The sequence below is a fragment of the Delphinus delphis genome, chromosome 16 (assembly GCF_949987515.2).
Source record: "Delphinus delphis chromosome 16, mDelDel1.2, whole genome shotgun sequence".
In the NCBI taxonomy this organism is placed as follows: Eukaryota; Metazoa; Chordata; class Mammalia; order Artiodactyla; family Delphinidae; genus Delphinus; species Delphinus delphis.
The window spans coordinates 11,994,651-12,065,812 of NC_082698.1; the positions used below are offsets into that span (position 1 = coordinate 11,994,651).

The 71,162-nt window shown below is 43.4% G+C and overlaps 2 protein-coding genes, 2 non-coding genes and 1 pseudogene across 4 annotated transcripts; 4 read left to right on the forward strand and 1 right to left on the reverse strand.

Moving 5' to 3' along the window:
* The first annotated feature begins 1,220 nt into the window (after positions 1-1,220).
* Positions 1,221-34,778, forward strand: EIF3A (eukaryotic translation initiation factor 3 subunit A). Its single transcript, XM_060033983.1, has 22 exons — positions 1,221-1,423; positions 8,118-8,308; positions 8,463-8,599; positions 8,997-9,160; positions 10,706-10,905; positions 12,104-12,312; positions 13,810-13,981; positions 17,566-17,670; positions 18,048-18,146; positions 19,648-19,764; positions 20,009-20,194; positions 20,814-21,161; positions 21,808-21,912; positions 22,000-22,113; positions 23,629-23,751; positions 24,290-24,443; positions 25,245-25,429; positions 27,833-27,921; positions 28,484-29,199; positions 31,583-31,784; positions 32,499-32,680; positions 33,558-34,778. Exons 1-22 carry the CDS (start codon positions 1,375-1,377, stop codon positions 33,773-33,775), a joined length of 4,065 nt encoding a protein of 1,354 aa, XP_059889966.1. The 5' UTR covers positions 1,221-1,374; the 3' UTR covers positions 33,776-34,778.
* Positions 17,771-17,901, forward strand: LOC132440122 (small nucleolar RNA SNORA19). Its single transcript, XR_009522526.1, has one exon. It is a non-coding gene; the product is annotated as a small nucleolar RNA SNORA19 (small nucleolar RNA).
* On the forward strand, positions 19,191-19,320 carry LOC132440121 (small nucleolar RNA SNORA19). The gene has a single exon (XR_009522525.1). It is a non-coding gene; the product is annotated as a small nucleolar RNA SNORA19 (small nucleolar RNA).
* A 398-nt stretch (positions 34,779-35,176) lies between the features above and the next one.
* LOC132439577 (voltage-dependent anion-selective channel protein 2 pseudogene) lies at positions 35,177-36,295 on the forward strand (annotated as a pseudogene).
* Positions 36,296-38,631: 2,336 nt separating this feature from the next.
* NANOS1 (nanos C2HC-type zinc finger 1) lies at positions 38,632-41,029 on the reverse strand. The gene has a single exon (XM_060033535.1). The coding sequence runs from the start codon at positions 40,823-40,825 to the stop codon at positions 39,953-39,955; it is 873 nt and encodes a 290-aa protein (XP_059889518.1). The 5' UTR covers positions 40,826-41,029; the 3' UTR covers positions 38,632-39,952.
* Between the last annotated feature and the right edge of the window lie 30,133 nt (positions 41,030-71,162).

Sequence of the window (71,162 nt, forward strand, 5' to 3'; positions counted from 1 at the left end):
TATAAATACCTTCATTACAGCATTCTTGTAAACAAAACAATGAATGTGAAAGCATTTCAGTAAACTGTAAAACGTCATACTTGTTTTAAAACTGTAAGACATTATGTTGCAAATATGTATAATGTAGTACTTCAGTTGTGCCCTTAACAACTGTTTTTTTTTTTTTGCGGTACGCGGCCCTCTCACTGTTGTGGCCTCTCCCGTTGCGGAGCACAGGTTCCGGACGCGCAGCTCAGCAGCCATGGCTCACGGGGCCCAGCCGCTCCGCGGCACGTGGGATCTTCCCAGACCAGGGCACGAACTCGTGTCCCCTGCATCGGTAGGCGGACTCTCAACCACTGCGCCACCAGGGAAGCCCAACAACTGTTTTTTTGAGAATCATATTTATTCCACTCAAGTCAGAAAAGCCCTCCAAAACACTGTATTAGAGAAATTATCCAGTCATATATAGTACAAAAGTAGCTTGATTAGGGAAAAAACCTTTATCACCCTGATTACTTCCGTTTGCCACTTCCTGAGTGACTTTTAGTATACTTAGGTTGCTTGTTTTCTACTATGCATTAATCAACAGCAAGTATTTATGCTTTTCTCCAGGCCCAGAAAAGATCCTATCTTGACCCTCATTACCCTCATTGTGTACTCATCTATCTCTGAGGGCCCAGGCAATCTCTGTGTCCCCAATTTTAAAATTTTACCTAGATATGAAATAAGCTTGCTTATTTAAGTTACTTATTACAACCCTCCTCCCCATACTAGTCCGGGCGGTGACAGGTCACCACTATCTCCAGTGATGAGCATCGCTGGCCCTAATGATACCTGCTCAAAGCATCTGTGTTAAATGAATAAATTCGGCATTTTAACTCAGTCAAGCCAGGACATTCTCTAGGCGGATGGGACCTGAGAGTTAACTTTGTATGACTCCGCACAAGTCATGTTAAAAGAAGAATCTGTGCCTTCCCGCCAGACAGAAGCTCTGACCCAAATCTCACCTTTCCCACCCAGATTGTCGCTCGAAGAGTGAGGTGGCGGAGAACCGGCTCTCTAACATTTCTCCGCGGAGTCCCCAGGTGCAGCCAGAGAGCTAGGAAGACTTCGGCTGGCGCCACGTCAGCCGGCAGGCGTGCGGCCAACGCGCCTGCGCGCGAGGAGGGGCGGTGCGCAGGCGAAGGCCCGCCCCTACATCCGGGGCCTAGGCGGCGGCGGTGCCGCCGCGCGGGGGTCACGTGTCTCTTTCCTTTCCGTCTCTGGCCGGCTGGGCGCGGGCTACTGCTAGCGAGGCGCGTGGAGCCTTGCGCTGCTACCCCTTCGTCTCCTCTCCTAGCCCGGGCCCCTAAGGAGTTCGCTGACGCCGGGTGAGCTGAGCCTGCCGCCAAGATGCCGGCCTATTTCCAGAGGCCGGAAAATGCCCTCAAACGCGCCAACGGTGAGTAGGGGATCAGGGCGCGCCGGACTGGGGCGGCCCGAGGCCTCGGAAGTCGAGGCGCCCGGGCCAGCTTCTCGCTGCTTCGCCGCTCAGCTGCGGCTGCACAGGAGGCCGATGCGGCCTGCCCGCCGCCGACTCAGGCCGTGGTTGGGCATGGTGTCCCTTCTCACTCCAACCGACGGGGGGGGTGGGAGGCGCGGAGCAGGGAACCGTCGCTCGAGGGCTCGTCCCTCCCGCCGCCTCCGCCGCCGGGTGAGTCTCGGGGCCGCGGCTCCCGAGACAGCCGTACCCGGGCCTGAGCTTCTTCCTCCCGCCCGCCTCCGCTTGGTCCTCCAGACCACGGGGCTTTCAGCTTCGGCCCCGCGCCCCCGGCCGCCATCTGGGAGTGCCGGGGAGGAGGAAACATGGCTCCCTCCCGGGGACAATGCACGCCAGAACCTCGGCTCCACCTCCCGCCGGGCCCGGAGCCGGGCAGTCCCATCTCCTCCCCTCCCGCAGACAGCTCGGCACCCCCCGAATCCAGCCCCGCGCTTTGCGGGGTCAGGGTCCACTTACCCTCTCCTCTGACCACTATCTCCGCTTCGGGGACTCTGACCCATTTAACCCGTTTCCTATTTTTTCTGGCATTGATTATTGGCAGCTCAGAAGCCAACTCCGAATCACAGGAAGTTGGAACAGAGTTAATACTGTAAGAGGGACTTCAAGTTCTCTCTCAAAGATAACGAAAGTGAGGCCTAGGGAGTCTGGTTTGCCCAAGGTCACTCTGGGAGTTAGTTGTTGAGCTAGGAGCCTAAAACCAAGGTCTCTTCCAGATCAGTCGATTTTTTCACTACGGCGCTGCTACTTGCGATTTTTATTTACATATGTGTACTTATGGGAAAACTTATGGCGCTTCTGGGAAACCTTGTGCTTGTCCCGGTCTATTCAAGAGGCATTTATTACGTTGGCATTATGGGGGTGCAAATGTATTACACGTGCCTCTGGTCTTTAAACACTTTTTTATTTAGGGTTTGTAAGTGTTAAGGGCGTTCATTGCTCTTAGTTTCACCCTTCTTCCATCCAAACAAGTTTTGGATCTTATCCATGTTGTAGGTGGATATGCCGTGTCTGTTAAGCTTTTATGCTTGTGAAGCTTATTTTGTTAGTTTGTTTGAAAATCCTCTTAGGAAAAGGTCAATTTCAGTCAGTACATACAATTGATACTACTGATAATCTGTCAGGACCAGAGGTCTGTCACATGCTTGTTATTTTAACTAGAAGTAAGAATTTCGGGGAGAAGTAACAGTCTGTGAAATAGGATAGTGCCATATTCTGTGGAATAGAGTAATTGTTTTAAAAACAATTGAAACTACAACTTTGACCTGATCACCCATTTTAATTCTCCATCTAATAGTCAGAACAGGCAAGAAGTTTACAGATGTTGATTAATTTATAAAAAAGAAAATAGATTGAGATGGAAATTTAACCCTACAAAATGAGCTAGCAAAGTTAGGGAAAAAAATTTTTTTTGATGTTTTGAAACTTAGAGAATTATATTGTGGCATACCAAATGACTTGGGTGAAATTACTGCTGTAATTGCTTCTGCAGATCTGTTTTACAGTCCTTTGAATGCTTGACCAACAGACATTTTTCCCCCATGTTAATTGGCTAAAGCACTGTAATCTCAATGGCCTAAATATTACACATTTGATGTGTTCAGGCCTTGTTTCCTTTGCTCCTCCCTTCTGAATCTTTTTATGAACTTAATATGTCAGTAATTTTTTTAAATTAGAAGGGATATATGATATGTAACAAATCTTAAATCTCTTCTCACAATTTCTAAGTTGAAATAGATTTGATTCATGGAGGGCAATATGGGGAAAATGTCAGAAATTAAAGTAGGCAAGATGAGAAAGGGACACTGAGATGGAGGTGGAAACTTGAATTTTGTTAATGTAGTTTTTCAAAAAGGCCCCTTTAAACTGTAGGATGAGCGTAGGATGGTAGAGATGCCTTACCTCTCAAGTAGTAATTTCTGTACCTTTCATCTTGTGAACAGAGAGATCCTGTCTTAGTGTCAAAGAGCAGAATGTGGATGGCAAATGACACTGCTTACAAAACTTTAAATAGGATGATCAAAGCACATTTTATTTTAATGGAAATAATCTCATTTATCTATAACATTGGTAATCTCAATCACATCTGGACCTCATCCATTATGTTATCCTAATAAAACATGAATAAATTTAAGTGTAGAATAGTTTATCAGAGCAATATTTTTGGAAACAATTGGAAAACAATCATCCAGGAAAATGAGAACTTGGCCCAGCAGTTACAGGCAAGAAATTCATTCCCCAGAATCATTTGGAAAAAGCCCTTTTCTGGTTTATATTGTTAAGTAGTGCCAAATCAGTTGCTTCTGACCCTGTAACAGCTTTTTAACTTGCACTCTACAACCAATGACTTAAAAATGAAGTTGTTAATAAACCTACAAATTGTGTAACATTATATCTTATCTACTTGGTCCGGTGCACAAATAAACTAGTAAAATTGAAGGGTTGACCTAAAGTTTTTCTTTATAGGTAGACACATAGTTTCAGTCATGGTGTCTTAAAGGTAAATTCAGAATGCCCACCCTCCTAGTAATAGTTGGTAATTCCAGATTTTAATTTTTATTTCAAAAATATCAGTCTGGAAATGAACATTTCTGTAAATTTTGCAGTAGAGGTTTTAGTTTTAGTGTGTGATAGTTTTTTCCAGCCTCAAAAACTTTTTTTCCCCTTAATTAGATGATTCAGAGGATCATCTAAACTATATCCTCATATCAGTTGGGATAAAGACAGGAACTCACCATCATGGATTATCATGAGAAACTTCTTTCCATTTCAGTGTTTTCTTTTAAAAACATCCTTGCCTGGTATCCATGTTTTCCTTTTTTTCTTGGTGGTGGTGATGGTCCTATGAAAAATTATTTTTTAATGCATTTGCTTTGGCTTTTATGAAACTATTGTTTCAGAGTTTGAAAGTATTGAATTTGGAATCCTAAATTTTGATTGGCTGTTGAGGAAATGAAAAGTACTTTTAGTTGTATCACTGAACAAGACTTTGTTTTTTTTAAATGACATTAAGATACCACACGAATTTAAAAATAAGATATTGGGAAAGTGAATTATTTTTTGACAGTTTAATATTTTGTCACCACATCATGCTGGTGACTCTTTGTGCCTATTCTGTATTGCGTTGACGGTGTTTATATATGGTAGTATGGGATTTAAATCCTCAGCATAAGTTTGGGAATTGGATATAATAGGTTATAATAGGTCATTTTGGTGTGCTGCTGTGATATTCTTAATGTAAAGGATAAATTTAAAAACATTTACTCCCCAATTTTTGGCTGATAGAAACTGTGTATGTCAGTTTTGAAAAGCATTTAAAGTACTGTTGGATTTTAAAATAATCTGTGCATGCTCCAGGAAGAAAATGGGTAGGTTCTCCCCTTAAAATAGAAAAGGCTTATTTCAACAAAGTATCTAGTTGTATTACATCTTTGTTTAATTTTGTAGGATTTATTTGGAGGGAGGTAATAAAATTGACTCAACTGAAAATGGCCTTTCTGTCATATTGGCCGGTTTGATATTGAGACTGTTGAAGTATTGAAGAGGGGTTTATATTCATTTGCCTGTAAGGAATATGATTTGATATAATATGGGATGATGTAGGATATTGTGTTAAAGATACTAAGTTCAGTATGTTTTGTGATTTATCCTGTGCAAGCTTTTTAATATACTAGAGTTGGAATATTGTTTGTAGTTTTCCGGGAGGAAGGAATGTTTAGAAACAGCATTCCTGAAAGATGTGATAATTGGAAGAAGAAATAACAGAGTTACTCACTAAATCTGTAGATCTAGTAAATCCTCCAAATAAGAGACATTTTTACCTATGTTTGCCTAGCACAGTTACCGTTAGATAATGTTATACATTGTTAGGTTAACACTTAAAAGAATTTCTTGTCAAGGATTTTTTTTTTTCCTTAGGAGGAAAGTAAACAATGATTTTTAAAAACAGATGTTTTAAGTTTTTTATAGTGTAAACTAGTGTTTAGTTCTGCCAAATTATTTTTCAAATGTTCAGTGGAGAGATTTTTCTGTGTGTGAAATTTGCCAGTTACTGAGTTTTAAGTTGAACATAACCAGAAAAATACCACCCCCTAGTCTATTAAGTGTACAAAAGAAAATAAGATGAGAAAAAATATAAGTTTTAACCTTGGTCAGAAATAATGTGTTAGAGGAGACTTTGCTTTTGATTGAGTTTCAAAACGAGCAACATACCTAAGATTGGAACTGATTTTGAAATATTGCCATGTACATGCCTTCACGTTTAGGTGGTGAATTTTAAAAGAGTATACATTTCTTTGCTCTACGTTCTATTTTTTTTCCCAATTAAAAAATAAACTTAATTTTAGAAATTTGAGATTTACAGAATTATCATATAGTACAGAGGGATCCCATATACACCACACACAGATTCTCCTATTAATGAATATCTTACATCTGTGTGGTATATTTTTCACAATTAATGAATCAATGCTGTTACATTGTTATTAAGGAGAGTCTATACTTTGTTCATATTTCCTCAGCTTTTCCTAATGTCCCTTTTGTATTCCAGGATCCCATCTAGGATACCACATTACATTTAGTTGTCTCCTTAGGCTCCTCTTGGTTGTGACAGTTTCTTAGGTTTGTTGATGGCCTTGACGGTTTTGAGCAGTATTGGTCAGGTATTTTCTCTCTCAGCTGGGATTTGTCTCAATATGTTTCTCATGTTTAGACTGGGATAAATAAGTGGAGTGATATTCTGTGCTCATGGATTGGAAGAGTAAATACTGTTGTCAGTTTTTCCAAACTTGTTATATAGATTCATTGAGATCCCAGTGAGCTTTCTATTTTTTTTAAACTTATTTATTTTATTTATTTGGCTGGGTCTTAGTTGCGGCATGTGGGATCTTTCCTTGCAGCATGTGGACTTCTCTCTCATTGTGGTGCGTGGGCTCCAGAGCGTGCAGCCTCAGTAGTTGCAGCGCTTGGGTTTAGTTGCCCTGTGGCGTGTGGGATCTTAGTTCCTGAACCAGGGATCAAACCCACGTCTCCTGCATTGGAAGGCAGATTCTTAACCACGGGGCCACGAGGGAAGTCCCCATGAGCTGTTCTGTAGGTATCTACAAGCTAATTCTGAAGTTTATGTGGAAAGGCAAAAGGTGTTGTATAGCCAACACAATACTGAAGAACAAAGTTGGAGTACCCACCCTACTTGATTTGAAGACTTTTCTATATGGCTACAGTAATCAAGACAGTGAGGTATTGGCAAAAGACTAGACAGATCAATAGAGAATGATAACTATAGAGCCCAGAAATAGACCCACACAGTCAATAGATTGTAAAGGAAAAAAGTCAATCTAATTTGTTTTTTCTGCCTCAAGTCTTAACATAAACTAACAAAAATTTTATCAGCCAGATCACTGTGACCGAAGTTATGCTTGATTTTTCGGCATGTACAAGGGGGAGATTGTTTTCCCTCATGACTTGAATTTCTGGAACTTTAAAATAACTTAGAAAGATATAATTGGTACAGAGGAATTGAGTGAAATCTAGTTTTACCTGTAGGTCATATTTGAGATAGTATTAAATTTTCATTGTTTTACCTTGGATAATTTTGGCATAGCTTTAGAAGTCAAAAATAAATTTGAGCCATCATCAAAAAATCTAGAAACAATAAATGCTGGAGAGGGTGTGGAGTAAAGGGAACCCTCTGCACTGCTGGTGGGAATGTGAATTGGTTCAGCCACTATGGAGAACAGTATGGAGGTTCCTTAAAAAACTACAAATAGAACTACCATATGACCCAGCAATCCCACTACTGGGCATATACCCTGAGAAAACCATAATTCAAAAAGAGTCATGTACCAAAATGTTCATTGCAGCTCTATTTACAATAGCCCGGAGATGGAAACAACCTAAGTGCCCATCATCGGCTGAATGGATAAAGAAGATGTGGCACATATATACAATGGAATATTACTCAGCCATAAAAAGAAACAAAATTGAGCTATTTGTAATGAGATGGATGGACCTAGAGTCTGTCATACAGAGTGAAGTAAGTCAGAAAGAGAAAGACAAATACCGTATGCTAACACATATATATGGAATTTAAGAAGGAAAAAAAATGTCATGAAGAACCTAGGGTAAGACAGGAATAAAGACACAGACCTACTAGAGAATGGACTTGAGGATATGGGGAGGGGGAAGGGTAAGCTGTGACAAAGCGGGAGAGAGGCATGGACATATATACACTACCAAACGTAAAATAGATAGCTAGTGGGAAGCAGCTGCGTAGCACAGGGAGATCAACTCGGTGCTTTGTGACCACCTAGAGGGGTGGGATAGGGAGGGTGGGAGGGAGGGAGACGCAAGAGGGAAGAGATATGGGAACATATGTGTATGTATAACTGATTCACTTTGTTATAAAGCAGAAACTAACACACCATTATAAAGCAATTATACTCCAATAAAGATGTAAAAAATAAATAAATAAAATAAATTTGACCTCAAAAGAGATGGTAATAGGTTCAGAAATTAAAACAGCCAAATTAAAAAGCAAGATTTAGGCGTTTATATAGTATACATAACTGATTTTAATTCTCCTGAATTACTTTTCCAGAATTTCTTGAAGTTGGCAAAAAGCAGCCTGCTTTGGACGTTCTTTACGATGTTATGAAAAGTAAGAAACATAGAACATGGCAAAAGATACACGAGCCAATTATGTTGAAATACTTGGAACTTTGTGTGGATCTTCGCAAGAGCCACTTGGCTAAAGAAGGCTTATATCAGTATAAGAACATTTGTCAACAGGTATGAACAGCTGGGTTTTTATGTTTTACTAAGTGCTTTTAGTAATTTTCAGAGGAGTTTGCCTCTGAAAGTTATTATGTTTTATATCATAAAGTTTGCTTTTAAAATATTTTATGGTTTGTTGGGGAAAATTTTATTTATTTATTTTGTCTAGGTGAACATCAAATCTCTGGAGGATGTTGTTAGGGCATACTTGAAATTGGCAGAGGAGAAAACTGAAGCTGCTAAAGAAGAATCCCAGCAGATGGTCTTAGACATAGAAGATCTGGATAATATTCAGACTCCTGAGAGGTGTGTGGGTTAAATTGCTAAGTAAATTTTTCTCACTGTTTTTCTTTACATGTGTCTCCATCATACCCATTTGAAGTAGGTGTTTGCTAGAAAGAATGCTTATCTTTGAAGTTTTAAATGTGTGGTAACCTTAAGAAGTCATGTACTATTCAAAGTTCATAAAGGTGGAAAATTACAACCATCAGATAGGAGGGTGTATACTAATTTAAATGGCTGTAATACAGGTTGGGAATCCAAATACTTTGACACTAAGTGATAGCTTTACAGTGTGTCCAGAGTTGTAGTAAAAATATAAACTATTTTATAATGATCAGTTTTGGTTTTGGTTTTATAATCATATGGCAAAGTAGGAAACCATGTCTAAAATTGTTTTCAATGTTTTTAAATATTTTTGTAGTGTTCTCCTAAGTGCTGTAAGTGGTGAAGACACTCAGGATCGTACTGACAGATTACTTTTAACTCCATGGGTTAAATTCCTGTGGGAATCATACAGACAGTGTTTGGACCTTCTTCGAAACAATTCTAGAGTAGAGCGTCTCTACCATGATATTGCCCAACAAGGTAAAACAAGAACTGATTTGAAAGTTGACTTAAGGATAGGTTTTGCAAAAGATTAACTGTTAAAGTTAACCTCCTTTTCTCTGTAGTACTTATTTTACATAGTTTTTATTGTTGTAGATGATTAGCATTCATTTGAATATTATATAAATGATTATAAGAAATTTGTTTCATTAATCAAGGTATTTCTCTATATTCCACTGATGTCTGAAACACCTTTTAAAGTCATTTTGGAATTTTCCAAGTGACTGAAAAGATAAACTTAACTTTTTTGATTGCTTTCTGGCAAACTTGAGTTCTACTTTTGACTCTACAACATATTCTTTGGCAAGCTACTTAACCATGTACTGGGTTTCTGGAGTCTTTTTAAGGTCCAGAAGACTTACATGATTCTATGAAAAACTATATATTTTTCCTTTCTTAAACAGTGTTAATATAGAACTAAACCTTGATGACTCAGGATCATCATAAAAAGTATCTAGTAGTTAATACTGCACGCACTTTTAATCTGAAGAACTGTGTTAAGTCTGTTTTCCTAATCTTGTCTTTTTGCCTTACTGTCAATGCAGCCTTTTAACTGTAAGTGACTTGAGAGTGGCTCTTGGCTTTTTCTTACTTTGGCCTTAGGCACAGGCAGGTGTTGCCATTCTTTTTAATATGGGGCTGATTGGCTGATCTGTTTTGTTATGGCTAGCATATGTGAATTTTCATTTAACACAAGCTAGGGCTTTTTGATAACAGTTGAGATAAATATTAACTTGTAGTTAAACTGCATCCTTTGAAATAGAAATACTCTTTTTTAGGGGAAGGACAAAAGTTATTTTAGTATAGCTTTTTTTTTTTTTTTTTTTTTTTTTTTTTTTTGCGGTATGCGGGCCTCTCACTGTTGTGGCCTCTCCCATTGCGGGGCTCCGGACGCACAGCCTCAGCGGCCATGGCTCACGGACCCAGCCGCTCCATGGCATGTGGGATCTTCCTGGACCGGGGCACGAACCCATGTCCCCTGCATCGGCAGGCAGACTCTCAACCACTGCGCCACCAGGGAAGCCCAGTATTGCATTTTTGACAGTAGAAAATGACTATGTATTTTAATGGTGGAGCAAGTACTTCATTTGCACATCTGTGTACACAGTAGAAATTAGGTTACCACACACCCCCAATTTGTATTATTTAGTTTTAATTAGTGCAAAAGCTTGTTTTCTAGTAACTTAGATAGGAAAGTTCATTGTATTTCAGACCAGAATTTTTTTGCTCTTTTAGGGTTTGAAGTGTTTGAAAGGTGAGTCCCTCCTAGACCTAAATTTGAATCGCTTCCTTTTGTAAACTCTCCCAGAACCGTATTTTAGTCCTAGACCAGGACTGATGACTATGTCCAAAAGGTGGTCAGGGCACATGAAGTGAGTTATGACTCTGATCACTTCTAAAGACTGATGGTGAGTTTGGTAAATCTTGATAAAATAACTGACCTTAGTATATGAAATAAAACCTATTCAAATACTTAAGTTGATGGTGGAAAGTACCTAATATATTTTACACTTATGCTTATAGCTTTCAAATTCTGCCTCCAATATACCCGTAAGGCTGAATTCCGTAAGCTGTGTGACAATTTGAGAATGCACTTGTCTCAGATTCAACGCCACCATAACCAAAGTACAGCAATCAATCTTAATAATCCAGAGAGCCAGTCCATGCATTTGGAAACCAGGCTCGTTCAGTTGGACAGTGCTATCAGCATGGAATTGTGGCAGGTATGTTGTGAACTGTTAGCTTTTCTTTGTAGTAATAACAGCCCATATTACCTTTTTTTTCTTAATGAGTATCTGCATCTTGATAATCTGTTGGTTAATTTCAATAGATAGGTGACAAATTTAAGGTTGTCTAATGGAGTAGGAAGAGTTCTGGACAGGAAGTCTCAGATATTTTGGTTCTTGATGCCTGCTGTCAGTTCTGAGCCAAATCATGTAATCTTTTTCAGACCTCAGTGCTCAAAGTGTGGCTTAATGCTTGGAGGATATGCATTACAAAATTTTTTAAAGAAGTTTCATGGTAGTTTTGTGTCTGTTTACTCTGATTAAAAAAAAGTCTAAGTTCATCTTTCCATCTTATTTTTGTAGTAATTTTATTGTATTTTATAAAAGTATTGGTGGCAACAGGTTAGAAATGACAAAGATGAACTTGTCCTTTACCGCAGAGAGCTACAGAAGCACTGCACTAGATTATCTCCTAGATGTTTCAGTGCTGCCCTGACTTAGTAAGCAATGCACAGTGAATATCATACATTGGAGATCCCAGTGGTGTTGGGAATCTTGTCCTCAGCATGGCCTTTTTACTCTAAGAATTCTGCAACGACATTTTCACATGAATTGTTTTTATATATTTGATTCCCCCACCAAATCTAATTGAAATTGCAGAGGAAGAAACTAAAAATCGGTAGTTTTTCAGCCAAGTGGAAATGTGATTTCCCGCTCTCTCCCCATATTTTCCTTTTCTGTAGGGTATACCCTTGGCATACTGTCTGATGAACTAAAGAGGAAAAAAAGTTCAATAGAAGACAAGTAAACACGCTTAGTATAGGAAAAATAGATAAGTAAAAGGGAGAAAATATCCATTATCTTTATCACTCAAATAACCTCTATATTGTGTTTTATATCCTTTGAGATTAAAATATATATTCCCTCAAGTGGTATGATAATATGCACATTTTTTAAAAAAGTTTGGGTAATCTACTTTAAGCAGTTTAAGGATTTAGTGTTTTTGTAATTGTGATGTTTTTCTGAAACATATCAGATATTGAATTATAGACGAATAAAGAGAACCACACATGAAGGCATTTTATTGGCCATTTTTATTCTTGTGTTCTGTATTTTAAGTTTCATAAAGAGATTTGAGTTAGATTTGTTTGTTTGTTTAGAATGCAATGACTGTAATTTGTACCACTAATTTTAGGAAGCATTCAAAGCTGTGGAAGATATTCATGGGCTATTCTCCTTGTCTAAAAAACCGCCCAAACCTCAGTTGATGGCAAATTATTATAACAAAGTCTCAACTGTGTTTTGGAAATCTGGAAATGCTCTTTTTCATGCATCTACACTCCATCGTCTTTATCATTTATCTAGAGAAATGAGAAAGAATCTTACACAAGAAGAGATGCAAAGGTAAGAGTCTTATTATCAGATAGTATTGAAATTATGAAAGAAATAACTTCTAAATGGCATCATAGTGTTTGATGAGGGTTTCTCAGCTTCTGCACTGTTGACATTTGGGACTGGTTCATTCTTTGTTGTGGAGGGGACTGCATTCAGGATCTTCAGCAGCATCCCTGGTTTACCCACTGGGTGCCGGTAGCAGTCCTTCCAGTTGTAGCTACCAAAAATATCTTGACGTGGTTCTTCTTGGGCAGTATTCTTGGTCTTCAGTAGCTATCTTTTATCTGATAACTCTCCAACTGAGAAAATGGAATATTAGAAAAGTCAGTGTTAAGGTATGAGCTTTCTATCGCGTATGGGTATTTAGAATCTAGGAACTAATTAGACAAAAGAAATGAGTACTTCTATCAAGTAACTTTTTCCCAACTATAAAACATTAACTGTATAGAATATTTGGTGTGTGTATTTTTATGTAGATAGATAGTCTATAACCTAACAATCTAAAGACCATTTTATTTTTTTAACATTACATATATACTTTTTTTTCAGTCATGTTTGGTTTTTATTGTACATTTCAGTTGGGCTTAGGCAACTCACATACCGTATCTTATTGGTAGACCATGTTATTTTGGCCTCTAGTAGAAATATATACACCAGATTGTTTTTCTTTTAGCTTTTAAAGAAATACATGGAACCAAATAAATGAATTTTTCTAGTATGTATTTTTAAAAAATAACTCTTGAGGATAGTGTTCATTATGTCATTCACTGTCCTGTACGTAATCCATGTCTGTTTGGGATAAGAAAAAACCGGATTTTCCTTTGTTGTTTCTATACTCTCCCATTAGAAAACACTGTAAGAGTACTGTCATAATCATTAAGCTGTCTTGCTCTATGTACGTTATTTTCCTTAATCCTCACAACAGCCTTGTGACTCAGAAAATGAAGTATTTTGCCTAAGGTTCCAGTCTTGGGAATCGTGAAGCTGAGATTCCGACTCTAGACTCTTGTGCTCCAGAGCACACAATCCTTAGTGTCCTACGGTGCTCTGAATTCAACCCGACTTTCCTTTTGTGTTTTAAGGAAGCTTTAGCTTTTGACCCCCACCTTCCATAATTATGTTCACTTATGGTCCTTGTAATTTTTTCCTCTTTCTTATTGTCATTTTTCCCTTCGTTTTAAAAGCTGCCTTAAATGTTTTTATAAGGAAGTATGGGGTACACGCAAATGTGTCTGTTCTGCCGTTTCACCCACAGTCTTTATAGCTAGAAGACATTGACGGTAGTTAGCGGGTGAATGAAGTTCTGCTTCTCCAAGTGTTCATTTTAGCATAGTCCATTTCTCTTTTAATTAATCCCATGCTTTGACGAATACTTATGAGTACAATTTACCATGGTGGTGTACATATTCTATCAGTGGCATATTTTACTAGAGGATTAAAGAGAAGTGTCTTTCTGCTTATCAAGTAACATTTACATATTTAACAGATTGTAACTTTGTTCTCCAGAATGTCTACTAGAGTCCTTTTGGCCACTCTTTCCATCCCCATTACCCCTGAGCGTACTGATATTGCTCGACTTCTGGATATGGACGGCATTATAGTTGAAAAACAGCGTCGCCTTGCAACACTGCTAGGCCTGCAAGCCCCACCAACGCGAATTGGCCTTATTAACGATATGGTTGGTATAAGTTTTAGCATTCTTATGGCTTTGAACAGAAAGCTATATGGTCAGGTTTTATAATTTATGATTATTAAACGCTGGGAATTCTGATGCATGGACAAGTTTGAGAACCACTGGTGTAAGTCAACACTGTGTTCATTTGAGGTGTTTTGTCTTGAGTGAGCTGGGGTTAAATTTGATGTAGCAGACAAGACTTGGACTAGCTTTAAGGAATAATATGGGCCACTTGGTAAGAGAAGTGATGATGGGCAAGAATGTTCAGGGGCAAGAGAAAAAAATCAAGCTGATAGGTGTTAGAAATACGATAATGAGGCTAGGAAAGAATGTGAGTTAGATTAGGCCCAATTCTGGACAATTAAAATGTTTCCAACTTTTTTCTTTTAAACTTTCATTGTACGTTACTAAGGCAGTGATTCTTAATCAGGGCTATGCACTGAAATTTTGTGAAGTACTTTTTAAAATGCAGATTTCTAGGTTTCACCCACTGCATTCACTAAATCAGTTTCGGAATATGGAGCCTAAGATTTTGTATCTTCACAATGTTTTACATTGGAATCTTTAATTCAGTGGAAACTTATCACGTGAGTGTCTGTTACATGCCAGGCAAGTGATGCTTAAATGGAATTTGCACTCTTAGAGGAGTTTAGATTTTAGAGATTCTGATTAACAGTAATAGTCTGACTTTGTGGTTATTGTGGTACACCTCCAGCAAATTACTTTGGAACAAGAGAAAAAGGAGGGACAGGTATTAGAGAATAGGCCTTACTTTATTGGCAGTCAATTAATTTAGATAAAAATTAACACAATTTTTATATGGCAACAGTTTTCTCTTGTAACATACTTCTCTGTATAGTGGCAAGGCAAATTCCCTTTGTGATCAACTTTTATAAAAAAACTTAATATCTACAACAGTATTTCTGTGTCTTCGTATGCCTCCATGTTTTATTCTGCTTCCACTTGCAAAAATCAGCTTTGTGTTTTGGAAAGTTTCTATGGGACTGAATTAAGTTATAAAACAACAGCATTGTGTTTAGGAAGAGGTCTTACTAGCAAAAAATTTTTTAAATACTGAAAAATGTGCCAAACTGGAAGTATAATCCGTATCTCTTGAGCCCATGTCTGTACATAGCACACCTTGATGTTAAAGGTACTTATTCAGGGGTGAGTATTGGTGGGATCAGGGTCAGTAGCCAGGACATCCAGATCTGGGTCCTCATTGTACCCATAGATAAATGTTTAAGTTTATAAGAAAGGTACTGGTTGGTGCCAGATGAATAGAATAGCTAACTGTCAAGAGGCATTTTACAAAACTTGAGTTCACCATATGTACAAGGTCGAGACCTGAGTTTTGGGCTCATATAACTAAATTCATAATCACCAAGAGAATGATTCTAATATCTCAGGAACAGACTCAAATTAATCAAGTTCATAAGGTATTGTTAGGTCAGAAAGCCAATTATTAATTTTGGAGAGAAATGTACTTTAATAGATTATGGTAGCCTGTCTAGCACATTCCCTATTTGGAGGGGGTGCTAAATGGAAAATCTAGAAGAATAATTTATTTATTTATTTTAAATCGAATTGTAGTTGGTTTACAGTGTTGTGTTAATTTTTGCTGTACAGCAAAGTGATTCAGTTATACATATATGTACATTTTTTAAATATTCTTTTCCATTATGGCCTATCTCAGGATACTGAATATAGTTCCCTGTGCTGTATAGTAGGACCTTGTTGTTTATTCTGTATGGAAGAGTTTGCATCTGCTAACCCCAAACTCCCAGTCCGTCTCTACCGCGCACCCCCAGCAGCCGCCAGTCTGTGCTCTATGGGTCTGTTTCTGTTTCATAGATAGGTTCATTCGTGTCATATTTTAGATTCCACATATAAGTGATATCATATGGTATTTGTCTTTCTCTTTTTGACTTCACTTAGTATGATAATCTGGTTGCATCCATGTTGCTGCAAATGGCATTATGTTTTTTGTATGGCTGAGTAGTGTTCCAGTGTGTGTGTGTGTGTGTGTGTGTGTGTGTGTGTGTGTGTGTGTGTGTATTTATATTACGTCATCTTTATCCATTCATCTGTTGATGGAAATTTAGGTTGTTTCCGTGTCCTGGCTATTGTGGATAGTGCAGCTGTGAACATAGGGGTGATGTATCGTTTTTAATTATAGTTTTACCCAGATATATGCCCAGGAGTGGGATTGATGGGTCATATGGTAATTCTAATTTTAGTTTTCTGAGGAACCTCCATACTGTTCTCCATAGTGGCTGCCCCAATTTACATTCCCACCAGCAGTGTAGGAGGGTTCCTTTTTCTCCACACCTTCTCCAGGGTTTATTTGTAGACTTTTCGATGATGGCTATAGAATAATTTCTTGATAGGAATGAAATCAGGACTGGGGGAATTTTATTTGAATGCTTGTATCACATCTTATTCCTATAAACATACAAGGGCATTTACAAGGGAAGTATTCAAATGCTGTGGGACATCAGTCATGCACGCATTTTGCACTGGAGATAAACCTAGAGTGCTCGAGAGTGTGGACATCCTCCTGTCTTGGAGATGGGATCTGCCAACAGTTGCCTCAGTTTGGAACCTAGTCTGTAGGGGTACGTGCTCCTGTGCTTTGGGGGTCTTGGTTTGTTGGCTGCAGTTGTTCTTTCTTTGGGTTAGCAGTTTCCAACAAGTAAAGGATAAAGGTCACATGCACTGCATGTAGTTAGAGCACAGGTAAGATAGGATTTGGTAATGGGCAGTTTTGGAGTTTATAAAATTATACCACTTTTTTGTCTCCTTTGTGAGGGCGGTTTATGCAAGCAGCATCTTTATTGTGAAAGGAAGTTGAGTTCTATTCAAATATAAACTTAAAATGTATTAAACTGTAACTTTTTTTAAAGTACAAATCATAAATGTAATTGCATAAATTCTCAAAAGATTTTTCCAGTCAACACTCTCCCATTTCCCCCAAGAAGAACCACTGTCCTGATTTATAACACCACAGATTAATTTTGCCTGTTTGTATATTTTATATGAAATTTAAATTTCACATAAATGGAATAATATGTGAAATTCTTTTCCTCACCATCTGGGAGATTTATTCATGTATTGAATGTAGCTGTGCTTTCTTTGACCGTTTCTGTATATAATGTGAACCTATCCCTTTTTGTCCTGAGTTTTTTTTGAGTTTGTGGCTATCAGGAGTGACGCTGCTGTAATAACTTCTGTGTGATAAAGTTGTTTGTAAACTGGTATTTTACTTGTTACTGATAATAAATTAGTCGATGTTGGCCACACAAATTGTCTTCGTAAATATTTTGATTGTGTTGATGAGTTTTTATTTCCCTTGTAAATTCTTTTGGGGTTTCACTGTAGAGAGCTGCATAATTTGGGGCAGGAGACTCAGAGTAGTGGTCCTGGATTTCTTTTTCATAAATTTCAAGGAGGTGAGGTTGAGGCTAGATAATCTTAGAGTCATATCCCAGATTTCCAATCTTATATTTTTCTTTAATTTATAATCATTTCAGAATCCCAGTTGAAAACACCTTCAGCATTTAAACCTTTTGTTTTGCTTACTGTAGGTCAGATTCAATGTGCTACAGTATGTTGTCCCAGAAGTAAAAGACCTTTACAATTGGCTAGAAGTCGAATTTAACCCACTAAAACTCTGTGACAGAGTCACAAAGGTAAGCTTTGGTTACATTACCACGTAGCCAGCCCTGTTGCAGTTTTAGGTTGTATTTTTATTTGTTAAGAGAGAAGTGTTGTCCTGTGTGTTTGAATTTGGTGCACATTTCATTGTCTTTTTTTTTTTTATGTCAAGAGAAAAGATATTTCTGATGTGCTAAATAAACCTTTGGAGGTAAATTAGCAGCATGACTAATTTAGCCATTGCTGTCAGTCACCTTCAGACAACAGTCAATAGCTGCATATTACCTTTTGTATTTCTTTGCATTGTGTGGTGGTTTTGTATGTTAAGAAAATTGAAAAAAAAAAATCTCAGGTGTTTTAGTATTTGTCGTGTAGAAAATATAACTCTTTTTCAATTTAATGGATTTTATAGGTTTTAAATTGGGTTAGGGAGCAACCTGAAAAGGAGCCAGAGTTACAACAGTATGTCCCACAGCTGCAAAACAACACCATACTCCGGCTTCTCCAGCAGGTAAAGATGAAAAAAATGAATGTTTTATGGACGAACTGTAATTTCTCTCTTGATTGTTTTGATCACAAAACTAAAAATGTAGGAATAGCCTAGAAAATGAAAGCCTCCCCAAATTCTACCCTCCACCAAAATTAGTTTTATTATTTATCTGTTTGATTTGAAAAAACAATTATGTGATTCATAACTGCTTTTGTCTCTTTTTTGTTGACCACTGTCTTCGTACATTTTTCCTTGTTAGCCGTTTATGTCTTATTCCTTCTAATACCTACGTAGTTTTTCATTGGCTAAAGGTACCATGATTTATTTATACAGTCTATTGATGGAATTTTTTTTTTTTCTTTTTTTTTGCGGTACGCGGGCCTCTCACTGTTGTGGCCTCTCCCGTTGCGGAGCACAGGCTCCGGACGCACAGGCTCAGCGGCCATGGCTCATGGGCCCAGCCGCTCCGCGGCACGTGGGATCCTCCCGGACCGGGGCACGAACCCGCGTCCCCTGCATCGGCAGGCGGACTCTCAACCACTGCGCCACCAGGGAAGCCCTGATGGAAATTTTTTAGTTTTTTTGCTGTCATAAAATGTTGCAGTAGTGAGCATCTTCTGTACTTGTATCTTTGCATTCTTCTGTGATTTCCTGTAGCTAAGAAGTGGAATTAGTCATGGTCTACACATTTAAAGCTAATAGATCCTCAAAGATCGGATTCATGGGCCCTCCCACCAGTAGTGAACAAGAAATAGAAAGCCTTTTTTCCTGCTAACACTAAGTATTATCAGTATTTTTTTTTTTTTTTTGGCTGCACTGCGCGGCCTATGGGATCTTAGTTCCCTAACCAGGGATAGAACCCGTGCTCCTTGTGTTGGAAGCACAGAGTCTAAACCACTGGACCGCCAGGGAAGTCCCAGTATTGTTAGTCTTTTAACGTATTTTAGCCCACCTTTGTACTTAAGTTTGAATATTATGGTTTCTAATATGGCTTTAATGATCCTGTTTTGTCTTCCATTTGTTTCATTGCGGGGGGGCTTTTACTATATGTTCACTTTCATATTTGTGCACATTTCATTGACCTGCTTTCTCTCCTGTATGTGAGCAGTGTTATTTCTTATGTGCTATACAAATAATTGAAGGTTAATTAGCAGTATAACTAAGTAGTAATACTGCCAGTCTCCTTCAGACAAATAAACAATTTTATTAAGTGTTCAGATGAATTAGGTAAGTAGCAGGTCTCTCTCTACAAATATGTGACCATTTAGGTGTTTTTTTTTTTTTAATGAAACTAGGATATGAAAGGATTATGTGATGGTTCAAAATATAACATAATCCTTTGAAATAGCCTTGGATTGTAATTCCAGCTCCAGCAATGTACTGTTAACATACTCTGAGCTTCAGTTTTCTTTTCTTTGAAAAATAGGCTAAATTTCTACTTTCCATGGTTGTCATGAGACTCCACATAAAAATTGCTGAATAAATGATAGCTATTATTACTAACCTTGTGTTTTTTATGCAGGTGGCACAAATTTATCAGAGCATTGAGTTTTCTCGTTTGACTTCTCTGGTTCCTTTTGTTGATGCTTTCCAACTGGAACGGGCCATAGTAGATGCAGCCAGGCACTGCGACCTTCAGGTAGGTGCTGCAAGGGGACTCTGAGGTTGGAGGCCTTTGAGGACGAAAAAACGCATACTCTTTGTTTCTCAGCTTTTGGTACAGTGGCACCCTTGTAAAGCTTTATTGAATCAATCTTCTAGCTTTTATATTTGACATTCTTCAGTTAATTTTTTATTTGAAATTTTAATCAAGTTATTCATTTGTAGAATGACTATATTTGCACGTAGATTTAACTGTTGATAATACCATTTAATTTTCAAAGGTTCGTATTGACCACACATCTCGGACCCTTAGTTTTGGATCTGATTTGAATTATGCTACTCGAGAAGATGCTCCAATTGGTCCTCATCTGCAGAGCATGCCTTCAGAACAGATCAGAAATCAGCTGACAGCCATGTCCTCAGTACTTGCAAAAGCCCTTGAAGTCATTAAGCCAGCTCATATACTGGTATGTATCTTTGGGAGAAATGGACTACAGAATTTTTGAGGGGCCCTTATGTCTTTCACAAAAAGGTTTGAGACGATGTCTGAGAGAAGGGATTTATTATATATTTCCTATTGACATTTAGTTGTATTTGATAGTTCTGGTATTTTTTATCAAATATCTTTATCAGATATACAGATCTTTGAGCTTCCTTCCATGGGATAAAATGATAACACTACTCGGGTAATGTGATAAAAGGAGTACTGTTAAACCGTACAATAACAGACCACATGTGACGACCCTCCAAATAGGGGAGTGCTATGATTGGGCTTTTCCTTTCTGCTTCAGTTGTTTCTTGTTTGTGAGCTCTGTTAGTATTCCACCTTGGCTTGAACACTTTAGAGTAGATTTGGTTCAGGGAAAAGTCAACCTAGCAGATAAACGTTCTTCAGCTACTGTTAAAGACTTCAAGTAGGAGTAGCGCCATAGTATTTGGTACTGGGAACCAGTAGCTTGAATAATGTTATCGTCTGTTATTAACTGCAGATGCATGTAAGGATAATATATTAGGATTATGTAATATTTTTGATGTCTGATACCATGGTATGTCGCTTAAATTTTTTTAATGCATTTGTTTTTGAAGCAAGAGAAAGAAGAACAGCATCAGTTGGCTGTTACTGCATACCTTAAAAATTCACGGAAAGAGCATCAGCGTATCCTGGCTCGCCGGCAGACAATTGAGGAAAGGAAAGAGCGGCTTGAGAGTCTGAATATTCAGCGTGAGAAAGAAGAGCTGGAGCAGAGGGAAGCTGAACTCCAGAAAGTACGGAAGGCTGAAGAAGAGAGGCTGCGACAGGAGGCAAAGGAGAGAGAGAAGGAGCGTATCTTACAGGAACATGAACAAATCAAGAAGAAAACTGTTCGTGAGCGTTTGGAGCAGATCAAGAAGACAGAACTGGGAGCCAAAGCATTCAAAGATATTGACATTGAAGTATGTAGCATATTATGCATTAAAAACTTCAGTTTTATTCGGGTCTCTTAGAAGCACAGTTCTTTTTTTGTTTTTTTGAGGTACACAGTCCTCTCACTGTTGTGGCCTCTCCCGTTGCGGAGCGCAGGCTCAGCGGCCATGGCTCACGGGCCCAGCCGCTCCGCGGCATGTGGGATCTTCCCAGACAGGGGCACAAACCCGTGTCCCCTGCGTTGGCAGGCGGACTCTCAACCACTGCGCCACCAGGGAAGCCCAGAAGCACAGTTCTTTACCATTTATTGGTTTATTTTGGGTTATTTGGTTATTTCACTCATTTTGATACAGCTAGTTCATTAATCTCTGAAGTAAGCATTTGTTTTTAGTGATGCTACAGTTTTTAGCCACTGTTGAAATGGAGTTTGGATACGGTAGAATGGAGGAATAAGAAATAGATGTTAAGATTACATTGTTTTTCCCTACAATCAAGTGGAAATAAGGCTATTTTAAAACATTTTTATATTGCCTGAATTTACCCATTGCAAACATTTGCCCATTATAAAGAAAGTAATTTAGCATATGTTTCTAGAAAGAAATGGTGCTCCATATTGACTGCTATGCACTTCTTTTATACTCTTATTAATTATGGTGCGTTTGTATTACTTTCCAGGACCTTGAAGAATTGGATCCCGATTTCATCATGGCTAAACAGGTTGAACAACTGGAGAAAGAAAAGAAAGAACTTCAGGAACGCTTAAAGAATCAAGAAAAAAAGGTAAATGAAAGAACTGGTGAACTTTAACATGCCAAGTTTAAAAGAATTTTTTTTTTTTTAAACAACACTTGTTTTCATGACATTCAGATTGACTACTTTGAAAGAGCTAAACGTTTGGAAGAAATCCCTTTGATAAAGAGTGCTTATGAAGAACAGAGAATTAAAGACATGGATCTGTGGGAACAACAAGAAGAAGAAAGAGTAAGGTTTTCATTTAATTATATTTTCAGACTGTAAGCTGTAATGAAGTCCTCTGCCAGTAATGGGAACAGGGTTTCAAATTGATTTTTGTATTCTTTTGCCAGATACGGTGCTTTAATGGCTGCATGCTAACAGATTGGTAGACAGACAGATTTTCAGAATAGAGATTAAAAAATGGAACTTGTAAAATACAAAGGATAGCTGAAAAATTTATTTAAAAAAAAAACAGCAATTCACATGCCATATAATTCACATGCCGCATAATACAATTCACATGCCATGTATTTCACCAATTTAAAGCGTGCAGTTGATGGTTTTAGTGGATTTACAGAATTGTGCAACCTAATTTTAGAACATACCCCAAAAGAAACTTCATACCTTAGCAGTCACTCCATTTTCTCTCCACTCCCTCAGCAGCCACTAATCTCCTTTCTGTCTCTAGACTTGCCTGTTCTGGATATTTCTTATAGATGGAGTCATACAGTCTGTTTTTTTGTGACTAAACAGCTCCTTCTATAGTTCTGTTAGTCTGTATCGTATGTATTTACCTAACGATATAAAAGCAACATTTGCAAATGCTTGTAGCGGCCACATTTGTAGTAAAAACGAGTGACCTCATTCCGGTTAAAAAAATAACCACAGGCAGGAGACAACACACAGCTATGGAGGCTGCCCCTCCTTCTTGGTTCCATTGGATTGTTGTCGTTCTGGGCCTAGTGTTGCTAGTTTTTCCAGTTTTTTTAGAAGTTGTAATTTGTGTGGTAATTCTTAAAATGTGTGAAATTAGAAAAAGAAAAGTGTTACAGACCAGCTAAAATGCTTAAGAGGATTTGCTCCATGTGCCCTGAAACCTTTTATTGTTTCACTTGGAGCACAAAGGAAAAGCCTTTCCTATATGAGTAATTCATCGTGCCTTAACCTCCAGTTTTTTTTTTTGTTTTTTTTTTTTTTTTTGGCGGTACGCGGGCCTCTCACTGCTGTGGCCTCTCCTGTTGCGGAGCACAGGCTCCGGATGCGCAGGCTCAGCGGCATGGCCCACGGGCCTAGCTGCTCCACGGCATGTGGGATCTTCCCGGACATGTGGGATCTTCCCGGACCGGGGCACGAACCCGTGTCCCCTGCATCGGCAGGCGGACTCTTAACCACTGCGCCACCAGGGAAGCCCTCCAGTTGTTTTTAAGGAAGAAAATGCGTTAAATAATAAAGCCATAGTGCCTATTATACCATGAGGTATTTGTTATTTTGTTTTACTATATACATTTCAGTTTTTCCTCTATAAATGTTGTGGTACCATGGGGTTAAAACTGTTTCTTACAGATGCTCCAAGTTGTCTTTATCCATCTTCTGTCCCTGATTGTCTTCCTAGGGATGTGTTACCCTTCCATTTTTATGGCAGAATGGAAGGGGCAAAGGAACTTCCTGTAATTCTTCAAGAATATTTGTCAGGAATTGGGGATAAGTTAGTAAGCAGATAATGAATACTTTGAAATTTAACTTTGTATCATATATTTGCAGATTACTACAATGCAGTTAGAACGGGAAAAGGCTCTTGAACATAAGAACCGAATGTCACGGATGCTTGAAGACAGAGATTTATTTGTAATGCGGCTCAAGGCAGCACGACAGTCTGTTTATGAGGTGAACTTACTGGTTTCAGGGAAACATCTGTTCATGAGCTTTTGGGTTTTACCTTAAGGATTCTTCTTTAACCTTGGTACATTCTGTCTTGAGCTAACATTTATAATCGTCATTCAAATAATATTTTAATAGAGGTATCTTGAAATTATTTTATAGGCCAAGTAACCATCACTGTGAACAAATTTTTCTGAAGGTGAAAGTAGACTGCATAAAATTTGTTTTTGATACAAGCTTTTGTTTATTCTTTGATTCAGAAAGGAAAAAACTAGATCGAAGTGTCTGCTCTTAGTTTCTGACTTAATCATTTGATTTATTGTATAAAAATAAACCCACTGGGTATAGGTAATATTGTCAGTTAAAAATTTAAAAAATTCGACATGCGAGAACTTCAGTCATTTGGAAATTTGGTTTTTATACTTAATGGTTGCTTTCTGTGGTTCCACGAAACTTGCAATGATTTTGTAAACTTAAAACTTACTGCCAGTCTGTAGCCCTTGAAAATTTGATTGTTTATTTTTTGGTAACCATTCAATTACAGGAAAAACTTAAACAGTTTGAAGAGCGATTAGCAGAAGAAAGGCATAATCGTTTGGAAGAACGTAAAAGACAACGTAAAGAAGAACGAAGAATAACCTATTATAGAGAAAAGGAAGAGGAGGAGCAGAGGAGGGCAGAAGAAAAAATGCTGAAAGGTAAAACTATATAGACAGACTGGAGGTATATGGGAAGGGTGGTGATAGGTCCAGTTTGTACAGTCTTACTTAGAAAATAGAGGAATGTGGAACCAAGATGATTGGCTTCTTTTCTTTTTTTTCCTTTTTTTGTTTTTTTGCGGTACGCGGGCCTCTCACTGTTGTTGCCTCTCCCGTTGCGGAGCACAGGCTCCGGACGCGCAGGCTCAGCGGCCATGGCTCACGGGCCCAGCTGCTCTGCGGCATGTGGGATCCTCCTGGACCGGGGCACGAACCCGTGTCCCCTGGATCGGCAGGCAGACTCCCAACCACTGCGCCACCAGGGAAGCCCAATGATTGGCTTCTTAACTGCAGCTAACTAGTTTTCAGGTTCTGACAACCCAGCTTGTAGTTTTCTGCAGTTATCTGTGAGGGTGTTAGGTCCTCTGCCAGCTTATTTCCACATTTTTGGTGTTCTTTTGAAAATTCTGCCTTTTCATTTTTTATCACTGTAGTCTATATAGTGTTAACATTTATTGAGCAACACATGCCAGATGAAGTTTCTCAGATGATCCTTTATCTGGCATCCCAGATGCTCAGGAGTTGGGGGAGGGCTGCTCCTTTAGTTGTGTTGAGCGGCATAATACTTGTGTTCTTGAATATTTCTGATATTCAAGTTTAACTGATTGTAAACTCTTTTAAAATTCTTAAAAAGAATTTCCTTCTACATTATGCTGCCTCTTTAATACCAGAGAAGTAGACCTAGCACTGGGGGAAGCGTGCAGGTAGGAGGCACACTTTATAACCTGATACGTTGTACAGAGCGGGAAGAGAGAGAGCGTGCTGAACGGGCGAAACGTGAGGAGGAGCTTCGAGAATATCAGGAGCGGGTAAAGAAATTAGAAGAGGTTGAAAGGAAAAAACGCCAAAGGGAGTTGGAAATTGAAGAAAGGGAACGTCGTAGAGAGGAGGAGAGAAGACTTGGTGATGATTCACTTTCTAGAAAGGTAAGTATAGACATCACTCTTTTTATGTGATGTGTGTTTATCAGCCAGGTCTCTTGCATGATGCGTTTGGTCAATGCACATGTCAGTGTCTGGGCTTGGTGTTTTAAATCACATTATTCACGTTTCTTTTTAAGTCTGGTATTGCTTTGTCTTCCCAAAGACAGAAGGTTCCTAGGGGCAGTGGGGAGGGGATTAGAGTTGTCTTAGCAAAGTTTGGATTTTATAATAGGCTTCAGTTTAGAATACTTAATTCAGTAAGAACTAATCCCATGAAACTAAGTATTTGACAAAAAGTAACACAGTCGTATGGAAGAGGGACTGTTTTGGTTCCTTGAAAGGAGTTACTGTGAATTAGGAGGATGATGTGAGGGTACTCAAAGATGAATCTGGGGGACCAGCAGTATTCAACATCCCTTTAGGAGCTTGGTAGAAATGCAGAATCTCGGGCCCAATGCCAAATCTTCTGATTCAGAGTCTGCATTTTAGCAAGAGTACCAGGTGATTCAAATGCTGGTCTAAATGTTTATTTTTAATATGCATTCATGTCCAAAACTGACCTGTGTTTCTCACTTTATCTTGTGTAAAGGGGGGTATCTCTTTAATCCCCTCTTTTGGTGGTGACATTGTACCTACTTAACCACAGTGTTTTGAACCCCTCCCTCTCCATTCTGTCCCTATGCTCCTGCCTTAATTCAGATTGTTTCTTTTGCCTGTATTACTTACTCGTCTTAACTATTTTCCCTGATCGTAATCTTCCCCAGCTTCACATCTTCCTCTATACAGTGGCCTGCTTGGTTTTTCATAATGCATATATGATTGTTACCCCTGCTCTTGGTTTCAAACCTTCCTTTGAGTGGTACTCATTGCTTAGAGCCAAAGGTAAAAAACATTCCTTAGCCGTCAGGGCCTTTTATGTTTATTGCTTTTTTCATTAGCTTCATCTATCACCATATTCTTCTTAGTCACCTATACTTTAGCTATTCTGAGCTAGTTTTATGCTTTATCGTGTCTGTGACATCTGCCTGCATGCTCTTTGTTTTTCCTGGGATGTGTCCATGCTGCCCTTTAAATAAAATACTGCTTATTTTTTAAGGTTAGAGGTGAGTAGCTGGAGGTATGTGTGCCACACTTGTATCAAATGCTTAACTTTACTGGAGGACCTGCTACTAGTTATCTTTGTAGCCTTCAATTTGTTTTATAATATATAGATAAATTATTAGTTTTGTTACTCTTGTTGCTAATTCCTATGAGTATTCTTTTTCTGTTGGGCACTAAGTGCTGTATGTGTGAAATCAGAGTTACAGTGTTTGATTTGCTACATCCTGTTAATTTGCTTCATCTTCTGAAGTAGATGAGGTAAATCACCCGTGGTTATGGGTTTCTAATTCTTTTCTTTTCATTAGTTTTTGAAATTCTGTGTTCGTCCTTTTTTTTTGTTTTTTCTGTTTGTGGGCCCCCCTCTTCCCTTTCAGTTGGAGAGTCTTCAGTTATCTCTTAATGTTTAACATGGTAACTAGTATATGCGGCTTTATTCCTGACATTTGGTTTGGTGTTTTTTATTTGCTTCCATGTCCCTGCCACTCACCCCTTCCTTTCTTTAAGCCAAACTTCAGAAGTTTTCTCAGCTCATTTGTTGTGCTTTTCTCTATTCTTTTAGTGATTACCATCTGTTCTTTTCAAAGTCTAAACTGCAGTGTGTAAATTTTGAGAACTCCTCCCTCTCTTCAGAACAGAACCAAATTTTGAGCACACCTTAAGTTTTATTGCCTCCAGTGCATTAAAACAATACTAATCTCTCTATTTAGAAATCATTTAACAGTTTTACAGCCTTGTTGGCAACATGATTTAGTTTAAAATATGTTTACACTGTTTATCACCCTTTCCCCTTTGCAGATAAGTTGTTTTGTAGAGTGTATATTTTATCAAGTATTTTTGTGTATGTCTCAAAAGAGGTTTTGTTTTTCTCTCTCAGTTGAATAATGGTTCATTGGTTTGGCCAGTTCAAAGTCATCCTCCTCCAGAAGTTTATAGAGACCTGTGCTCAGGGTCCTAGTACATAATGGGAGGAGGGTTCTTGATAATAGTCTTGTTCGTGTTACTTTTGTAGATACTCTGCTTTATTCCTTGGAAGCTCTGAGCATATGGTCTGTTATTCACCCGTTTTGGCATGTGTGCCCTGTCAGTCAGGATTCAATTTACTTAGAGCAGATAGAATTTCCTTAACTTAGGGAAATTTTTTCTCCTTTTCTTCTGGCCTTTCACAGTCCATCTCTTTTAAAGTTTCACTTATTCCTTTCATCTCTTTGTCCTCTTGTTACTGGCTTTTTGAGATTCCTGTTCAGTTTATATGTTGATCAGTAGTGTTGCTAATGTAGTGCCTCTCATTACCTTTGCTCAATGTAGGACCCTCGTTGGGGTGATAGAGATGCAGAAGGCACATGGAGAAAAGTACCTGAAGTAGATTCTGAGTGGAGAAGAGGCCCACCAGAGAAGTAAGTAGAGTTAAGGAAAATAGTACCAACAAATCATAGATCCTGTTAATATCTTATCAGTGTTTTTCTCATTTGGTTTATTTTGTAGGGGTGGGGAAAAGGGAGTCATGAAGAATTGTACACATGTCTGTTACTGAAATGTTTGCTTCAGTGCTGCTGTAATTACTGACTTATAAATATCTTGGGAAATATGTGCTTCAGTTTTTTTTTTTCTTTTTAATTCCCTAAACTAATAGTATTGAGGTTAGAGTAAGAATGAACAGTTCCATAACATTTTTCTCATCGTTTTGAAAGCTTGTAGTAATAGATTTAGAAATTGCTAAGGTATTCCTCATAAAGTGCAGATAACCTTTTAAAGGCACTTGTCTGCTTATTGGTTTAATTAATTGTTGATGTAAGATTTTGGATTCATGTTGTTTTTTAGTGGAACATACTCTTTTAGGAGTAGGATTAATGAATTTAGACTGAAGTGATTTTTAGAAGTGAGTAACATCACTCCCAAAAAGATCACCTGCTTTTAAGAAAATTTACTCTTAAAGATGTTTGGGTTGTTACTCTGTAGGGAGTGGAGACGTGGAGAAGGGCGGGATGAAGAGAGGCCTCAAAGAAGAGATGAAGATCGACCAAAGCGTTTGGGGGATGAAGAAGAGAGAGAGTCCTCTCTTAGACCAGATGATGATCGGGTTCCCCGGCGTGGCATGGATGACGACAGAGGCCCAAGACGTGGTCCTGATGAAGATCGGTTCTCTCGCCGAGGGGCAGACGATGACCGGCCTTTTTGGCGTAATGCAGATGACGACAGGCCTCCCAGACGAATTGGCGATGAAGACAGGGCTAGCTGGCGTCAGGCGGATGATGACAGACCACCTAGACGAGGACTGGATGAGGACAGAGGCAGCTGGCGAACAGCTGATGAGGACAGAGGACCTAGGCGTGGGCTGGATGAGGACCGGGGGCTGCGCCGAGGAGGTGCGGATGAGGAGAGGTCATCCTGGCGGAACGCTGATGACGACCGTCCCAGGCGGGGCGTGGATGATGACCGGGGTCCCAGGCGTGGGCTGGATGACGATCGAGGACCTTGGCGGAATACCGACGATGACAGATTTTCCAGGCGCAGTGCAGATGATGACAGATTTTCCAGGCGCGGTGCAGATGATGACAGGGGGCCTTGGAGAAACACGGATGATGATCGGATCTCAAGACGGGCTGATGACGATCGGATTCCCAGAAGGGGTGATGACTCAAGACCTGGTCCCTGGAGACCATTTGTCAAACCAGGTAAAATTCTGGTATTCAAGAAACCAGATTGGATGCTTTATAGATGTAATCTGCTTGATTTGTTTGCAAATACAACGTGAAATTCTACACCAGCTAATCTCCACTGTTCTGTAGAGGATAGCAAGTTATTTCAAACAAGGAGATCAGATCTCAGGTGACAAATTACAGTTTGATTGTTAAGTAAGAAGCGTTCTTTTCAAATGCAAAAAGTGAAATTTTAACAGGCTTATGACAGAGGTTGGGCCATGTTACTACGATTTTTAGATAAACTGGTCTTTTATCTTTCCTTGAATATTTCTGCAGTGACTTTTATGTCAAAAGCTTGCCTCTGAGATCTTTCACACCAAAACAACTAGCTTCACCCGCTTTACTGCTTTAGTGATACATGCACTTTGTTTTCCTTCTTCCTTGTTGACTGCTTCTTTGAGGGCCCTTCCTTCTGTACCCGTCCCTAAGTATCGGTGTTCTTCAGGTTCTGTCCTGGACTAGCCTCCTCATATAAATAATGAAAAACAAAATATACTTAACTAAACATTTATCTGTACTCTTGCCAACCATGGGATTATGTTCATGAGAGGAGCCCATTTCTTTACTTTGTCAGTCTTAGGCCTGCTCATCCTTTCATACTTTTTATTATTCTTGAGTAATGTATACAGGTCTGTGACTTCTGCTACTGTCTTCTCCAGATGACTTCTCCCCTTACCTTCAGACCTGTGTTTCCAACTTTATATTGCACCTGTAAGTGTTACTGACACTTCCAACTCAACCCATCAAAACTGAACCCCCGCCTTCTCCAATACACACACACATACACACTTCAGGGGCACCACTGTCCATCTAATTGTATAAGGTGGGAGTTCTTTGCTCTTTCATCCTTTTTCTTCCATCTTTTCAGTAACCATTGTAATTTGTTCTAAATGCAGATTTGAGCAGCTTCCTGCCCTTTATCCTTAGTGGTTTCTGTGGCATACTTGTGCTGCTTCTCACTTCATTCCACTGTGAAGCTTTGTGACTTTGAGAAAGCCACCTAACTTTTCTGTGCCTTGTGTAAAATGGGGATAACAGTATAGTAGATTCTCATTAATTCGTGATAGTTAATGTAATATAAAGTCAGTGAATACTGAACCATTGCTCTTAAGGGAAGTACCAGGTTAGGTTTCTGTGAGCCCTCTGGTCAGTTTTTCAAGCAGTCAACACATAACCTTGTTTTATTTTTCTGTTTAAAGACACTTTATTTAATGTATGTTATTGATTCATTAGCGTTGAACTTATGGCCAACAGCACTGTAACTCATTCCTGAAAGAAGCTTATCTAACACATTTACTCTTTCCCTAAGGCATATCCATTGCCTTCTTGTGCTTGGGACTGCTGGGGCGTAGGGCTGGTGGTGCACTTAAAAACTGAAATCACCAACAGAAAGCACAAAAATGTGGTACTAACTAGATCACCAAAAGGCTACTTGTTTAAAGTAGGAGAGCTGCAGCAAGAAAACAGCATTGTCTTGTTTGTCCTCAGCTGAGAACAGGCCCGTCAGGCGACTCATATTTTGCCACTCTGTATGTGTCTGCGAGTGACTTGTAAAAGTGCTAGAGTATTGATTTTGGGATTATAGATTTTAGCAAGTAGCAAATTAGCAAGTATGGAATAATCTGCTTAGCTCAGCACTATGGGTAGGATTGAATGAGCTAATACAGGCAGAGGCGTTAGACTAGTTCTGTGGCACACAGTAATATAAATGTTAGTGACAATAATAATTATTAGCCTTGCAGCTGTGATACATTTTCATTGAAATCTCTGCTTCCTTTGGTTTCTTTTTGTGCATGCGTGCGTATGTGTGTGTACATGTATATATTGTTTCTGGATTTGGACATCCCATGGCTAAGTGTGAGATATTGAGCAGGGCCAAAGGATTTATCCTTATTTCAGGACTTTTTATGGGTGGTAAATGGTGAGGGGCATGAATGTGAAAGGAAAGAGTCTTTAGTTAGAAAGGTTTTGAAAATGTTGCAAGGTATAAATGAACTAGTAGTTGGGGTTCTGCCTCTCAGAGGTCTAGATCCTACCCCTTACCCTTTGAGTTTTCTGCTTAAATGACTTGTCTTTACCGTCAGAACAGATTTTTATCCCTGAAATCTCTGCATATGGAACATTTAACCCAGGCTATAAAAGTTCCTATATGTTATATGTTAGAAAAACAATAATAGGTAGTCATAAATAGGAGTTGGTGGTTCCATGAAATGAGCTAAATGAATTGAGTTGGTGTTTTAAAATGAGGCAGAGCGTCTTCATTAGCATCTGTAATGGTGATGGGTTAACGTCAAGATTTATGGCTGCCAGTCTGTTTCTTGAGTGGAAAATTTTTTTTCTTTTTTTAAAAACGTAGGTGGATGGAGAGAGAAAGAAAAAGCCAGAGAAGAGAGTTGGGGTCCACCTCGAGAATCGAGACCATCAGAAGACCGTGAATGGGATAGGGAAAAAGAGAGAGACCGAGATAATCAAGATCGTGATGAGAACGACAGGGATCCGGAGAGAGAAAGAGACAGAGAGAGAGATGGGGATCGAGAGGACCGCTTCAGACGGCCAAGGTTTGATATTCTAATTAAAAAAAAAAGTGTCTGTGGCATTACAGTTAGGATTCTTTTAATGCTCTCTTATGCGTTCCCAACTATTTTTGAAAAATGGTGCTCATCCCCTTCACTTCCCCCAATTTATCTAGTAGAATCATAGTGTAGATTTTTAAAAAATTAGAGGTCATCTTAATTGAACCAGTTCCCTCTCTACAGAGTGAGGACATGGAGGCTGGAGCTGTGTGGCTGGCTGTGGGCTGTGTAGCTCTATGGCAGTGGAACCAGTCGAGGTTCTTCACTGCCAGTTGCTTTTCCCTTGTGGTTGAGGTCAGCTTATTGCCTTTAAATTATTAAAAGCCTCTTTACTTTTATTAGTAGTAAGAATTCTAGCTTACTTCCTCTGGTCAAAGTGGCTTTGTACTAATCTAGACCAGTACAGTTCAGTACAGTTTCTTGCAAGGATGAAAATGTCCTGTATATGTAATGTTTGTCTGGTAACCAGCAGTCACGTTTGACTGTTGAGCATTTGGAGTGAGTAATGACTACTGTGTTGGACAGTGCAGAGCCAGGTGTTCTCATTTGACCTCCATGCCTGAGGCATCAGTTGGAGGTCAAGTCACGAGTTGAAACTATTCCTGTTACTATTTGCTAACTTGGATGTGATATATTCACTTAAAATTAACCCGTAGAGTCTAATGACAGAACTTAACGTGTCATTTTGAATGGCTACAGGGATGAAGCTGGCTGGAGAAGAGGACCAGCTGAGGAATCTTCAAGCTGGAGAGATGCAAGTCGCCGTGACGACAGGGAGCGGGATGACCGCCGTCGGGAGAGGGATGAGCGCCGTGATCTGAGAGAGAGGCGAGATGACAGAGACCGAAGAGGACCTCCTCTCAGACCAGAGCGTGAGGAAGGTAGAGATGTTCTTTCTGTATGACCGCTGAACCCTGGAGAGCCATAATATATGAGGGAATTTGGGGTTTTGCTATGTCTTAAATTTGTATGAACACCAAAAACAAGATGGACACGTAGATCTTTTATTTCATTTAGAGTTCAAGGTTCTCACAAACTTACTCACTGGTTGCTTTGTGAAGTTTAGCTCATCTTTAAATTTAAAGTATAGTAGTAGACTAATTCAATGGTGTAGTAAGCAATACCTATATTGATTTTACAGAAAGAGTTTATTTTATGTAAAGAAGGAAAGAAGTAAGGTCCTGGTAGATAAGCACAAAGTGTAAAACATTCTTTCTCTGGAATTGTAACAATGGAAGCTTTAGTAAAAAAATGCTTTGTTTAAAATGACCGTAGCACTTACGTAGTTGCCTCACAAGCTTTTACTATTTGGTTTGTTACAAACCAGATTGTAAGGGTATTTCCTCTTTGATAGCCATAATGAAATATATTGTTTCATTTATTTGCTGTTAAATCTTCTTCAACAGGAGCCAAAAATCCTTTAAAAAATTTTTATTCAGCCAGATTTTTGTCACCTTATCCTAAATTAAAAAAAAAATTAGGACACTTCCCAGGCCAGTGATTTCTTCTTGCTTGCAGCTTATATTTCTAAGTCTGTATATTGTTTTGAAGGTTTTTCAGAAATTGTATCAAAATGATTAAAGTGTATTTATTTAGCTTTTATTGTTTTGTTTTGTTTTTTTAAATGATTCTCTATCACTATCTTCAGTACAGGATTTCCAAGTAATTTGAGGCATTCCTTTTGCTTCAGTTCTGTTTAGTCTGAGCTAATAGCATACAGTACAAATTTATTCTCTCTCCTTTTTTTTAAATTAAAAGTAAGTTCTTGGAGACGTGCTGATGACAGGAAAGATGACCGGGCAGAAGAGCGGGATGCCCCTCGTCGTGTTCCTCCTGCAGCTCTTTCAAGAGATCGAGACCGAGACAGAGAGGGTGAAAAAGAGAAGACCTCATGGAGAGCTGAGAAAGATAGGGAATCTCTTCGTCGCACTAAAAATGAGACTGATGAAGATGGATGGACCACAGTACGACGTTAAATCTCAAGATAATGGACTCAGACTCATGTCTTCACATAGGTTTGATCACATTCAAGGAATTATTATACTTGTGCTTCAACCAATCTAAATTGGACTCTTTAATGTCTCACCATAACACAAAAAGCATGAACTTGTATTAACCCTATGTAATAGGTTGATCATGCACCGTATCCACAGAAGGTTGGAAAACCATGCCATTTTTTGGAATTTGAGGTGTTGCATTGTTTCATCAATCATTTGTTTACAAAAAAGAAAAACTAAAAAATAAATTTAAAATGGGAATTCTTCAGGTATTCAGTAACACCCGTATCTTGGTACAGAACTGATCTTTTTTCTTTGATTTCAAAATACCTGATATTAATTTGGAATGAAGTAAGATTCTGTTATAGAAAATGTATTTGAAGACGCTAAAGCAGAGAGCTGAAACAATTCTCACACCACTAGTGGTTGAGACGTACCTCTAGGTATTTTGAGGTATTTACTATTTACTAAATTTAGAAAGTTTTTAGGTTTACTGTAAGTGCAGTAAGCATTACACACACCGGATACAAAGGAATTTTCGGTAGATTTTACTTGAGAGAAGGTGAGTATAAACCAATTTGCAGTCATTATTGTAATGACAAGAATACTGCTAAAGTGTGAATCCAGAACAGATACATACAGCTTTTACATTTTAAAGCATTTGGTAAACTGTTGCTGAGTTTTTTTCTGTTGCCAATAGCAAACCGCTTTTCCATTTATGGAGAATTCATGCCTTTCAAGCATTTTAAATATGACAATATTTATAAATGTGTGGTTTGGAGGAATTGTTTAAATTGTTTTTCCTAATTTCCTTTCTCTTCGGGATAGATTCTTTCACCAGGTAATTTGTAGTAATGACTGTGTTGACTTCAATTCTGGAGTGTAGTAGCTATGTTAAAGATTAACTATTTGGTCTTATTGAAGCCAACACAGAACTTGCTGCTGTGTTTTTTCTTCAATGATAAATAAAATACTTAGAGAATTTGTTTTAGTGTTGATTTGTGGTTACAGTCAAAGTGTTTTGTTTATAATGCTGAGCTTGCGTATTCAGTTGAGGTTTTTTCACTTGAGTTTTTACCAGTGCTGTTAAATTTTTCACTGTTGGGTATCAAAGAACATAACCTAAATATAAGAGAAAGCAAACGTGGCTAGGATGTTTCCACTAAAACGTCCTCCTCTGTTCCTTGATGAACCCCTTAGTTTCCTTGTAAAGCTGTTCTCTCTGTGAGTACGGTGTGTGTGCAGTACATCTTGGGTTTTCCCTTGAAATTAGAAAAATCATAATTGGTTTCACAGAATGTTAGTTGCAAATTTATAGTGGCTGTAGGCACTTACATTCTTCCTGGTGTGAGTAGTGGTGAGAATTTCTGTTGGTATAGCCCTAAGGCCAGAAGAGGGAGTATTGATGCTTTTTTAAAACTTAATCAGATGCAGCCTCTCCTTTTCGACGTTAACAATGATAGAAACCACTTTAGAGCTGCAGCCGGACCCCGAGCGAGCCGAGCAGCCTCAGCTGCTAGCGGGGTGGCAGCGGCGCCTCCCCCTCCCCCCCAGGAGACCACCGGATCACCTCTCCCCTTGGCCTCGCCATAGCGACCTATGGACAGAACTGCCCGCGGCCAATGTGTATTCCTCCATCATATGCTGACCTTGGCAAAGCTGCCAGAGATATTTTCAACCAAGGATTTGGTTTTGGGTTGGTGAAACTGGATGTGAAAACAAAGTCATGCAGTGGCGTGGAATTCTCAACATCTGGTTCATCTAATGCAGACACTGGTAAAGTTACCGGGACCTTGGAGACCAAATATAAATGGTGTGAGTGTGGTCTGACTTTCACAGAAAAGTGCAACACTGATAATACTCTGAAATCGCTCTTGAAGACCAGATTTGTCAAGGTTTGAAACTGACATTTGATACCACCTTTTCACCAAACACAGGAAAGAAACGTGGTAAAATCAAGTCTTCTTACAAGAGGGAATGTATAAACCTTGGTTGTGGTGTTGACTTTGCTGGACCTGCAATCCACGGTTCAGCAGTCTTTGGTTATGAGGGCTGGCTTGCTGGGTACCAGATGACCTTTGATAGTGCCAAGTCAAAGCTGACAAGGAATAACCTTGCAGTGGGCTACAGGACTGGGGACTTCCAGCTACACACTAAGGTCAATGATGGGACGGAATTTGGAGGATCAGTTTATCAAAAAGTATGTGAAGATCTTGACACTTCATTAAACCTTGCTTGGACATCAGGAACCAACTGCACTCGCTTTGGCATTGCAGCCAAAATATCGTTTGGATCTCACTGCCTCCATTTCTGCAAAAGTCAACAACTCCAGTTCAGTTGGAATGGGCTACACTCAGACTCTGAGGCCTGGTGTGAAACTTAACTGTCTGCTCTGGTAGATGGGAAGAGCATTAATGCTGGGGGCCACAACCTTGGGCTTGCCCTGGAGCTGGAGGCTTTAATCCAGCTGAAAGAAACCTCTGGGAATGGATATCAGAAGACATGGCCTTAATATATTTCCAGTGTCACCAGCAGGCTTCCCCCGCCTCCACCCAGGAAGGTGATCAAACCAAAGGATGATCTAAAGAGCTGTGTTTTAAATATTTAGGCAGTTACTTGTTAGCTGGTTTCTAGTTGAATTGGTTATCTAGTTACCAATGCTGCAGTCGTGCAGTCACCTCTACATTATTTAAATGTATTTAACTGTTAAATGCGCTACCCACCAATAATGAAATAGACCTTTATGAAAACTGAAAAAAAAACACTTTAAAAAACATTTTTCTTAATATCTGGATTTCAAACAAGTGAAAGTCTTAAAAGGTCCTCTTTTGTGAGGAGAGGGTCTTTCCTTTTGTAACAAGTGAAAAAACTTGGGGCAGTAACCTGCTCTGTTTTAAGTTACTAGAACAGGACTGTGCCTGGGCCATCACAGATAGGCCGCAGCAGACGATTCATTTACACTGGTTTGTTTAGATGAGTTAACAGATGCGTGTCCCAAGTTCTTTGTCTTGGGTATTGGAATCAGAGCACAGGGTAAACGCAGAATAGTCTGCAGCTGCTGTGATCCTGCTCTTAGGTTTCCACTCTCAAGGCCTCACCACCTTACCCCCTCCCCCACTGTTTATTCACAGGTGTCAAAGGAAAGCTGAACGACCAACCTACTCACTGTCTTCCATGTTGCCAGTGGTTTCTGCATTTTTATTTTTATTTTATTATTTATTTATTTTTTTTGCGGTATGTGGGCCTCTCACTGTTGTTGTGGCCTCTCCCGTTGCGGAGCACAGGCTCTGGACGCGCAGGCTCAGCGGCCCCGTGGCATGTGGGATCTTCCCGGACCGCGGCACGAACCCGTGTCCCCTGCATCAGCAGGCGGACTCTCAACCACTGCGCCACCAGGGAAGCCTGATTTCTGCATTTTTAGTTGGGGATATTATTTGTGTCAATATGGATGGGTCTGAGGGCAGAGACAATGGCCCAAAAAAGACTCGACATCCTAGTAGTTGTCCATAGTGGCTACCAGGAGGAGGTTGGCGCCTATATGGTGTGGCATGATTTGGCTGTAGACTGATTAATGATTTCATAAGTCTAATTGAAATATACAGGAAATTAATGGAATGTTCATATTGTAGCTAAGAACAGATTAGAGAATTAGGACTAACAAACACTGAAATTTTTCTTCGAAGTACATGTGTATTTGTGGTATAATTTTAAAATATAAAGCAGTCTGTGCCTGCACAGTTGGTGAAGCTCTTTTGAGGATTCCATACTTTTTTTTTTGGCCAAATATGCAGTCTGTTCTTATGAAAACAACTTCATGACACTATTGTGGATACTTTTTAACACTTCAAAAAATTGGGTTTCTTTTACCCTAAATTTAGCTTTTTCAAGTGTTTAAAACATGTTTCAGATTGAGAGTTGCTTTTAAATGTATTAGCGTGGTTAGTAAACTTTTCGTAAGAGATCTCTGCAAAACTACTGATATTCCCTGTTCATGTGTAAAATACTGGGAGTTAAAGTTAGCTGGAGAACAGGCAAATTTGGGGGCTGATATGGTTATAAGTCACCTTAACCATACCTTCTGGTCTGGAGAATGCACCTCTCAGTTAATCATGACTCTTGAAAAGGTACAGTTAGAGCAGTGGCAAGAGGTAACAGGAATTCATGTTGACCTGAAAACTCCTTAAAAAGCAAGTCTAATTTAAACTGGTATGTTTTCTAGCAAAACTGAAGAAAATAAGTTAATTTCATGGTTTTATTAAGCTACTTGAGTTTAGGCCTAGTCAAGTGGATTATTTTTTCCTGACCAAGAAATCGTCCTGTCCATCCCCCGCCCATGCACCTTCCTTTGACCAATAAACGCTCATAGCTATCCCCAGTGTTGTTTTTTTTTTTTTTTTTTTTTTTTGCGGTACGCGGGCCTCTCACTGTTGTGGCCTCTCCCGTTGCGGAGGCACAGGCTCCGGACGCGCAGGCCCAGCGGCCATGGCTCACGGGCCTAGCCGCTCTGCGGCATGCGGGATCTTCCCAAACCGGGGCACGAACCCGTGTCCCCTGCATTGGCAGGCGGACTCTCAACCACTGCGCCACCAGGGAAGCCCCCCCAGTGTTACAGCAGCTTCAAAGGATGTTCAAATCAGGCAAATTGGCTGTGGAGGAAGTTAGTTGTTTACCATGAAAGCAGTCTAATTTTTAATAACCTAGCTAAGCTCTCCTGGAACCTCTATAAGACTAAATCTCTTGCTGGTATTTTCAGAGAGTGATTTTATACATTTCAGATGACTTCATCTTAATTCATTTCCATTTTTGCCTTCTGTGTCTGTCCTGATGGTAGATATGGCGTGGTGCTCACTACAGTGGATTTGAAAATGAGGGTGGGAGGTTAAAGTAGGAGTCAAGCACCTTTGCTAAGGATTAGATTTAATCTCATTTATGGATAACTGGTGGGATTCCAGAAAGAGAAGGATAATCTTCCAGTGAGAATGGGAACATCAGAGAGGCTGTGTTCCTTGTCTCCTGCCCCCCCCCCACAATAGTTCCTTTAATTAGTGCTTATACCAGTTTGAGGACTGCCTCTGATGCTTAAAGCCAACACAGCCCAGAGTGGAACCTTCCTGAACCCAGGTTATTACATTGACCTTCCAGAGCTCAAAGGATTCCATCTTACATTTAGTTTGAGAGGCAACAGCTGGAATGAGCTTTCCACTATTCAGGAACCCTGAAATTGAGCAATTCAGACAGTGAATTAATACTACTCCCTTTTGATCTGAAGGATGACAAATGTTTTGCAAAACTGGAATGGGGTGGGGGGCATAGACAAAAGGCCAAGTACCAGAGTTAAAGGCAAGATTAATGAATTAACATACTGTATAAATGCACGTTTTTTTAAACAGCACCATTTTCAAGTGTGTACACAACATTATAACTTGGCACGACTTTTAAAGGTGGAAAACACTAGTTGCTCGTTCAGTAATAAAAGATCTGGTACATAAAAGGATAAGGAGCTGTATTCTACCTGCTACATCCAGCTAGGACAGAAACAAGCCACAAGGAGGGAACACCCACCCAAACTAATACTGGAAAGTTTACTAAGCCTTCACTTAATGATGCTACCAGGCAGGGGGGCTTGCTTCGCCTGGAATTATAATAACTGATTAAGGACAACAGAAATATTACTTGTTTCAAACAATAAAAGTCATTTTGCTGACATTCCATAAAATCGCCAGTTCAGTTAAGAGGCTTTTAAAAAAATATTCTAGACCTAATAAAGTGCCTCCATTCATAAAATTAAACATCCAAGATTAGACTGAGACAATTTCATACTGATGCGCATCTAAAATAGGTCGACGTATAAATAAACAGCGCCTCTAAGTTGCCACATTTCAGTTAGCGGAATACCCAGCCTTCACCGTCTGGATGTGCACAAACCAGAGATAAATCAAGACTTTAGCGTCTACTCTCAACCGCTCTTCGACAGGAAAGTACTCAGTACCGTCGGCTTCCTTTGAGAAAACCAAGACGACATCCCAAGTTGAGCCAACTACTGAGCTCCATGCTCCCCAGCAGCAAGGGAGAGAGAGTGCGCAGACCAAATACGAGAGTGGGCAGGCGGCGACCCTGGTGGCGTCAGGTGGCAGCAGCAGACCGGAGCCCGGGTCCTCAACGCAGCTTCTTGCCGGGCAGGCCGTCCCTGGCGCTGCGCGGCGGCGGGCGGGTGGCGGGCGGCGGCGGCACTTTGGAGAGCGGACAGTACTTGATGGTGTGTGCGTTGTCACCACTGGCGCCGCACAGGGGGCACGTGTAGCGGCGCAGCACGGGGCACAGCACTCGCCCGTCGGGTCCCTTCAGGATGTGGGTGGTGTAGAGCGCCACCGCCTCCTTGTTGTTCCGGCAGAACACACACACCTGCAGCTCGGGCTTGAGCAGCCGGGCGGCGGCCGCCCCGGAGGCGGCGTGCAGCCTGGGCTCAGCCGCCCACGCCGCGGCCCGCTCCTCGCGCGGCGCCACTTCGGCGGTGGCAGCAGCGGCGGGGGCGCAGCCCAGCAGCACGGCGGCGGCGCGACCAGCGAACGGGCTCAGCTCGGCAAAACGCTCCTCCAGCAGCCCGGCCTCGGTAGGGTCCGCGCACAGCTCTAGCGTGCGCAGCTCCAGCGCGCCCCCCAGGTAGCGGCCCCGGGATCCCGGCTCGTCGCTGTCGTCGTCGTCGTCGTCCTCGTAGTCGGGCGGCCCCAGCGCGGGCCCCAGTGTCCCGGGCCCGGCCCCAGCGTGGGGGGAGCAGCACGACGAGGAAGAAGAGGAGGGCGGGGAACCCTCGCCGCCGCCGTCCCCGCCGCGGGCGCAGCCGAAGCGCGGCTCGCCGTCCACCGCCTTGGTGATGAGCGTGGCGAGCCCCAGGTAGTCGTTCCACGAGCTGAAGGGTTGCGGGTGCACTGGGCGCTGGGAGCTCACGTAGCGGGCGCTAGGCACGAGCGCCATGGGCGGGGGTGCACGGCCGCGGCGGGGCGAGCGGGGCGCCCAGGGAAAAGCCTCCATGGGTGGGCTACGGGCCGCTCGCGCCGCCTCCCCGCCGCCGGCGCGGGCCGGACGGAAGGGACGCGCTAAACCTGCCCGCCGGCCTGCCTCGGGGTGGGGCCGCTTCGCCGCCTTTTATCGCGCCCCGCTCCTCCCCGCCCCCGGCTTCGTCGCCTCGGCCCTGCCCCCTGCCCTACCCCGCCCCGGCCACCTCGCCCGTGCCCCGGACCGAGGCGGAGCGGAGGCGGACGCGCGGGGGGGCGGGCGGGCGGGCGGGCAGTGAGCGCGCTCAGCTCCGGCCCGCGCGGCTCCCGCGCCCCACGCGCTGCGCCAGCCTCGCCAGCTGCGGGGCGGCTTTCATTCTGGGAGTGGGCGGGCGAGGCACCGCCTCGGGCCGCTGCGCTAATTGGCTGCCGACCTGAGCCCCCTGCGCCACGGGCGCCGCTCCGGACTCTGATTGGTGAATCGGGGGAGGGGGCGTGCCCTACCGCGCAGCTGGTAGGGGAGGGGAAAGTAGGGGAGAGGAGTACGGGAGGGGCGGCTGCTGGGGCCAGCCTGAGCCTGAGCCTTGTTCTCTGGGTTTGGAACCGATGACCAGGCCTGGATCTCCCTCGGCCTGGTGGTGAGACCCACCTCCCAGCCTTTAGTGCCCTGGGCTAGCCTTCTGCCTTCTGAGAAACCCCTATCTCTCCTCTCTCCTTCTCACCAGCATGGGCAAGAAAAGACGTGGGGAGGCAAGACTTGGCGCGACCTAAGGATGCAGTTTTTAAGTCAGAGCAGCCCAGCAATCAAGTAACTTCCGTTTGCACAGCGTTTTGGAGAGCTTTCAACTGGTGAAATCCTCGCACAAACCTCAGAGAGGTTCAGAGAGGTTTTGGTTCTTGCCTAGTAAGTAGTGGAAGGACGCAGGACTTTTCCACAGCACGACGCACCTCCCAACAGGTGTTCCGAGACTAGGTGGCCATTAGCTGGTGACAGGTGGGGATGAGGGCTGGGCCAGATAATCTTCCGGCCTTAGGACAGTGATTGGTGTGTGTGTGTGTGTGTGTGTGTGTGTGTAGCTCCCCACGCTCCCTGCCCCACCCCCAACCCCGGGGCGGGGGGCTGTATTAAAATCTTAGGTGTATGTGCAATTTGAATAACAGCGTATTCAGCGTCACAGTTGAATACTTTGAAATGAATAAAATTTTTTTCTAAAAACTTGGAAAATAAATCAGAAGACTTGATTAGGTGGCCCCAAGGTTGTTATGTCCTTCCCAGGAGAAGCGGCAATACATTTTTTAAAAAGATGGAAAGTAGGGAAGGTATTAGCTACTGGGAGGATTCTTGTAGGGTACTGTGGGACAGGGAAAACACCTCCTCTGGTGGCTGAGCTGGCAGGCAGAGTTGGCTTCATGGGGCAGGGCAGGGTTTTCCTTCCTCTCTCTGGAGGAGCTGTGGCTATTGAAACAAGGACTGGGAGGCTGGTGTTGCAGCCGTCATTAGCGGTCATTAGGCTATGCTGATGGGTCTGGCTGTGCCCAGCAGGTTTAGAATAGCCCAGGAGGGGATGTCCAGAACCTAGCGCTGGCACAGGTTAACATTAGAATGAATGAGTGAGTCAGAATGTTAGCAGTGGAAGGGATCTTTGGGATTATTCACTCCGATCTTACTTTACAGATGAAGAAAATGAGACCCAGAGAAGAGAAGGGCTCCTTTAAGGTCACGCGGTGAATTTGTCACAGCCAGAACTAGGACTCAGGCCTCTTCATGACTGGCATGGTGGCCTTCCCACTCTATCATGGAACCTGGAGGTATTTCAGACTTTGAGTCTGTGCATGCATCAGCAGAAATCTAATGTAGCACACAGGGAAAACTGGAAGAAGAGAAGTGAGATGGAGCCTTGTGCCTTTGGCATGGGCCCCTGCCCTCGGGAGCAATCCAGAGGCCATGTAGCAGGCATGGGGAAGGCCTTGAGGCGGTAACGTGTTGCCTGTTCTGGCCACCTGTCTGCATGTGGGGTGGAAGAAATGTTTTTCAGTCTCTTCCTCACCTACTACTCCCTAACAGTTAAGTCCCCAACCAGGCAGTGATATTCTGTACTTGCCAACCCAGTTCCTTTTCCAAGTTTGTGTTGGCACTCAAGTTAAAAAGCTATTCCTTTATTTCCTCCCGTCTCCCACCAAAAATAAATAAAAGGGCCCAGATGGCGTGGAGCTCCTGCAGAAGTGTGGCGGGTTTGCTGACACTGAACTCCGAGCTCTTACCACGAGAACGCTGGCCCCCAGAGTGGTATGAAGGATATTATTCTATAAATGGAAAATTCCTGCAACCTGCATACTTTCAAGGTATGCAGGCTTTTCAAGTTCTGAAGACTGGAGCTACCATTCTGAGAAAAACTTCTGCAAGGAAAGTTTAAAACCGCCAGCTGCTGGGCCCAGTCCCCCTTGGTCAGGCCAAAGAGAGGATGGCAAATAAGCGAGGCCTTCTTTCCTCCCTCACATGACTTTTTAGCCCTTGTGGTTTTGCAAGGGGAATAAACACTTTTAAGTGAACATGAATGGAAACAAATGCCTTGATTCGGAGCTACAACCTGGGTGGGTGGGTTGTGGTGATGGTCAGATAGATGCCCTGGAGAGAAGTGAAAGGATGCTCGTGTGTCCTGGGGCCTGGCTCTGTGCTCTGTTCCCTAGGCTGCTCACCTTGTCTGCTGCCTTGCCCACAGTAGGTGTTTTGCCCTGAAAGAATGCCTGGAAGTGGAGGCCAAGTTCATAAAGGCTTTTTTTTTTTGGCGGGTGACACCCTGGGCCTCAGTACACCGTCAGTGACCGCAGAAAGCCTGGAGTGGCTGCCTGGTCCAGCTCTAGGGTAAATCAGGAGTTACTTTTGTCACCAAGCACAGGCCTCAGATGAGCTCTCCAGCTCCCTTTGAGGCAGTGGAACTGACTTCTGAGATGTTCTTAGATGTTCCGATAGATGAAGTCTGACTGCCTTTTTGTTCCCTTTCCAGAAGTCTGGAATGAAACAGAAGGAGTCAGAGTGTGACAGTGTCTTCGAGGGATACCTTCAGATTGATGGAGGCAGGAAGACAGATCAGGACGGGCCTCATCTCAGAGGTTAGACAGCATCGCTCAGTTTCTTCTGGAAGGGGGCCTGTGTGGCACAAGTCGGGCACGGCAGGGGTGGGTAGTGGGGAGGGACGCTTGGGCTCTGAGTTTCCACCTCTCCACGTGGCCCCCAGCCGCCATCCTGGGCCATTTCCTTTGCTGGCAGCAGAACTGAACCATGAGAGGCAACACACAGACCTCAGGCGTCTTGAGGCTCTTCAGAAACATGAGGTCAGCCCTAGGGAATGAGGCAGCTTGGCGGGTGTCCAGGCAGCTACAGAGACGCTGTTTGTCAGGCTCTGGGTTCCCGCTGACCCGCCTGCCAAGCTCTCGCGAGGGACAGGAAGTGCTTTGGCTCCCCCCGCCCTGGGGCCTGGGTATATCAGGGGCTCACTTCTGTAATGGTGTCGACTTTGTGCATGTCATGCCTCTGGCCGAGCTCAGAGGGTCCCAGGGACGGGGCTTCTGCCCTTTGGGGCTTAGAGGCAGCTGTAGTGGGTTGAGAAGCCACGTGGTGAAGTGGCGGGAGCTTGCTGGGCCAGGGGCTGGGTTTTTATCTTGGTCCTTCTGCAAAGTCGCCTGTGGCCTTGGACGTGGGACTTTACCACTCTGGGCTCCAGCTCCTTCCTCGATCAGCGAGGGGGCTAATCGTGTGAAGTGACAGCCACTTTCTCCTTCTTGCTTTCTTAATTTTGTACTGGAACAGTCTCTCCCTCGCCCTGTGTGGATGAGCTGTGATGGGTGTGAACCAGCAGAAACAGCCTATTTTCCCTGATTTTACTAGGAGAGGGCTGGCGACCCAGGTCCGGTCCCTGAAATATAAGGGGATGTCTGTTAGGTGGGCTCTGAGAGGGAGTTTGCTCCCTTCTTTAAAAAGAAAAGAAAAAAAAGAAAAGATCAGGAACCTCACCTTCTTCTGGTCACTGACAGGTTGTGGAGCTGAGGCAGCCCAGAGGTGACAAAAGTCTTAAGGGAGAAAAAGCTGGCACACTGGTGATGGCCGCCTGGAAAAGCTATATTAAAAAAAAAAAAATGAAGCCTTGGTGACATTTCTGTTGAAGTCTTGTGATTTGTTACACAAGATAATTAAACATCTTTGTTGTTTCAGCCACTACAAGTCAGGTATTCTTTTACTTGCAGCTGAATTCACTCTAATGGAGACGTAGTAACATGAAAAAAATGCATTTGGGAATTCTATCAAAAAGGTGGGATACAACATTCTGGCCAGATGGAGGTGACAACCATGTCAGAATTGTGTGTGTGTATAAACGGGGGCAGGAAGAAAATCCAGAGAACTGAGAACAGGGGCTTTGTGGTGGCTCTTCTCTTACCCACCCTGCCTTGCGCTGAAGTCTCCCAGCTGATATTCCTAATGGTAACACCACGACCATCAGACCAGGTGCTTTATAGCGTCGTCTTGGTACCACTTACACGACTGCTGCACGCGGCAGGTGCTGTGATTGTCCTCGTGTTGTCCATGAGGGGAGGCTACAGAGCTCACATTTAAACCTGTGTCCCTCTCCAAAGCTGGGCTGTGCCTACTTGGATGCAGCCGGTCATCCTCTGGCCATGGGGCTTCTGGGGCTCGCCTGGGGGAGGACGGCTAGGAGCGCAGGCAGAGGGGGCAGGAGGAGACGGTATAAGGAGCCGCCTGGGGCCAAAGTGGGCCCATCCAGCGTGTCAGGGATTGTTCCCAGAGAAAACCAATTCCACTCAGAAGCGGTGTGGATTTTTCGATCTATTTATCTAATGGGTACTTTGGTATAACGAGTAATCGTTTCTCTTTGTAACACACCCTCCCTCCTTCTAGCCATGTGGTTTGCTTTTAGACATACGTATCATCCCAATTTTGTTTAAAGCAAGATATGCCTGGAAGCTGACAGCCCGAAGGGCAGATGTCCCTGGGCTGATGGTGCTGATAATAATAGAAATAACAGCTCGCACGTCCAGAGCCTTTACAGGCACCAGCATGAGCTCATAGTTTCTTAAATCCTTCCGGCAGTGCTACAATCATACCCTTTTCACAGAAAGGAAAATGAGGTTTTCGGAGGCTAAAAAAGTGTACTCAGCATCTCCCTCGTAGGTAGTGGGTGGGCTTTCTCCAAGGCCTGTGCTGGGAGCTATCATATTTCCTCAGCCAGCTCCTGGCCCATAGACATTCAGTTAGAATTCACTACTTCCTGTCTCCCTACGTCCTCACCTTCCTTCTGACTGGGACTATCAGGCTCATCCTCAAACCCTGCTATCTGCAAGGGGAAGGGAGTAAAAGCTGGGGCCCCTAGTGGAGGAGTTAGACATGAAACGGTAAACTATGAGGTCAAGGTTGTTTTCCAGTGGGCCTGAGGGCTGAGGTGGAGGAAGATGAGGTCAGCGAAGGGGATGAGACCAGACTGCCGAGCAGGGCTGCTGTGTATGGTTCTGCAGGTTGTGCACTGTGCAAGGGCTTTGCATCTAAGGGGGTGCCTTGTACTTCATAGACGTGGTAATACATGTATGAGTGAATCTCTGATAGTTTTCTGGCAAATTGGGAGTAAAGTGTCTTTTTCTAATGGAATGGTATATTATGACAATATTCTGACAGATGGAAAAAGATGTCTTGTGGAAGAAGTACCTTTTCCTAATTTGCCCAAAGCTTTGACTCTGGCCAGAAGAGTGAAATGCTAAGATTTTTTTTTTTCTTAACATCTTTATTGGAGTATAATTGCCTTACAATGTTGTGTTAGTTTCTGCTGTATAATAAGATTCTTGAAAGCAGGCCTTCAGTTTGCCATTAACTACATGCCCATGGGTCTTTCTGAAGCTTCAAGTGAAAGTGTCTTTCTAATTGAGCTGATCAGGCGGGTGCTGGGCACAGTTCTGCCCTAGTAGTTACTGGTGGACCAGGGGCTCCACTGGGATTAACATTTTTAAGATCGCTCAAGTCATTTTAGACATCTTCTCTCGGTCTTACCTGACTTTCCCAGCTGTCCCGAGTTCCCTAGGGTTTCTTGTGCCCTGACAGTGCCTGTCCATGATGGTAAGTTGGCAGTTGTGCCTGTCCTGGGGCTTCTATGGCTTGGGCACCAGCAGGCAGGGTGGTGGCCCAGGCTGTTATAGATGGAGTAGGCTTAAGCAAGTCATTGCCCTTCTCTGGGCCTCAGTTTTCTCTCATGTAAAATAATTAGGTGGCCTAAGTGATTTCTTGGCCCTTTCCAGCTCTCAGGTTTATTTGTTCACCATCAGGGCTTTGGGCTGAGTGTGAATAAGATGTGCCTACTTCTGAGCTCATGGAGCTTATACTCTGATGGGGGTGGACAGACAAGCAAACAGATGATGATACTTTGGTGGGAGACATATTAGTTTCCTTTTGCTGCTGCAACAAATCATCACCAACATAGTGGCTCAAAACAGTACAAACTTATCTTACCGTTCTGGAGGTCAGAAGCCTGAACTGGGTCTCACTGGGCTAAAATCAAGGTGTCAGCAGGACTGTGTTCTTTTCCAGAGGCTCTAGGGGAGAATCTGTTTTCTTGCCTTTTCCAGTTTCTCGAGCCCGCCTGCATTCCTTTGGCTGTGGCCCCCTTCCTTCTTCAAAGGAGTTTTTCTTCTGCTTCCCTCTTCTACTTTTCAGAATGCTCGTGATCACATTGGGCCCACCTGGATAATCCAGGGTACTCTCCCTATTTTAATGCTCTCTAATTAGCAATCCTAATTCCACCTGGAACCTTAATTCCTTTCTGCCATGGAAAGTAACATAGTCTTCCGGGTCCGGGAATTAGGATGTGGGCATCTTTTGGGGCCATTATTCTGCTTCCCACAGGAAGAGTACAGAGGACTGTGGGACCCCTTGGCAAGGGGCATCCAACCAATACACAGGGGACCCATGTGTCATGGGTCCCTAGACCTTTGAATATCCAGAGGTCAGCTGGGCTGGTGAATTGAGGTTTCCTCTGCCCGTTGGGACCTGACCCTGTAGGGTGAGGAAGCCCTACGCAGTATATGTGTGTGTCCCTCAGGCAGATGGAAGGTAATTGCCTAGGGTCTGAGTTGCAAGAAGGGATGGTGAGCAAAGGAAGTAGTATATGTGTGGGGTACTCTAAAACATGATGATGGCGATGATGTTATTTAATTTGTGGTTAAAACAAACAAAAGCCAAGTACAACAAAAATACCAAGCAACAACAGCGTGTGCATCTTTTAAATTTAGTGTATCTGAGATCCTATGTATTTTCTGCAATTTGCTTTTTTAAATATAAATTTATTTATTTATTTATTTTTGGCTGTGTTGGGTCTTCATTGCTGCGCACGGGCTTTCTCTAGTTGCAGCTAGCGGGGGCTACTCTTCATTGCAGTGAACGAGATTCTTATTGTGGTGGCTTCCTTTGTTGCGGAGCATGGGCTCTAGGCGCGTGGGCTTCAGTAGTTGTGGCTCACGGGCTCTAGAGCGCAGGCTCAGTAGCTGTGGCGCATGGGCTTAGTTGCTCTGTGGCATGTGGAATCTTCCCGGACCAGGGCTCGAACCCATGTTCCCTGCACTGGCAGGCGGATTCTTAACCACTGCACCACCAGGGAAGCCCTGCAATTTGCTTTTTTCATTTAATACGTCTTAGGAGCTTTCCAGTTCAGTATATATAGCACCACCTCATTCTCTTTACCTCATTCTTTTTAGCTGCTCTAAAGATGAACCATGGTTTATTTAAGGGATGGTGTCAAACTCCCTGCCGTCCTCCCTGTGTCTGGCAGGTGAACACATATCTCTTGCTGAATCACTGATTGGGGAAAGTGCTCCCCAAGCTGGAGGAGCCTGTTGATGTTTTAGTTTTCATCACCTATGCAAATCTTTGAGTCTCTTTGGTTTGAGTGCGTCAGAGTCTGGTCTGGAAATCTACCCAAGATTATTGTTAGTGTGTTTGGCCAGGGGATCAGCTGCCCTCTGGAAACGCTCCCTCAGGGCCTGTCTGCACGTGCTGCCTCCAGAAGGCGGTCACAAGCTCTTGAAGATACATCTGGGCCTGGGTTGGAAGCTGATGGGAACTTGAGTCCCTGAATCTGAAAGCAGGACTGGGAGTCTCCTGAGACTGGCCACAGCCAACACGTAAGGGACCCCAGGGGATTGATTCCTGGCTCCTTTTCTGGTCCTGCTCAGACTGTCTCCATGATGGTGGTTGCATGCTGATGGGACACTTACACTCTGGCCTCAGCCTCTGCCCAGCCCTCCCTCGGCTCCAAACAAGCTGTGAATGTTCACACCTTTGCACAAGCTGTTTCTTCCGCCAGGGATACCCTTCCTTTTTCCTTTTTTTGCATTTAAGGCTCAGCTCAAATGGCCCCTCTTGGGTAAAGCTTCCCCCGCTTCCCATTGGGGACGAGTTGGTCACTCTCTTCTCTGAGTGCCCAGAAGCTCTGTACCTGCTACATCTTGGTCACAAGGTAGGACCAACCACTGCTACCTGTCTGCTCCCCTCACCTGGTGGGGGCTTCTGGAGGCAAGGACCCCCGGTGCCCATCCTAGTGTCTGGCACATCGTGGGACTTTGCAAATGTCCACTGGATGAGAGAAGCTCTGTGACAGCAGGATGAAGGCGCTGGGCACAGGCAGGTGAGCAGAGGTGAGTGCTCCATGGAAGAGCTGAGAAGCTGTGAGGTTAGGAGCCACGGGCTTTCCTCAGGGTGACTTCCTGTCATCAAAGTGGTCCTTTCAGGCTGGAACAAGACACTTAGAGCATCAGAGACTTGAGTTCAACTCAGATGAAATCTTGTCTAATTTCTAAAAAAAAAATACTAAAGGCAGATGGCAGTTGTGTCCGTGATATTGATTTTACCTGTATCTGAAAAACAAAGCACCTTGGAGCACCTTGCATGTTGGAAGTCACGTCATCTGAGCACAGTGATGGTCACTTTTCTAGGGGTCTGACCCCCACAAACCTCAGCCATCCAGGATGAGGCTGAGAAGTGGGAAGTGAGTGGAAGGGCTTGGGTGATTATCTCAGAGAGTTCTACGAAAGCATTTTTGCTGCGCAGAAAAGAGTCAGCTGCTCTCTGGGAACCTGTTAACTCTTGCTTTACATACATTTGTAACAGGCTCCTTTATCTGGTTTCTCAGCTCAGACTGTAAGGTGGTGGTGATGGGGTGGGCGATACCTGTTGAAAGCAATGAAAAGCAGTAGCTGAAAACCAGACGTGAGAGAGGGGACCAGTGAACTGTCAAACGGCTGATGTGTGGGACTTCCCTGGTGGCGCAGTGGTTAAGAATTCACCTGCCAATGCAGGGGACATGTGTTCGAGCCCTGGTGCGGGAAGATCCCACATGCCGCGGAGCAACTAAGCCCGTGTGCCACAACTGCTGAGCCTGCGCTCTGGAGCCTGAGAGCCACAACTACTGAGCCCACATGCCACAACTGCTGAAGCCTGCACACCTAGAGCCCGTGCTCCGCAACAAGGGAAGCCACTGCAATGAGAAGCCCGCACACCACAACGAAGAGTAGCCCCCGCTCACCACAACTAGAGAAAGCCTGCGTGCAGCAACGAAGACCCAACGCAGCCAAAAATAAATAAATAAGTAAATAAATTTATTAAAAAAAAAACTTATTAAGAAAAAGCTGATGTGGGCACAATTAGAACAGAGCCACCTTGTGCTGGACCATCTAGCACCTGGACAAATAGCCCAACTTGCATCCAGTCACCTCTATAGATATTACCGTATGATGGCAGGATATAATTATTTGGTAATGTTAATTCTGAATTATTAGAAAAATATTAAATTCCAATTACTGTTTAAGAAGGCAGGAAACGTATAGTACAGTTTAGAAAATGATTAGCACATAGTTTGATGTTTGTAGTATCTATCATGTAGACACATATATTATATGATTTGTCCCCTCTCTCAGAACCACCAGGTAAATAATAACTGTGGTTAATGTGTCCAGCTATGAACTCTACCCTGTTACCTCATTTACTCTCCAACAACCTGGGGTGGGGGGTTAGTATTATGGGTAATCCCATTTTATAGATGTGGACAGTGAGACTCAGAGAGGGAATGCAATGCATCCAGTGTCACACAGCCAGCAAAAGCTAGAAGAGACTTTGATCCCAGGTTAATAGACTCCAAAGCCGGCGCTCTTAACCCTTAGGCCCTGACTCTGCTGTGATTTTCCTCTCTTGCCCCAGCAGACTGCAGCCCTGCTGGGTGTGTCTCCTGCTGTCCTTTAATTGCTCCACTTGCCCTGGCTCCCAGGGAAAGGTTCAGGGTGATGGAGTTGCTTCCCAGGAGGCTGGATGCATCGTCAGGGCCCCTGGTGTCCACTGCTGTGACATTTGCTAATGAATAGCTCCCTTCCTGGAGCCAAAGGAAATTCACTGTCTGGCCACAGGAAAAGCACACCGTGTGTCCCCTGACAGCACAAAGATGAATGTTGACTGTCTGGACACGCTCGGGGTGTACCCATGGCCTTTGGCTTCACCGACCACACCTGTTTCTGGGCCAGAGGTAAGGTCTAGGGCCATCCCTCTGCCAAGTGACGGGGCTTGGCTGGAGGGTGGGAGGGAGGCAGGGTCCAGGGTCCTGGCCAGGAAGCCACAGCAGCTGCCCTGTGGGCTGCTGCGAGGTTATGTGAGCCCCAGAATCTCCTGGGGGAGGCCAAGGTAGGATGGCATCACCTCCCCCTAGCTGCTGCCTGCAACCGGAGGCCAGAGCTCCCTGCCCACCCCCATGTTGAACATAAGTGTCACCTTTAGAAGGGAACTCACCACGCAGCAGCGTCACCTGCTGGGAAGGGTCCTACGTGAGCCGGATCGGGGCGGCTTTCTGACCCACCAGCAACTCGCAAGTGGTTTCCTTCCTCTGGACCTCAGATTCCTCCCCATTAAATAAGAAGACAGGCAGAGGCATGGAACATTGTTCATACCTGTCACTATTAAACAGGGTCTCAAAACTGTACAAACTCCCCCCTTTTATCTTGTTAAATGAGACATTTGGTAGGTATATTTTCCCTTATATATTTTGTGTGAAAAATATAGAAATATGTAAGAAAATACGTGTACAAGTATATATATATATATGAGATTGCTAAGAGTGATCATCTGGGAATTCCCTGGCCACTCAGTGGTTAGGATTCCCTGCTCTCACTGCCAAGGGCACGGGTTCAAGCCCTGGTCAGGGAACTAAGATTCCACAAGATGCATGTTGCGGCCAAAAAAAAAAAAAAAGTGGTCATCTCCAGGCAGTGGAATTAAGGGTGTATAGTTCTATACTTATTTTTTTTTAATACAAAAAATTCAAACCCAGGATGTTAGATTCCAAATTCTGTGCTCCTGGTTCATTGATGCTGCTGCCTCTGCTATTAAAGCCCAACAGTGGCTGTCTTCCTTGTCCCTGGAGGCTACAGCCAGCTCATTGCAGGGACCGGGTCCACCTGCCAGAAAGGTCTTGGTAGCCACACCTGCCCATTCTACCTCCTTTTGCCCCTCTGGGTTCCCTGTGTTGCACACCTGAGCACGCTTTCATCTGGGATTTGGTGGTGCCAAAGTCTGTTTTCAAAACAGCGCAAGTGGAAGTCTGGGTCCTATATGTTTCTTCACCTCTTACTACTGCACCTGTGTACGGCCCCGGGCGTCCCCGGGAGTCCCGACCAGCAGGACAAATCCTTGTGAGTCCGAGGAGGAACCTGTGGGGGTTGAAAAAAGGGGGAAGGGCAGGAGACGCGAAAGAATGGAGGCAAGACAGAATCCTGATCAAGCCTCAAACTTTTATTGCTGCGGTAGCTGTATTTATACACTGCAGAGAAAGGGGGGCGGGATTCAGAATGAGGGAAGTACTTGGCTAATCATCATTGGTGCTGCGTGCGCGGGCTTTCATTTTAGGCGCGAACTTCTATCTCATAAATCAGGAAGAGAAGCAGGGTGTCGGCCATCTTCTAATGGCGAAAACTTCTTGGCTCCCAACATCTCCTCCCTTTTTATTTCTTTTAAGGAGGTGGGCATTAACCGAGTGAGGGAGTAGTGACCTGAATCCTCCCGTGGACAAGGTATGTGTGTCCACACTCATCGGCTCTTGGTATCTTTTGGGGAGGAGAGGCAGAGCCAAAGATAATCTTAGCTACTAAAAGCCAAAAACAATGTTTAGATACCAACCTCTATCATAATTCAGGTATACTCACAGGGAATAACAGAGATTACCTTGTATATACATATATACACGTTTTCCCTTGTGCATGCTTTGCTGCCACACTCAACTCGGTACCCATACCCTCCATCAAAGAGGGGGGTAGGCATGTCTCTGTTTCATGCCGCTCCAGTGGAGGGGCAGCCAGAATCATCCTTTGGTTCTGCTTCTGTAATGGCGAGGCGATGGTAATGTATCAGGTTAAATTTTGAGGCAAGTGGGGAGTGCTTTCAGCCTGTCCAACAACCAGCAAAGATGACAGGATCAGGGTCACAACGGATAGCTCATGTCGTCTCTGCCGCTCTTTCAATATTAGGAGGGTCTCCATCTTTTTCTGAAAAAGAAAAAGAAATACAATCTCAGGGAAAAGGGCCCTGGATAAAATTTATTACTTTATAGAACTTATAGGTTTAATAAGGCGCTCAGGCAACCAGCGTGCTCCACCTTCTTTGGTATTATATACACATGCGGATCCCCTCCCCCAGATGAGGAGTGGATCGGGTCCATGCCATTTAAAGGTCAAAGGGTCTTTCCACATAACTTGTGCATATTGATTTTTAGTTTCTTGATGCCAAAGGCGATCGGCGGCAGATCTACCATTATTATCTAATTGTAAAAAATTAATTACAAACAGGGCATGACTAAGAATATTTTTTGGGGAATTTTTTGTAGCAGTTAAATCATTATTTTTAAGCTTGGAAATGGTATTTTTAAGGGTTTGATGGGCTCTTTCTACTATGCCTTGACCCTGGGGGTTATATGGAATTCCCGTAAGATGTTTTATTTGAAGCCGGGTGCAAAAATCTTGGAAAGCCTGGGAGGTATACCCAGGCCCATTATCTGTTTTAATTATTTGAGGCTTGCCTAAAACTGTAAAACATTGGAGCACATGTGAAATAATGTTTTTTGTGGCTTCTCCTCCCTGAAGGGAGGCATATATAAAGCCGCTAAAGGTATCAATGGACACATGAATAAATTTTAATTTTCCAAATTTAGCAAGATGGGTAACATCCATCTGCCAGATTTCATTAGGTAATAGACCTCTTGGGTTTACCCCAAGATGTGGAAGAGGTAAAAATGTAACGCACCCTGGACAATTTTTTACAATTTGTCTTGATTGTTCTCGAGTAAGCTTAAACATTAAGCGAAGAGTATGTGCATTAACATGATGTAGCTGATGAAATTGAGTAGCTTGAGAAACAGAATCAGAGGTTACGGTGCACATCAGGCGGGCATTTTTATCAGCTAAATCATTGCCCTGAGAGAGGGGTCAAGGAAGATCTGTATGAGCCCTAAGATGATCAATAAGAAAAGGCGCTTGTCTTCGAAGTATAAGACTTTGAAGTTGTTGAAAAAGGGGAACAGCATTGGAAGAGGGTTTAATATATGGAACAGTTTCTAAAAGGGGGACGGACAAAGCTATATATGAGCTGTCCGTATATAAATTAAAGGGGATATTCTGTAACATCTCAAAAACCTGAAGAATGGCAAAAAGCTCAACAAGTTGTGCTGATAAAAAGGGGGACTGTACCCTATAGGGCTGATTATTTATAACAAATACAGCAACACCGGATGATGATCCATCAGTGAATACTAGGGCAGCATCTCCCAGAGGAACAGCAGAAGTGATTTTGGGAAATATAAACAGATGTTTTCTAGCAAACTGAAGGAGCTTATCAGGTGGATAATGATTATCAATATTACCCTGAAAGGAGGATAAGGAAACAAGCCATTTATCATCAGTTTGTAATAACCAACCAAGCTCTTCTTTGGTATAGGGGAGAATCAAATGATCAGGATCTCTGCCAAAAAATTGACGGCTTTTTTCTCTGCCCAAAGTAAGAACCTGTGCTACTAAGGAAGGGTAGGTCTTAAGCACTTTATTAGGAGATACGGACAAATGTATCCACAAGAGGGGATGATCTTGCCATAGGACTCCAGTGGGTGTATGTGCAGTGGCACAAATAATCAAACTAAAGGGACGACCATAATCTAAAAAGGTAATCTGTTGACATCTAATGGCCTTTTCTACTAATTGAAGAGAATTTTTAGCCTCCTTAGTCAGCCTACGGGGTGACAAGGGATCTGATGGCCCTTGTAAAATTTCGAATAAGGGTTTTAACTCTCCCGTAGTAAGTTTAAGATACGGTCGTAGCCAATTAATATCTCCCAAAAATTTTTGAAAATCATTGAGGGTTTGCAAATGTGATACTTGTATGTGTATCTTTTGAGTGGTAATTATTTTTTTGTTTAATTCGAAACCAAGATAATAGTATGGATCTTTTAATTGTACCTTATTTGAAGCAATTTGAAGGCCAGAGGAAGCAAGATTATCTTTTAAATCTTGATAACACTTAAGGAGTTCATCAGTTGATTTTCCAGCCAAAAGAATATCATCCATATAATGAATGATATAGATACCAGGCCAACGAGCCCTAAGAGGGTCTACAGCTTGTGCAACAAATTTTTGACATAAGGTGGGGCTATTGGCCATACCCTGCGGGAGGACCTTCCATTGAAAACGTGGCATTGGGCCTTTAAAATTAATTACTGGGAGACTAAATGCAAAACGCTCTCTATCCTGAGGATGGAGAGGGATAGTAAAAAAACAATCTTTAAGATCAATAATGATTTTAAAATAGCCAGCTGGAATGGCAATAGGAGAAGGCAAGCCAGGCTGTAAAGCTCCCATAGTAAACATTGTTTTATTAATTTCCCTAAGATCTTGGAGAAGTCGCCATAAGCCAGATCTCTTTTTTATCACAAATATAGGGGTATTCCATGGCGAAGTAGTGGCTTCTAAATGTCCAGCGGCCAATTGTTCCTGCACTAACTTTGTGGCAGCTGTAAGTTTTTCTTCTGTTAGAGGCCATTGGTCCACCCAAACGGGATCATTAGTTTTCCATCGTATTTTGTCCGCATGGGGCACAGGAAGGTCAATGGCCGCTAAGAAAAAGGCGAACTGCCTAGGCCCTGGCGATTTATGTTAGATGCCAGGGAAATAGGTCGTGTAATACCCTGATTATTTTTTCCTAAGCCTAAGCCTGGTAGAAACCCTTGGTTTAGCATTTGTTGGGTCACCACCTCATTGGGGCTGGCCATGATTAACTTTAATTGTGACAGGATGTCACGTCCCCAAAGATTCAACGGGATATGTGGCAAAATATAAGGTTGTACCTGTCCAGTATTACCTTCAGTATCTATCCATGTAAGAACTTTAGAACTCCGTTTAGGATTGGTAGAATGTCCTATGCCTTGTAAATGAGTTATAGACACTGTACAAGGCCAAGAGGAGGGCCAATATTTTTCCGAAATAACTGTTGCATCGGCTCCTGTATCGACTAAACCCTCAAATTTCTTTCCATCTAACCACAGGGTTAGGAGTGGCCTTTCAGGAGTAATTTGTTGGACCCAATAAACATCTGAGGAGCCAAAAGCAGCATCTGCTCTAGGACAATTAGTATGGCTCTTATTTAAAGAATTTAGGGGCAACAATACTAACTGTGCTATCCTTTGACCTTTAGGGATTGATATAGGGCCTTGTAAAGCAGATGCCAAAAGGGTAATTTGACCTGAATAATCATTATCAATAACACCAGGTATAATTTGGAGGCCAGCCAAAGCGGAACTACCTCTTCCTAAAATTAAACCAAAAGTATTTGGGGGCAGGGGGCCATAAACTTCTGTGGGAATTGGTTGTACTCCTTGTTCTGGGACTAATATTGAGTCGGTGGAGGCACAGAGGTCCAATCCTGCGCTTCCGGGTGTGGCTCGACAGAGGGAGCCAACATCTGGGTGCAGGGAACTTGTCCAGATTTTTGAGGAACAAACCGAATTGCCCCTTGGTTTGGTTCCAAGGAAGGGGCCAGGGGCTGGCCCCGTGAAAAGTTTCCCTGTTTTTTGGGGAGCAATTGGCCATTTATATCCGTTTTTGAAAAACATTCTGAAGACCAATGTTTGCCTCTTTTACAACGAGGGCAAACGGTGGTGGGAGGAGCCCGGGATTGATATTGGGGTTGTTGTGGGTTAGCCTTTAATGACTGTCCTTGTCTATGTAATGAACAATCCCGGGCAAAATGTCCAGGTTGTTTGCAATTATAGCAAGTTTTTTGTTGTTTATCTAGGACGGATGTTTAATAAAATCTTTTAGAGCAGCTCCAATCGCAAGACCAACAGAATGGGAGGGACCAATTCCGGAGCACAACTTAATGTAATCAGCCAGGCTACCACCACGATGAGCCCGAAGGGCAGCTTGGCAGGCCGGATTGGCATTTTCATAAGCTAAATGTTTAACAAAGGCATTATCAGTTTCACTATCACCCACTACACGCTCGGTGGCGTCCGTGAGGCGGCTAATAAACTCACAATAAGGCTCTTCTGGTCCCTGGCGAATTTTTGCCAAGGAAGTTGTGGGCGAACCCTTAGGCGGAAGACGGCGCCAGGCCTTAAGGCCAGCATGTTGTATTTGAGCCAACAAACCAGGGGGAAAAGCAGCCTGAGACTCATTGGATTCATAGGGGGGACGGCCAAGTAATTTATCTCGGGTCCATGATCGGGAAGTTCTGTTTTCAGCATTTCTTTGGGCAGTTTCTCTACAATTTTCTGCAAATTCAGTGCGCCGTAAAACAAAATCTCCCCCAGAAAGGGTGGCCCGAGCCAGGGTAAGCCAATCATTTGGGGTCAGCCAGCGATCGCTTAATCCCTCCAAGATTGCCAATGTATAAGGGGCTGTGGGCCCATAATTATTGACAGCAGATTTTAAATCTTTTATATGTTTTAAATTGAGGCGGCGATATTTATGTTCAAAAGGGCCGCCCCCAGAAGAATTATGAATATCTGGTCCCTCATCAGGTTCAGGAGATTCTTCTCCCTCTTCCTCTTCCCCTTCCTCACTATCTTCAGCTTGAATTTCACCTTGAGTGGGTAAATTTTGACTGCGAGTAACAGGGAAGGCTAACTTAATGGATCCTGGTTTTTGTCGAAGCGGGGGTTTATTGGGACCGTTCGAGACATTAAAAGAAGTAAGCTCCACCTCAAGGGCCTTAAGCTCCTTTAGGAGATCCAAGCGTTCCCGTTTTTGTTGTAAAACATCTCTCAAAGAGGAAATTTCCTGGGTTAAGGCCATCTTAGCCTGTCGAAGGGGATCAATCAGGGGGGCAATGGGAGCAGGGGCGCTAAAGGCAGGCATCTGATGAGGAGTATTATAAGATGGTGGAGGCTTCAAAAGGGGGAATCCCCAGGGATCATCATTGCGATGATAACGAGCAGCCTGCTCATCGAGAGTTTCCTGATCTTGGGGGGAAAGCTGGTCATCATTGGGATCACCCTTAATAGCAGTAAGGGAAGGATAAATCTTTGGGATAACTTTATCATCTGTGGGATAATGATGACCGGTTTCTGGAATTTTTGGGAACTCTTCATTTGAACCCATATCAATGGTAACGGATGGACAAGCTGAATGGATACGAGAGGCTGCTTTAAGAATTGTCTCCCCGGTCTCTACAACCTTTTGGACATCGGGGTCAAAAAAATGACCCATGAGAATCTCCCTAATTAAATTCCAATACGAAAATGCAGTCACAGGCACTTTAGAAGGCCCAAAGATTTGATAATAATCATTTAAACAATTTCCTACACGATTCCAGCATTTTTTATCTATTGTCCCTTCCTGTGGGAACCATGGGCAAACATCAGACAAGAACATAAAAAATTCACGCAAATCTTTTTTTTCTAGCCTTAATCTTCCGCATCTTGAGGGAATCCTCGATCCCCTGAAGAAAGAGTTCATGGGAACTCAATTCCTGTCCCATATTTATAGCTCCGCTTACCTTATCCTCAGGTCACGACTGCCGAAGGGCGGCCAGTCCTCCGGGGACCTAATCAAGCTGCACTTTCGAGTAAGTCTCGCGGCGGCTCAGTGGGTGCCTGGCCAGGCGTTCGTAAGCGTGCTACCTCTGTCAGGATCCGTTCCTCGAGCCCCACGTTGGGCGCCAATTGTGTACGGCCCCGGGCGTCCCCGGGAGTCCCGACCAGCAGGACAAATCCTTGTGAGTCCGAGGAGGAACCTGTGGGGGTTGAAAAAAGGGGGAAGGGCAGGAGACGCGAAAGAATGGAGGCAAGACAGAATCCTGATCAAGCCTCAAACTTTTATTGCTGCGGTAGCTGTATTTATACACTGCAGAGAAAGGGGGGCGGGATTCAGAATGAGGGAAGTACTTGGCTAATCATCATTGGTGCTGCGTGCGCGGGCTTTCATTTTAGGCGCGAACTTCTATCTCATAAATCAGGAAGAGAAGCAGGGTGTCGGCCATCTTCTAATGGCGAAAACTTCTTGGCTCCCAACAGCACCCATTGCTCCCACCCCTAGATTCAAACATCATGATGGTCCTGGAGAGGTGGGAATTAGCTTAGAGTGAGATAGGTGAGTGGAGTTCTGAGGGGTCTTCTCTGCTTTCCTGTCTTAGCCAGGGCAGCTGTAACAGGATACCATAGACTGTGTGGGTTATAAACAATAAAATTTATTTCTCATGGTTCTGGAGCCTGGAAGTCCAAGATCAAAGCGCCAGCAGATTTGCTGTCTGGTGGGGGACTTCTTCCTGGTTCTTAGATGGCTGTCTTCTCACTGTGTCCTCATATAGCCTCTTTTATAAGGGCACTAATCCTGTTCACAAGGGCTGCACCCTCATCACCTCCCAAAGGCCCTACCTCCATATACCTTCATGTTGGGGATTAGGTTTCAACATATGAATCTGGGGGAGGTGGGGAACAAACATTCAGTTTATAGCCCTCTCCCTCTCAGCCATTGTCTAGGGTCACTGCTGTCCCATACCTGTTCCCTCTGCCCTTCACTCTCCCCTAGTAAATCTCGCCTAGCCATCAGAGCCAGCTCATATGCTGCTCTTCAGTGAAGCCTTTGGCAGTAGATCAGGGAAGTGAGTGCCGTCTGCCCAACATGCTTTCCCACTCTCCACCTTTGGGTTCCTCTGAGGAACTCCCTTAGGCCATGTGGGCCTGGTAGGGCTGTCAGTCACAGCTCTGCCCCTGCCACAGGGGTCAGCATATGACACAGGCTGGCCAATCAGAGGATCCAACCCCCTGGCCATAGAGATTGGTTCAGTGGTGGGCATGTGCCCAAAACAGGACCAAGCAGACTCTTCCCTGAGATTGATGTGAGCATGTTGCAGGAGAGAAGTGCTGTTTTCATTGACAGTGTTTACTTGGGATGCTGTGAGTCTGCAGTTGCTGGTGGCTATCTTGTCTGCATAGGAAGAGCACCTCTGTGCAGAAGAAAGCCATATACAGACAGAGCCCAGAGGACATAATTGCTTCAGCCTCTGGATCCAGCTGTACCTGAAGCTGATACTCCTAAACTTCCCAGTGAGCCGGTAAATCTCCTTTTTGTTCAAGCTGGTTTGATATGGGGCTCTGCTCCTTGACTCTGAAGGAGACCTGATCAGTACAGCTCCCTGACACCCCGTCCCGCCATGCACCTCCTTGAAGTTAGTCACTCTTATTTGTACTTCTGTGCTACATTGTCACTGCCTGCTACTGTCCTGCTCCTCAGCAGGGCCTCCCTGCTCCTCTTCCAGCCCACAGCTCTGAGGCCATAGGTTGTGGTCAGTGAAGGGGGATTGAGTGAACCAGGGAGGGATGAGTGCAGGTACCACCTTGAGACCCCTTCTGCTGCTACTAATGCTTCTACTCAGGGACAGGCTGGCTGGGTCTGAACTTACCTCACAAGGAGACTTTTAAAGAAAACAAAGAGATCTAGCCCTAGCTGCCAACATTCCTACTTCTGGAGTGAGGCTGGGCTTGGGCAGTTCCTTGAAGATTCGGTTCAGGCCAAGAGAACAGACAGAACTGTTGCTCAGGGGATGAGAGAGTCTGAAGCCGTAGCACCGGCACCTGCCAGGGACAGAGCTGACGTTAGGATTCATCTCAGCCCCTTGGAGGGCGGCCAGGAGCTGGCCAGAAGGTCAGAGGCAGGGTCCCTTGAGGGAGTGGGGGCCACGGTCCAGACAGGGGTCCACTTGAAATGGGTGGAAAGCTGACTTCCTGCCAGGAATCTTAACCATGCACAGCTTCAACTCCCAGGGAAAAGTTCCGATTTAGTTAGTGTCCCAGTGCCATGCCCCGGGACATGGGCATGGTTTTCATTGTGCCTGTGAGAATAAAACTGATGATGGGCTTTTTAGAAAATGGAATCTAATAATCAACATGTTTCCAGGTCTGCAGCTTGTAGAAAGCCTGGCGGACGGTTGAAGAAATGTTTTCTTATAATAAATTAGAAAGTGTTTTACTTTTCCTTCAGCTTATTTCTCATAATAAATTCAGTTGTGCTGTGGTGGGGCAGGATTCTTTTAAATAATTCTTCCCTGAAACATAACATCTGCTGGCCTCAGATTGCCAGAGAGGATCCTTGATAAGTTTGAAATTGATGAAGATAGAATATTCATTTTACAATTGGCCCATATTTTATTTTGATTTGTGGAAGTCGCCTTCTCCTCCTTACTTACGTTGGCTCTCAAGTAAATACCATGATTGTGGCTTAGGTATTCAGCAAGTCCACAGATGGTTGTTTTAGTAGAAGCACGGACAACAGGGAAGGCAAAGCCATATTTATTTAAATTAAAAGATTTTATATTCCAGTATAGTTGATTGACAGTGTTGTCTTAACTTTTGCTGTACAGCAAAGTGACTCAGTTGTACATGTATGTTCATTCTTTTTCATATTCTTTTCCATTATGGTTTATCACAGCGTTGTTGAATACAGTTCCCTGTGGTATACAGTCGGATCCTGTTATTTATCCATCCTATATATACACTAGTTTGCATCTGCTAATCCCACACTCCCAGTCCATCCCTCCCCAACCCCTCCTCCCCCTTGGCACCACAGGTCTATTCTCTGTGTCTGTAGTCTGTTTCTGTTTCATAGATATGTTCATTTGTGTCACATTTTAGATTCCACCATAATCACGTGGTATTTGTTTTTCTCTTTCTGACTTACTTCACTTTGTATGATAATCTCTAGGTCCAGCCATGTTGCTGCAAATGGCATTATTTCATTCTTTTTTTATGGCTGAGTAATATTCCATTGTATGTATGTACCACATCTTCTTTACCCGTCACCTGTCGATGGAGGCAAATCCATATTTAGAGATTCAATTCTAATGAGAAACAAGTGCTGCCCCTCCTCTGATGGAAGTGATTCAATGTAATCAACTTGCCATCAGATCACTGGCTGGTCCTCTTGCGGGGTGGTGATGTGTCTGTAGCCTTGAGGAGGGGATGTCTATTGCTGAGCCATGGTGTCGTGGCCACTTTGGTGTAGGTTCAGAGCCAATGCCCAGTAACTCCTAAAAAGTATAGATATTTTCTCCTATCCAGTGCACAGGAACATGGTCACCTGCTATGTTGGAGGAGCAGAGTTCTTTCTCAAGAGACTGCAACAGATCGTGTTTTCCAAACATGGCTGTGTGTTGAATATGGTCCATCTCACATGCTCTTTTTATGGTATGATGTTGAGACTTCTCCACTGAGTGGTAGGGTCTGTGCTCTCTTCCCTTGAATATGGTCTGGTCTTAGTTCTAAAACACAGAACATGGCTGTGATCGTTCATATTACGTGTCAATTTGACTGGGCTAAGGGGTGCCTAGAGAGCTGGTGAAACATTATTTCTGGTTGTGTCTGTGAGGGTGTCTCTGGAAGAGATTAGCATTTGAATTGGTGACCTGAGCAAAGCAGATGGCCCTCCCCAGTGTAGGTGGGCATCATCCGGTCTGTTGAGGGCCTGAACAGAACAAAAAGGCTGAGGAAGGGTGAATTCATTCTGCTTGAGCTGAGATGTCCATCTTCTCTTGCCCTCAGACAACAGTGTTCCTGGTTCTTGGACTTTCAGACTCATATCTGGACTTACACCGTGAGCTCCCCCCTCCTAACCCCCCACCCCAGCCCCGATTCTCAGGCCTTTGGACTGAGGCTGAATTATACCACCAGCTTCCGTGGTTCTCCAGCTTGTGGATGGCAGATTATGGGACTTCTTGGCCTCCATAGCTGTGTGATACAATTCCTATAATAAATCTCCTTTTATATCTATCTATCTATATCCTATTGGTTCTGTTTCTCTGGAGAACCCTAACTAATACAATGGCAGTAATGGTGCTACTTGGCATCTGAGCCTAGGCTATAAAAAACGATCCAGTTTCTGTCTGGTGTCCTCTCTCTCTGTCCCTCCGCCCATGTGTCTTGGGAATCCTAAGCCAACATACAAGAAGTCTGGCTACTCTGAAGCTGCCATCCTGGAGAGACCACACATGGAGGCCAAACAAAGAGAGAGAGAGGTGGCTGGGGGGCTCCAGCTGTTCCAGTCTCAGGTCTGAGTCCTCTAAGCTTTAATGCCAGACGTCTGGATGAGTCTTCAGATGATTCCAGCCCCCAGCCTTTGAGTTGTCCCAGACGACACCAAGTAGCATAGAGATCAGTTGTTCTTACCGAGCCCCACACAAAATGCAGACTTATGAGCAGGATACACGACGTTGTCTTAAGCACTGAGTTCTGGGATGGCTTGTAAGCAGCATTATTTATAGGGTCTAGGTCTGTGGACTGGCTCAACTATGGGAATGAGTTGAAGGGCTGTGACTCTTTTGTGCTCATTCAAGGGAAACCTTTGCTCTAGAACATCTCTGTTTATACAAATCAAGTAAGTTGCAGGGTGCCCATCTCTTTCACCATCTCTAGGGTCACCATGATCTTTAGCCAATACCAAAGATCTCTGCTCGTCAGACCAGGAACACTTGGTTCTGTTGCTTATTACAGAAATCATGCCAACCTTGTCTCGGGCAATTAAATACCATCACTTGGCTTCTGCTTCTCTAGGATTTCATCTTCTCTACTGAACTGAGGAAACCCAGTTTGATGCCACTATCATTCCTGGTCTGTAGAGAATATCCACTGTAGAGACCTTCAAAGATGCCGTGCAGTCCCCACCACAATATTTCTCAAAGCCTTGGTAAGGGGAGTGTCCTCTGGATCCTCCGAGGGATCCCAGTCATCCTCCCAGGGGTGAGGGAGCAAGTCTTACACAGCAGGTTCACGCGGGTATTCCAACCTCCCGAGCCTTTGACACCTCCCTCTACAGTATCCAAAGGGAGTTTAGGCATCTCAGCCTCATTCAACATACACATATTTGGGTCTAGGATTCAGTCAACCAAGCAAGTCGATGAAAAACTGAAGCCCTGTGCCTATGACACTTTTCAGTGTAGAATCTGAATTTAAATATATGGTAGAGGACTTTCCAAGTTGAGGTATTAATGTAAAATATAGTCCCTCTGGGACACTTTGTGGAAGCAAATATAAGACTTTTAATAGACATTCTTTCATAATTCAGGGTCCATGGGCCCACTGAAGATAAACTCAGAATCCAAAATCACAAATGACATAAAGAATCATTCTGGGGAAGAGACAGCGTACAGGATTCGTATTTTAAGAACCTGAGAAAATGTGAGCATACTGAAGAAAGAAAAAAAATGAGAAAAAGCAATAAGGATAGAACAGAATATAATAAGAGAAAAAGAAGATTTGGAAAAGAGCTGCATTGAACAATACAGAAGTGAAAAGCAGCCATTGAAATAAAGATACTCAGTGGATAGGTTATTATCTCAAATGCGATACAAAATGATAAAGAGAAGGAAAGAGAGGTTGGGAGACATGGAAGATAGGACGAGAAAGTCCGACATACATCTAATAGGCCTTCCAGGATGTATAATGCAGGGAGAATAAGAGAGAATATTCACAGGGACAACGGCTGAGCATTTTCTAGTATTGATGAAAGCTAAGAATCTTCATATTATGAGACTGACATGCTGCCTACTGCACTAAGGTAGGAATCCTGCCTAGGTTGGAATCTTCATGTTGAAAATGGACAAGGAGTCCTGTGAAGGTAAAACAAGGAACTCTACTCTTATATACAATGAGTAAAATTGTAGACAACCAGAACAAAGAGAAATCTTTAAAGTAACCAGACTTAATTACCTACAAAAGAATTAATTACCTACTTAAAAACCTACAAAAGATCGGGCTGACAGCAGATTTAGTAACAATAGAAACCAGAAGACAATGGAGCTTTATAATAAAGATGCCACTATAAATAATTGTCAGTCAGAAATTCTGTAGCCAACTAAGAGTGAGAGCAAAAAAAAAACAAAAAAAAACAAAAAAGAGAGACATAATTCAGACAAAGTCTGAGACTCTTAACACTCATAGACCCTTGCTAAAAGGATGATTACAGGATGTACAGTTGTCCTGTGGTATCTGTGGAGTGCTGGTTCCAGGAACCCCTCATGGATACCAAAATCTGCAGATGCTCGTATAAAATGGTGTCATGTGATGAATACAGTTGGACCTCTGTACCTGTGGATTACATTAAGGGGTTTAAGCCCAGGACGGAAAGGTTAGGATGTAGGAAGTAAGTGTAAGACAATAAGTTGATAATTACATACGTAAGTCTAAATAAGCCTTGATTGTATAAAAACCGGTAATTAAATAGCAACCAGTTTTGGGGGTTCAGAAACAGGTGGAACAAAAGTACTAGATCACAGCAACCTGAAGAAACAGTGGTGAGACTGGAGGCAAAGTGTTCTAAGGTCTTTGTGTCGTTAAGGTGGAGGATACTGATGTGGCTTAACTTGAAACCTTGTTAAGTATTCATATTAAAATATGATAGAAACTAGCTACAATAGTAAAATAGCAGGTATGCCTTTGAAATCAGTAGAAAAGGAATCTAAAAAAAAAAAGGTGAGGGACTTCCCTGGTGGTGCAGTAGATAAGAATCTGCCCGCCAGTGCAGGGGACACAGGTTCGATCTCTGGTCTGGGAAGATCCCACATGCCAAGGAGCAACTAAGCCCGTGTACCACAAGTACTGAGCCTGCGCTCTAGAGTCCGCGAGCCACAACTACTGAGCCCGCATGCCACAACTACTGAAGCCCGCGCACCTAGATCCCGTGTTCCGCCACAAGAGAAGCCGCCGCAAGGAGAAGCCCGCGCACCACGAGGAAAAGCAGCCCCCACTCGCTGCAACTAGAGAAAAGCCCGCGCGCAGCAATGAAAACCCAACATAGCCAAAAATAAATTTAAAAAATTAAATCTTTAAGAAAATGTGATTAATCCAATAGAAAGCAGGAAAGGAGGAAAAAGATGCAAAGAAAAAGCAGAGTAAATAGAAAACACAAAATAGGATGACAGTAGGAAATCTTGAGTATTTTGGTCACCACAACCCAGGTAAACAGATTGCACTTGACATCTCAAAGAAATTCTCCAACTGGATTAAAATGTAAAACAATAGCTGCTTGAATCCAGCATCTATCAGTGGCGCATCCAAAACGTGAGGAGACTTGAAGGGTAGAAAGAGGTGGAAAAAGACACATCCTACAACCACTAACCCAAAGAAAGCCAGTGTAGCAATGTTATTATCAGGCAAAATTAATGAAAAAGAGGGCCTTACACCTCATGCAAAAGGGACAGTTCACCAGGAAGATATACTTGGATGAGTATCCCCTACCAACATTATTTCCAATATATATAGAAAGTAGACAGAATTATGAGAAGAAATGGAAACCTTTACAGTCTTGGAGATTTTAACACAGCTTTCTGGAAAATGAGAGCTCTGGTAGACAAAACAATTAGTAATGATATAGAAGCTTAGAATAACATCTTTATCAATCTTGATTGGATGAATACATCGAGAACCCTGTATTTATCATTTAAATACATATTTTCATGCAAATATGGAACATTTACAAAAATTGATCACATACTAACCCAAAGTAAATCTCAACAAATACCAAAGAACTACCATCACAGAGACCACATTCGCAAGCCACAGTCAAGAAAATTACAAATCAATAGTGAAAAGTTAGCCAAAAAAGGAGAAAGATTATTCTCAGGATTTCCAGCCACACTCACAACATCATGACTTCGGGCATGGGAGCTGGGCTGGTAGTTACCGCTGTGGGCTGATACCCTCTGTTATTATCAGGCAGACCATCCCTCCCCGGGCTGGTGTGTGTGTCCAAGGACAAAGAGTGCGTTGTCAACGTAACTGAGCAGGCGCATTAGCTGGTGTGTTAGTCTTTGAGGCTGACCCTGCAGCAGCAGCAGCAACTGAGTTGAGGGACAGACTGGAGATGACACCTCAGGGGTCTTATCTTTGGCTATCTCCCTGGTTGCCCACTGTCTCCGGACTCATGTCTGGATGAAAAACCCACCTTCAGGCTGGAAGCAGCCTCTGCCCTGAGTGCTATGGGGGTGGCTCTATTCTTACCTTTGTCTGTGGTCTAGACACTGTCAGTCCTTGAGAATGGGATGGGGTATTGTTGAATGAGCATCTCACTCCATATGTTGGCTTTAGGGTGGCTTTGGGTTTGGTCCAAAGCTGGGCCCCCAGGTGGAGGAGAAGATGAGGCAATGTGTCAGATGGAGAATGATCTAAGAGTCAGGCAGCCTGAATTCTGGTCTCAGCCCTCTCACTAAGCAGCTGCATAACCTTAAGCATGTCACTGCTGCCTTAAAGCCCAGTATGTGGCTTTTTTTTTTTTTTTTTGTGGTACGCGGGCCTCTCACTGTTGTGGTCTCTCTCGTTGCGGAGCACAGGCTCCGGACGCGCAGGCTCAGCGGCCATGGCTCACGGGCTCAGCTGCTCCGCGGCATGTGGGATCTTCCCAGACCGGGGCACGAACCCGTGTCCCCTGCATCGGCAGGCGGACTCTCAGCCACTGCGCCACCAGGGAAGCCCAGTATGTGGCATTTTTAAGGTACTCAGTCAACCAGAAGGAAGTTAGGAATCTGGGAGTTTTATCCAGGACTCTTGGGTTGCAAGTGACAGAAGCCCATCTCAGACTGCCTCAAACAAAATGGGGCTTGATTGGCTGATGAACCTGGGACGCTGTCTTCAGATATGGCTGGATCCAGAGCTTCAAACCAGAGCATCAGGACTTTGCCCTTCTCTGCATTGCCCTTCTCAGCACCGCTGTCCTCTGAGCTGGCTTCAACCTCAGGCACATGCGTCCTGTTCACAGCAGAAATGGCCAGCTGCGGATCCGAGCTTCCATCCAATCAGCTTTAGGGCCCCAGTGGGAAGATAATACCTCTTTTGTGACAGTTTCATCACAGATCCCAGGACTGAAGCTCACTGGTCTGACTTAGGTCATGTGCCCATCCCTGAACCAATCACTGTGGCCAGACAGTTGGACACCCTGGTGGACCGGAGCTTGGACATGGGCTCACTGCTGGAGCTGAGGGGTAGTGACTTCCCAAGACTTCCAGGATTTCAGGGAAGCAGCGGGCAGCCCAGAGGTAGGCAGGTGTGCTGCTCCCCTCCCCTCCACACCATTGTTACTGGGCAGCTGGGCTGGGATGCAGACATGAATTTGGATCTTAAATTGCTTACACTCTAGGCAAAGCAGATAAATACACAATGAACCGTACGTAATACCAGCCAGACCCTTTCAAAGACTATAACTGCAGCCCACACAAAGTGCTGCCAGAGCCCAAAGGAGGGGGGCCTGGGGGCCTGGGAGGGCTTCTCAGAGGAGGTGATGTCGTTTTGTTCTGCATCTCTCCCTTATCTTTACTTTCTGCTTGCACTGTGGGCAGCCGAGACCTCTGGTGACTCAGGGCCGTCCCTGGTGCAGGACACAAGCCTCTCCGCCACCTGAGGGAATTGGCTGCAGCGTCACAAATCTGATTATCGGGAACCGAGTGGCTTCTAAGCATTCCTTGAGGACCCTGGCTTCGCATGTCTGAATATGGAAACTTAATAACCTTACTTAATATAACCACCCCCCCATCTCTGTCTGTACCATTCCAGAGAGAAAATTAATCTTGGTGTTTGCAATTTTACAGACATTAGGGAACTGGTGCAAAAAATACCGGTTCCTGAGTTCACGGGTCTGAGGTGACAGAAGAGCCTGCTTGGGTTGTTGATAGAAACACAGAATGTGAGAGATGGAAGGCCTGAGGGGTGAGTCAGGCCAGGGGTACTTCATGTGGAGTCTGTGAAGTCTCCAAACTTGGAGACAGAATTGTACGTGTGTGTGTGTGTGTGTGTGTGTGTGTGTGTGTGTGTGTGTGTGTGTGTGTGTTCCCTAGGGAAAGGGTTCAGATTCACAGATCTGACCACCAAAAACTGAGAGCTCCCAATTGGGGCCCAGACCCTCATTTGGTGATGGAGGAGAACAGAGCCCTGGGGAGAAAATATATCTGAGAGCCCCTCGGGTCAGTGTCCGAGCTGCTGTTGAAGCTCACATGTCCAGGTCCTGGCCTGGGGATGGAGGAGCTTCCTCCCAACCAGGGATTCCCAAGCTGACTGGGCATCAGAACCTCCAGGAGGGTTGTCCAGCACCCAGTGTCCTGGGCCGGCTCCAGGCCCCCCGAGTAGAGCATGGCTGAGCCCCAGGAAGCTGCGTGCTTAGCAGGCTCCCACATGGGTCTCCTGCAACCTGCCCAGACCTGGCGCTGCGACAAAGGTCGGGTCCACAGCTTGGGAAGAACAAGCCTCAGATGGGCTGAGGATCAAGGGGACACCTTTGACGGGGAGTGGGTAGCCGGATGGGTCTGAAGTTTCCAAAACCACCCTCAGGTTTGGAGGTTCACGAGGGGGACTCAGGATGTGGCATATAGTCGTACTCGCTTTTTTTTTTTAATACATCTTTATTGGTGTATAATTGCTTTACAATGTTGTGTTAGTTTCTGCTGTACAAGGAAGTGAATCAGCTATACGTATACATATATCCCATATCCCCTCCCTCTTGAGCCTCCCTCCCACCCTCCCTATCCCACCCCTCTAGGCGGTCACACAGCACCGAGCTGATCTCCCTGTGCTATGCGGCTGCTTCCCACTAGCTATCTATTTTACATTTGGTAGTGTGTACATGTCAGTGCTACTCTCTCACTTTGTCCCAGCTTCCCCTTCGCCCCCGTGTCCTCAAGTCCGTTCTCTACGACTGCGTCTTTATTCCCGCCCTGCCACTAAGTTCATCAGTACCGTTTTTTAGATTCCATATATACGCATTAGCATACGGTATTTGTTTTTCTCTTTCTGACTTGCTTCACTCTGTATGACAGACTCTAGGTCCATCCACCTCACTACAGATAACTCAGTTTCGTTCCTTTTTGTCGTACTCGTGGCTGAGATCTATTACAGCAAAAACATACAGAGGAGAGCAGCAAAGGGAGTCTCTCCCAGCGGAGTCGCACAGGACACGCTTCACTCCTCCAACCTCAGATCGTGAGTGCTGTCTACTAGGGGCACTTGTCTGAACCTAGGAGTCCAGGGTTTCTATTAGGGGTCAGTTATGTGGGCACCCTCTGCCTAGCACGCACCCAGATTCCAAACCTCCAGGAGGAGAGCAGGTGTTCAGCCGACACCACACAGTTTGTACAAACATCGTGTTCATTCCCTAATTATAAGCTGCTAAGCCCCTCTTCTTCTCAGGGAGTCGTGGGAACAGCCAAGGCTTTTGTGAGCGCAGCAGTCTCCTGCACAGTGGGGACACCAGCCAACTTGACCTTGATGAGGCACTGTGTCATCGGTGCTCTGGGAGAAGCACCAAAGGGTGACCAGTTGCATCAGCACACCTGTGTCCACGGCAGACAGGCAGTCTCAGCAGCTGTATATTGTGCAGTGTTCCTGTGACCTCACCAGCCTGGATCCTGTGCTTCTAGGTGTCACCAGCCCCCCAGGGAGGCCTCTGTTTGACGGATCCAGGATCGGGATCTGGCATGTTTTGCTTCCGCAGTTGGGGTTAGTCTCTTTGTCTGGTTAAGGCTCCCAGATGCGCGTATCTGCCTGCTCAGGCTGTCATAACAGGTATCACAGCCTGCATGGCTTACACAATAGGAAGGAATTTACTGAGTTCTGGAGGCTGGAAGTTCAAGATCAACGTGTAGGCAGGGATGGATTCTTCTGAGGCCTCGCTCTTGGCTTGTAGATGGCTGTCTTCCCTGTGTGTCTGTGTCCTACTTTCTTCTTATAAGGACACCAGTCAGGTTGGATTAGGACCCATCCTAATTACATTAATCATCATTTTAAAGACCTTCAAATGCAGTCATATTCTGAGGTACTAAGGGGTAGGATGTC

Coding starts and splice junctions, on each gene's coding strand:
- NANOS1 (XM_060033535.1), bottom strand. CDS start 40,825: ATGGAGGCTTTTCCCTGGGCGCCCCGCTCGCCCCGCCGCGGCCGTGCA.
- EIF3A (XM_060033983.1), top strand. CDS start 1,375: ATGCCGGCCTATTTCCAGAGGCCGGAAAATGCCCTCAAACGCGCCAAC. Junction 1,424..8,117: donor TGCCCTCAAACGCGCCAACG/GTGAGTAGGGGA, acceptor TTACTTTTCCAG/AATTTCTTGAAGTTGGCAAA. Junction 19,765..20,008: donor CCAGGCACTGCGACCTTCAG/GTAGGTGCTGCA, acceptor TAATTTTCAAAG/GTTCGTATTGACCACACATC.